The sequence below is a fragment of the Anomaloglossus baeobatrachus genome, chromosome 5 (genome assembly GCF_048569485.1).
Source record: "Anomaloglossus baeobatrachus isolate aAnoBae1 chromosome 5, aAnoBae1.hap1, whole genome shotgun sequence".
Classification (NCBI taxonomy): Eukaryota; Metazoa; Chordata; class Amphibia; order Anura; family Aromobatidae; genus Anomaloglossus; species Anomaloglossus baeobatrachus.
In genome coordinates this window covers 67,648,387-67,720,475 of record NC_134357.1, presented here as the reverse complement: position 1 = coordinate 67,720,475, position 72,089 = coordinate 67,648,387, and the positions used below count along the sequence as shown (strand labels likewise).

Sequence of the window (72,089 nt, the reverse complement as noted above, 5' to 3'; positions counted from 1 at the left end):
CTGCCCTGCCTAAGGGCTATACTACAATAGACCCACTTCCTTCCAATGGGCCCTTCAGGTTTACAGGCCCTCATGCACGTCTCTATCCAGGGACAACGTGGAGCCTCCCAATTTTTGGCTGCCCTGCCTAAGGGCTATACTACAATAGACCCACTTCCGTCCAATGGGCACTTCAGGTTTACAGGCCCTCATGCACGTCTCTATCCAGGGACAACGTGGAGCCTCCCAATTTTTGGCTGCCCTGCCTAAGGGCTATACTACAATAGACCCACTTCCTTCCAATAGGCATTTCAGGTTTACAGGCCCTCATGCACGTCTGTATGCAGGGTCATTGGTGAACCTCACAATTTTGGACTGCCCTGGCAAAGGAAAATACTACAAAGACTCAGTTCCTCAAAATGGGCACATTAGACTCAGAGGCCATTATGTACATCTCTTCTCAGGGACATCGGAGTGCCACACAATGTTTTACGTAAAATCTTTCATGTATTGATCTCAAAAAGTAACATACATTAGCTCTATCTCACTATTGGGTATGTGCCCTTAACATTTCCGCCATGAAAATTCATTTTGGTGTCATTTTGGACGGTTTTCTGGTGAGTCCGTAAAAATGGCGTAAAACGCGGACAAAATTGTTCACAGCTGTGACTTTTGAGTGATAAATGCTTCAAGGGGTCTTCCCCATGCTGTTGCCATGTCATTTGAGCACTCTTCTGAGACTTTTGTGCTATTTTTAGGGTTTCTACATGCTGCCGGTGGTCATTTCACAAAAATACTCGGGTCTCCCATAGGATAACATTGGGCTCGGTGCTCGGGCCGAGTACACGAGTATCTTGGGATGCTCGGCCCGAGCTTCGAGCACCCGAGCTTTTTAGTACTCGCTCATCACTAGTGAAGACCTAATACAGGGAGAAAACGTGCCTGCACCCAACTGGTCCTTGTAGAGACTAGAAAAACCCTAGCCGCACAACTAACAACATGACCTCGGACCTTTCCACCTAAATCACTGTAGAGCGATTTCTCATACATCTTGAGGGACTAAAAGGCAGGCTGCAACACATTGCCAACAAGTAGAGAGGAAGGTGTGCAGGAAGACACAAAAACTCAGGGTGAGAGAACTAAAACACATTCATGTAAGGTGAAATGGATAGGAGCTAGGAAGAAAAACAAACCAACTCACAGCAGGAACTCAACTGGTGTTTACCCAAAGGTAAACCCTTAAACTGAAGGGCTGGAAGTCCCAGATACAAATCCACCGAGAAGAGCTGCCATGCAACAACAGGTCACCAGAGCAAACCTTCAAACTGAGCCATAATAACATGTAAATAAGTGACAAGTCACACTGCGTACAGTCACGTAGATGCTAAACAAATCATCTACCCGTGTCTCACCTAATATTATGGTGTGAGGCTTATCGGATGGCATACGCACACAAATGGACATTAGAAGGTAGAAAAAAGAATACTGAAAATAGTAGAATTAATCAGATGACCACTTCCAGCAAGACATCTAGAAGGGGCAGAAGTAGGTAAAACATTTTTATATTCTAACCAGTTCTCAGCCCTTTATAATCAAGCAAAATGCAAAATCATAGAAGAAATGTAGAAATGCGCAAAATATGTCAAAATGTTTTTCTTTTAGAGTTTTCCATTTTGATTTTACATTTGTCCCGAAATATTGTATTAAGACTTTATTATAGCTTACTTGTTGTAATTGATGCTGGTTAAAAGAAAAAAAAACATTAGAAGAGAATGGGAAAAAGAAATAACTTTAATATTTTTGTAATGCACAATATTAACAATGTTAATAACAGAATATAACACATTCGATCTTCATTATACATTATAAGGATAGGGCTCTGAGAAGTTTTGATATAATTTCCTCAAGTTTAGTTTGGGCAGATTCACTTAATTCAGGAATACATGTTATTATTGTTTTCATGGCAGTTTCGGGCAGCTCCATCACAAAGGTAATATCGGGGAAGTAGGTTAGGTAGGTAGCAAGGAAGAGGAATTGGAGGAGGTGTGAGGGAATAGGGTCACTGGTGCAGGTAGTAGGGCAAGAAGAAGAAAGTAGCCTTTTACATTTTTCTTCTCTAACCATTTCAAAGACAGTAAGTAAACTTGATGAAGTGTGTGAGGAAACAAGATCCACAATATTAGTGGTTTGGGAGACAATTTGCAGCAGATGAGAACTAGAAACAAGTTTAAATATCTTGAGCTCCTTACCTGTCTGCTGCCCTTTCTAACTACCATGCTTAACTTCTGCACACTTTGACAAATATGGCAATTGGAAAAAATTTCTCCAAGTGCCACCCAGAACTCATGTACTCCCCTTGGCTAGATATAAATTTATGGGGAAGTTTGTTCTTGGATCTAGGTCTCATTTAACTCCTTCCATAAGATAACAACTGACTAAAGACAGGAGAAGGCAAAGAAATATGTAAAGAAAAACAAACAATCTTGCAGACCTTCTTGGGCCATGCAACTTTGAGGTAAATATATAACGTTACAACATTTGGGAACACGGAAATAAAAATATATTACAAATTAGATCTTACAAAAAAAAAAAGAGATGTATCATGCTTTACATGGGGTTATCAAAAGAGAAAATTAATATATACCATAAATTAAGTCAGTACGGATAGGACCACCACTTGTCCTGATGGCCTCCTCTTAACATGCAGCAAGCAGGGCTGGCATCAGCACATGGCACACACGGGCAAATGCTGGGGCCTGGGCCGCTGGGGGGGCCCACTCACCGGCATCAGCGACAGTGATCAGTTCAGCTGCGTTGTGTAGCATGCCATGCATTGCTGTCCCACAGATGAAGGGAAAGAGGAGCCACAGCGCAGCATCACCAGGAAGCAGGCACAGAGCTGTAAGATGGCTTTGCACCGACCACCCCCCTGCTTCCCCTAGCAGTATGGTTCCCCAGACCTGTTTGAGCCACCCCCCGAGCAGTATGGGCCCCCAGAGCAGTATAACCCACCCTTCCAGAGCAGTATTGGCCCCAAGACCTCTTTGAGCCACCCCCAAAGCAGTATGGGTCCCCTAGACCTGTATGAGCCACCCTCCCAGAGCAGTATGGGTCCCCAAGACCTGTATGAATGACCCACCAGAGCATTATGGGCCCCCAGACCTGTATAAGCCAACCCAGACTGGTATTGGCACCCCAGACCTGTATGGGCTACCATAAACATAGGAATATGGGTCCCCAGACTTGTATGAGCCACCCTCAGAGCAGTATAGGTCTCCAGACCTATATTAGTTACCCCCCAAGGCAGTAGGGGCACCAGACCTGTATGAGCTAGCCCCCAGAGCAGGATGGGCCCCCCAGACCTGTATGAGCTAGCCCCCAGAGCAGTATGGGCCCCCAGACCTGTATGATCCATCTTCCAGAGCAGTATGTGCCCCCAGACCTGTATGAGTCACCCTCCCAGAGCAGTATGAACCTCCATACCTGTATGAGTCACCCTCCCAGAGCAGTATGGACCCCCAGACCTGTATGAGCCACCCCCACACCGATATGGGCTCCCAGACCAATATGAGCTACTCTTCAGTGCAGTATGGGCCCCCAGATTTGAATGAGCCACACCCCAGAGCAGTATGCCTCCCAGTAACGTCTAAGCCTCTCAGCTCCCAGTAATGTGTATGTCTCCCAGTAATGTGTATAACCCAGTAATGTCTTTTCCCCCAGCCTCTCCTGTGATGCATATACTGTAGCCTCCAGCCTCACCTGTGATGTATATACTGTAGTCCTCAGCCCTCCCTGTGAAGTATATACTGTAGCCCACACCTCCACTGTGATGAATATACAGTAGCTCAAGCCTTTACTGTGATGTAGTAGTAGTATATACTGTAGCTCCCAGCCTCCCTTGTGATGTAAATACTGTAGCTCTCAGCCCCTCCTGTGATGTATATATTGCAGACCCCAGACTCTCCTGTGATATATATATATACTGTAGCCCCAGCGCCTCCTGTGATGTATATACTGTAGCCCCCAGCCTTTCTTGTGATGTAAATACAGCAGTGCAAGTGTGCACTGTGCGCGGCTACGTCTGTTAAAGTGACTGTCATCATGGAGTACAGTCTGCAAAGCCACATGCTCTGGAGAAGCTGGATGGAATCAAGCGTGGGAGGTGAGCGAGGCTGCTGCCGGCCTCCCCATTTTAAAAATATCTGCAATGTGTCTGTGTGCATGTATGATGTGTATATCTATGTATGTTAGTTTATATCACTGTGTGAGTGTGTGAGTGTGTGTGTGTATCTATGTATTTGTGAATTTGTCTTCAAATATGTATGTATTCCTGTATGTGTATGTGACGCCCTGAACCCCAGAGGTCACAGGTAATAACACCTACCACATTACACACACACACCCATTCCCTGTGAGGACACACCCATCACCCGAAAGGGAGACCTGATGCCTCCCTCAGGGCCAGTAGGGGACACCAGGTGGGCGGAGTCAGGCAGAAAGGCACGCCCACCAAGGAGACTACTGCCCTGAGGCAGGAAATACAAACAAGAGAATAGTTTAGAGAGGGACAGTGACAGGAGGTGGTAGAGGAGCAGAACTGTCAGGGACCCGGGTTGGAGACTGGGATCCCCGAAACATCAGGCAGGCAGGCGGTGGTGGCCGTCTGCAGGAGTACCGGTACAGCAACCGACAGAACCAGAGGGACCGGACTAGGGTTGGACCCTGCCGGCCCTGAACCGGGGAGTCAACCATGTACCGGAGCACCAGAAACCGGGTACTCAGACCCCGTCCTAGCTTAGAAGCCACTGAGTTTAGGCAAATTGACTGATTGCTGGCTGGACCTCACGGGTTCATCCACACCCAAAGTCCCGAAAGAAGGCAAAAGCCCACCGATACCGGGTGAGTGCCACCGCCAAGGGCCAAACATCCAACGGGCCAGCAATTGCGGGCAACCGAGGGCTCCTCCAGCAGCTCAATGCTGGGGAGCGGGCTACCACTGCCCAGGCAGGGGAGCCAAAGACCATACTAGAGGTGCATGGGAAAGGGACCGCCACTAACTTCACAGGGGGACACAAGCAGCCGGCTGCGGGACCCGACCATACCCGAACTTTGGTTTACCAGTGATTCTGAGGGTGAATTAATCGTGAGTACACCAGTGCCACCCGGGCACGACACTGCACCGCAGCCCGGCACCCTGCACCTCGATGACAACCATTTCACCTGCACCCTGCCCTCCACGCCGGGCCCTGGGACACAGCGCCCCTACCCACGGAAGGTCTAACATGTAGGCTGCGGCCGCAACACCGATCCCGGACGAGCCCCCCCATCACTCCAGCCGCAGCGGTGGTGCATCCCGTCACCACGACCTGTGGGTGACGTCACGACCCGTAGGACGACAACGCGACCTCCCCCGGCTGTGCGCCTCGCCCCACCACGCCCCTGCCTCTCCCTTAACAGAGTGAAGTGGCCCCCAGTCCGGAAGCGCTCGTGCCACCGACAACCCGAGCCCGGACCTCGAGCGGCTCAGCCCGAGCAAGCGGAGAAACGGCCGGGCCCCTCGCAGGGCGGTACATGTACATATCTGTGTATGTGCATGCCTGTGCATGCATGGGGTTTAGTGAGACTTTTTTGCCCGGGGCCCATGAAAACTTGGAGCTGGACCTGGCAGCAAGCAATGGTGTCCTAAATGATTGACCAGTTTTAGATATACCTGTATATTTTTGCACATTTTCTGTGACTCATATTCTTCTCTTCCTAAGCGTACAAACCTCAAGTATAACCCCTCACCCTCTTTTTCTGACAGGTTTTAAAAAAATAAGTGGGGTTATGACTTTATAAATAAGGGGTTTCCCCAAATTCCATTGATACCTGATTGTTTACACCAGGAAAAAAAAATATGTTTTCATTAAATGTCTAAATACATATATTACACTTACTAGGTGAGCTTGGTGTTGAGAAAGGTAAGAGAATGGGAAAAAGTGTACCTTAATATTTGTAAAATGTAACTCAGAGCATAAAAAAACATAATACAATATATAAGTGTCTTAATAAAAGAATAGATAGAGGATAATGCTTCATTACAACTTACTAGTAGTACTAGGAGTAGTATGAGTAGTAGGACGGGCTAGTTAAAACACAGAAAAAAAGGAAAAATTGAATTAGTTTTAATCTTGGTAAGCAGAATATTAACCATACTAATAACAGTACATAATAAATTAAACCTTCATGATACACAGAGGAATATACTGTGAGAAGTGCGATATCAAAGAGTAAAAAATAATGATGCATTGCTATATTTGCTATTTGGATAGATACAAGTTAATACATTAAAGAAATTGCTGCACAATGTGCTCAGGTAGCTGCTTCTAAATCTCCTGAAGTTCACTTTGGGCAGATTCACTTAAATCAGGGGGAAATTTTATTCCAGTTGAATAAATTTGATGCAAATTAAATTAGCCGGTAGGTGTAAAGAAAAAAAAATTACAGTATTCTTCCAACCCTCCAAATAACGCTCCTCTTACCACAAAGTCTCCGGATGATTAATTTATCATCTTATTTTTCTACTATACTTCCCTGTTTTCTGGGACTTTCATTCACTAGGTTTTAAGTCATCACATGAGATACCATTTGCTATGAACATAAACACTCTCATACACGGGTAACAGAAAAGGTGAAGACCTAATACAGGGAGAAAACGTGCCTGAACCCAACTGGTCCCTGTAGAGACTAGAAAAACCCTAGCCGCACAATTAACAACATGACCTCGGACCTTTCCGCCTAAATCACCGTAGAGCGATTTCTCATACATCTTGAGGGACTAAAAGGCAGGCTGCAACACATTGCCAACAAGTAGAGAGGAAGGTGTGCAGGAAGACACAAAAACTCAGGGTGAGAGAACTAAAACACATTCATGTAAGGTGAAATGGATAGGAGCTAGGAAGGAAAACAAACCAACTCACAGCAGGAACTCAACTGGTGTTTACCCAAAGGTAAACCCTTAAACTGAAGGGCTGGAAGTCCCAGATACAAATCCACCGAGAAGAGCTGCCATGCAACAACAGGTCACAGAGCAAACCTTCAAACTGAGCCATAATACCATGTACATAAGTGACAAGTCACACTGTGTACAGTCACGTAGATGCTAAACAAATCATCTACCCGTGTCTCACCTAATACTATGGTGTGAGGTTTATCGGATGGCATATGCACACAAATGGACATTAGAAGGTAGAAAAAAGAATACTGAAAATAGTAGAATTAATCAGATGACCACTTCCAGCAAGACATCTAGAAGTGGCAGAAGTAGGTAAAATATTTTTATATTCTAACCAGTTCTCAGCCCTTTATAATCAAGCAAAATGCAAAATCATAGAAGAAATGTAGAAATGCGCAAAATATGTCAAAATGTTTTTCTTTTAGAGTTTTCCATTTTGATTTTACATTTGCCCCGAAATATTGTATTAAGACTTGATTATAACTTACTCGTTGTAATTGATGCTGGTTAAAAGAAAAAAAAACATTAGAAGAGAATGGGAAAAAGAAATAACTTTAATATTTTTGTAATGAACAATATTAACAATGTTAATAACAGAATATAACACATGCGATCTTCATTATACATTATAAGGATAGGGCTCTGAGAAGTTTTGACAAAATTTCCTCAAGTTTAGTTTGGGCAGATTCACTTAATTCAGCAATACATGTTATTATTGTTTTCATGGCAGTTTCGGGCAGCTCCATCACAAAGGTAATATCGGGGAAGTAGGTTAGGTAGGTAGCAAGGAAGAGGAATAGGAGGAGGTGTGAGGGAATAGGGTCAGAAGAAGAAAGTAGCCTTTTACATTTTTCTTCTCTAACCATTGCAAAGACAGTAAGTAAACTTGATGAAGTGCGTGAGGAAACAAGATCCACAATATTAGTGGTTTGGGAGACAATTTGCAGCGGATGAGAACTAGAAACAAGTTTAAATATCTTGAACTCCTGACCTGTCTGCTGCCCTTTCTAACTACCATGTTTAACTTCTGCACACTTTGACAAATATGGCAATTGGAAAAATTTGCTCTAAGTGCCACCCAGAACTCATGTACTCCCCTTGGCTAGATATAAATTTATGGGGAAGTTTGTTCTTGGATCTAGGTCTCATTTAACTCCTTCCATAAAATAACAACTGACTAAAGACAGGAGAAGGCAAAGAAATATGTAAAGAAAAACAAACAATCTTGCAGACCTTCTTGGGCCATGCAACTTTGAGGTAAATATATAACGTTACAACATTTGGGAACATGGAAATAAAAATATATTACAAATTAGATCTTACAAAAAAAAGAAGAGATGTATCATGCTTTACATGGGGTTATCAAAAGAGAAAATTAATATATACCATAAATTAAGTCAGTACGGATAGGACCACCACTTGTCCTGATGGCCTCCTCTCAACATGCAGCAAGCAGGGCTGGCATCAGCACATGGCACACACGGGCAAATGCTGGGGCCTGGGCCGCTGGGGGGGCCCACTCACCGGCATCAGCGACAATGATCAGTTCCCGGCTGCCAGTCTTGCACCTGCTCCCACAGCGTTCAGCTGTGTTGTGTAGCATGCCATGCACTGCTGTCCCACAGATGAAGGGAAAGAGGAGCCACAGCGCAGCATCACCAGGAAGCAGGCACAAAGCTGTAAGATGGCTTTGCACCGAGCACCCCCCTGCTTCCCCTAGCAGTATGGTTCCCCAGACCTGTTTGAGCCACCCCTCGAGCAGTATGGGCCCCCAGAGTAGTATAAACCACCCTTCCAGAGCAGTATGGGCCCCAAGACCTCTTTGAGCCACCCCCAAAGCAGTATGGGTCCCCTAGACCTGTATGAGCCACCCTCCCAGAGCAGTATGGGTCCCCAAGACCTGTATGAATTACCCACCAGAGCATTATGGGCCCCCAGACCCAGACCTGTATAAGCCAACCCAGACTGGTATAGGCACCCCAGACCTGTATGGGCTACCCCCACATAGCAATATGGGTCCCCAGACTTGTATGAGCCACCCTCAGAGCAGTATAGGTCTCCAGACCTATATTACTTACCCCCCAAGGCAGTAGGGGCACCAGACCTGTATGAGCTAGCCCCCAGAGCAGGATGGGCCCCCCAGACCTGTATGAGCTAGCCCCCAGAGCAGTATGGGCCCCCAGACCTGTGTGATCCATCTTCCAGAGCAGTATGTGCCCCCAGACCTGTATGAGTCACCTTCCCAGAGCAGTATGAACCCCCATACCTGTATGAGTCACCCTCCCAGAGCAGTATGGACCCCCAGACCTGTATGAGCCACCCCCACACCGATATGGGCTCCCAGACCAATATGAGCTACTCTTCAGTGCAGTATGGGCCCCCAGATTTGAATGAGCCACACCCCAGAGCAGTATGCCTCCCAGTAACGTCTAAGCCTCTCAGCTCCCAGTAATGTGTATGTCTCCCAGTAATGTGTATAACCCAGTAATGTCTATTCCCCCAGCCTCTCCTGTGATGCATATACTGTAGCCTCCAGCCTCACCTGTGATGTATATACTGTAGTTCTCAGCCATCCCTGTGAAGTATATACTGTAGCCCACACCTCCACTGTGATGAATATACAGTAGCTCAAGCCTTTACTGTGATGTAGTAGTAGTATATACTGTAGCTCCCAGCCTCCCTTGTGATGTAAATACTGTAGCTCTCAGCCCCTCCTGTGATGTATATATTGCAGACCCCAGCCTCTCCTGTGATATATATATACTGTAGCCCCCAGCGCCTCCTGTGATGTATATACTGTAGCCCCCAGCCTTTCTTGTGATGTAAATACAGCAGTGCAAGTGTGCACTGTGCGCGGCTACGTCTGTTAAAGTGACTGTCATCATGGAGTACAGTCTGCAAAGCCACATGCTCTGGAGAAGCTGGATGGAGTCAAGCGTGGGAGGTGAGCGAGGCTGCTGCCGGCCTCCCCATTTTAAAAATATCTGCAATGTGTCTGTGTGCATGTATGATGTGTATATCTATGTATGTTAGTTTATATCCCTTTGTGAGTGTGTGTGTGTGTGTGTATCTATGTATTTGTGAATTTGTCTTCAAATATGTATGTATTCCTGTATGTGTATGTGACGCCCTGAACCCCAGAGGTCACAGGTAATAACACCTACCACATTACACACACACACCCATTCCCTGTGAGGACACACCCATCACCCGAAAGGGAGACCTGATGCCTCCCTCAGGGCCAGTAGGGGACACCAGGTGGGCGGAGTCAGGCAGAAAGGCACGCCCACCGAGGAGACTACTGCCCTGAGGCAGCAAATACAAACAAGAGAATAGTTTAGAGAGGGACAGTGGCAGAAGTTGTAGAGGAGCACAACTGTCAGGGACCCGGGTTAGAGCCTGAAATCTCCGAAACATCAGGCAGGCAGGCGGTGGTGGCCATCTGCAGGAGTACCGGTACAGCAACCGACAGAACCAGAGGAACCGGACTAGGGTTGGAGCCCGCCGGCCCTGAACCGGGGAGTCAACCGTGTACCGGAGCACCAGAAACCGGGTACTCAGACCCCGTCCTAGCTTAGAAGCCACTGAGTTTAAGCAAATTGACTGATTGCTGGCTGGACCTCACAGGTTCATCCACACCCAAAGTCCCGAAAGAAGGCAAAAGCCCACCGATACCGGGTGAGTGCCACCGCCAAGGGCCAAACATCCAACGGGCCAGCACCTGCGGGCAACCGAGGGCTCCTCCGGCAGCTCAACGCCGATGAGCGGGCTACCACTGCCCAGGCAGGGGAGCCAAAGACCATACTAAAGGTGCATGGGAAAGGGGCCGCCACCAATTTCACAGGGGGACACAAGCAGCCGGCTGCGGGACCCGACCATACCCGAACTTTGGTTTACCAGTGACTCTGAGTGTGAATTAATCGTGAGTACACCAGTGCCACCCGGGCACGACACTGCACCGCAGCGCGGCACCTTGCACCTCGATGACAACCACGTCACCAGCACCCTGCCCTCCACGCCAGGCCCTGGGACACAGCGCCCCTACCCACGGAAGGTCTAACATCTAGGCTGCGGCCGCAACACCGATCCCGGACGAGCCCCCCCATCTCTACAGCCGCAGCTGTGGTGCATCCCGTCACCACGACCTGTGGGTGACGTCACGACCCGTAGGACGACAACGCGACCTCCCCCAGCTGTGCGCCTCACCCCACACCACCACGCCACCGCCTCTCCCTTAACAGAGTGAAGTGGCCCCCAGTCCGGAAGCGCTTATGCCACCGACAACCCGAGCCCGGACCTCGAGCGGCTCGGCCCGAGCAAGCGGAGAAACGGCCGGGCCCCTCGCAGGGCGGTACATGTACATATCTGTGTATGTGCATGCCTGTGCATGCATGGGGCTTAGTGAGACTTTTTTTGCCCGGGGCCCACGAAAACTTGGAGCCGGACCTGGCAGCAAGCAATGGTGTCCTAAATGTTTGACCAGTTTTAGATATACCTGTATATTTTTGCACATTTTCTGTGACTCATATTCTTCTCTTCCTAAGCGTACAAACCTCAAGTATAACCCCTCACCCGCTTTTTCTGACAGGTTTTAAAAAAATAAGTGGGGTTATGACTTTATAAATAAGGGGTTTCCCCAAATTCCATTGATACCTGATTGTTTACACCAGGAAAAAAAATGTTTTCATTAAATGTCTAAATACATATATTACACTTACTAGGTGAGCTTGGTGTTGGGAAAGGTAAGAGAATGGGAAAAAGTGTACCTTAATATTTGTAAAATGTAACTCAGAGCATAATGAAACATAATACAATATATAAGTGTCTTAATAAAAGAATAGATAGATTATAATGCTTCATTACAACTTACTAGTAGTACTAGGAGTAGTATGAGTAGTAGGACGGGCTAGTTAAAACACAGAAAAAAAGGAAAAATTGAATTAATTTTAATCTTGGTAAGCAGAATATTAACCATACTAATAACAGTGCATAATAAATTAAACCTTCATGATACACTGGAGAATATACTGTGAGAAGTGCGATATCAAAGAGTAAAAAATAATGATGCATTGTTATATTTGCTATTTGGATAGATACAAGTTAATACATTAAAGAAATTTCTGCACAATGTGCTCAGGTAGCTGCTTCTAAATCTCATGAAGTTCACTTTGGGCAGATTCACTTAAATCAGGGGGAAATTTTATTCCAGCTTAATAAATTTGATGCAAATTAAATCAGCCGGTAGGTGTAAAGAAAAAAAAATTACAGTATTCTTCCAACCCTCCAAATAACGCTCCTCTTACCACAAAGTCTCCGGTTGATTAATTTATCATCTTATTTTTCTACTCTACTTCCCTGTTTTCTGGGACTTTCATTCACTAGGTTCTAAGTCATCACATGAGATACCATTTGCTATGAACATAAACACTCTCATACACGGGTAACAGAAAAGGTGAAGACCTAATACAGGGAGAAAACGTGCCTGCACCCAACTGGTCCCTGTAGAGACTAGAAAAACCCTAGCCGCACAACTAACAACATGACCTCGGACCTTTCCACCTAAATCACCGTAGAGCGATTTCTCATATATCTTGAGGGACTAAAAGGCAGGCTGCAACACATTGCCAACAAGTAGAGAGGAAGGTGTGCAGGAAGACACAAAAACTCAGGGTGAGAGAATTAAAACACATTCATGTAAGGTGAAATGGATAGGAGCTAGGAAGGAAAACAAACCAACTCACAGCAGGAACTCAACTGGTGTTTACCCAATGGTAAACCCTTAAACTGAAGGGCTGGAAGTCCCAGATACAAATCCACCGAGAAGAGCTGCCATGCAACAACAGGTCACCAGAGCAAACCTTCAAACTGAGCAATAATAACATGTACATAAGTGACAAGTCACACTGTGTACAGTCACGTAGATACTAAACAAATCATCTACCCGTATCTCACCTAATATTATGGTGCGAGGTTTATCGGATGACATACGCACACAAATGGACGTTAGAAGGTAGAAAAAAGAATACTGAAAATAGTAGAATTAATCAGATGACCACTTCCAGCAAGACATCTAGAAGTAGCAGAAGTAGGTAAAACATTTTTATATTCTAACCAGTTCTCAGCCCTTTATAATCAAGCAAAATGCAAAATCATAGAAGAAATGTAGAAATGCGCAAAATATGTCAAAATGTTTTTCTTTTAGAGTTTTCCATTTTGATTTTACATTTGCCCCGAAATATTGTATTAAGACTTGATTATAACTTACTCGTTGTAATTGATGCTGGTTAAAAGAAAAAAAAAACATTAGAAGAGAATGGGAAAAAGAAATAACTTTAATATTTTTGTAAAGCACAATATTAACAATGTTAATAACAGAATATAACACATGCGATCTTCAATATACATTATAAGGATAGGGCTCTGAGAAGTTTTGACAAAATTTCCTCAAGTTTAGTTTGGGCAGATTCACTTAATTCAGGAATACATGTTATTATTGTTTTCATGGCAGTTTCGGGCAGCTCCGTCACAAAGGTAATATCGGGGAAGTAGGTTAGGTAGGTAGCAAGGAAAAGGAATTGGAGGAGGTGTGAGGGAATAGGGTCACTGGTGCAGGTAGTAGGGCAAGAAGAAGAAAGTAGCCTTTTACATTTTTCTTCTCTAACCATTTCAAAGACAGTAAATAAACTTGATGAAGTGCGTGAGGAAACAAGATCCACAATATTAGTGGTTTGGGAGACAATTTGCAGCAGATGAGAACTAGAAACAAGTTGAAATATCGAACTCCTGACCTGTCTGCTGCCCTTTCTAACTACCATGCTTAACTTCTGCACACTTTGACAAATATGGCAATTGGAAAAATTTGCTCTAAGTGCCACCCAGAACTCATGTACTCCCCTTGGCTAGATATAAATTTATAGGGATGTTTGTACATAGATTTAGGTCTCATTTAAGGGTGCCTTCACACTTTAGCGATGCAGCAGCGATCCGACCAGCGATCTGACCTGGTCAGGATCGCTGCTGCATCGCTACATGGTCGCTGGTGAGCTGTCAAACAGGCAGAATTCACCAGCGACCAGTGACCAGCCCCCAGCCAGCAGCGACGTGCAAGCGACGCTGCGCTTGCACGGAGCCGGCGTCTGGAAGCTGCGGACACTGGTAACTAAGGTAAACATCGGGTATGGTTACCCGATATTTACATTAGTTACCAGCGCACACTGCTTAGCTTAGCGCTGGCTCCTTGCTCTCCTAGCTACAGTACACATCGCGTTAATTAACCCGATGTGTAATGCAGCTACATGTGCAGAGAGCAGGGAGCCGCGCACACTGCTTAGCGCTGGCTCCTTGCTCTCCTAGCTACAGTACACATCGGGTTAATTAACATGATGTGTACAGCAGCTACATGTGCAGAGAGCCGGAGCCGGCAGCACAGGCAGAGTGAGAGCTGCGGAGGCTGGTAACTAAGGTAAATATTGGGTAACCACCTTGGTTACCTGATGTTTATCTTGGCTACAGCTTACCGCAGCTGCCAAATGCGGGCTCCTGCTCCCTGCTCGCTTCATTTCGTCGCTCTCTCGCTGTCCCACACAGCGATCTGTGTGTCACAGTGGGAGAGCGCCTTTGAAGAAAACGAACCAGGGCTGTGTGTAACAAGCAGCGATCTCGCAGCAGGGGCCAGATCGCTGCTCAGTGTCACACACAGCGAGATCGCTAATGAGGTCACTGCTGCGTCACAAAAAGCGTGACTCAGCAGCGATCTCGGCAGCGAGTTCGCTGTGTGTGAAGCACCCCTAACTCCTTCAATAAGATAACAACTGACTTAAGACAGGAGAAGGCAATAATATGCAAAGAAAGACAAACACTCTTGCAGACCTTCTTGGGCCATAAAACTGGGGGAAATATATAACATTACAACCTTTGGGAACATGAAAATTAATATATATTATAAATTAAATCTTGCAAAAAAAAAAAGAAGAAACGATGTATCATGCTTTAGGCCTGAAACACACATCCGTGAAACACGTGCGTGTTTGGTCCGTTTCCGTGTATACTGGAGACACGGCCAAACGTGCACCAATGTTACTATATCTCTGCGGTTACAATTGCGTTTTTGGTTATGTCCGTGAGTCCGTCTCCGTGATGCGTTTTTTGGTCCGTGTCTCACGCCAGCATGTCCGTTTTCTGCACGCAACACGCAGCACGGACCCAATGAAAGTCAATGGGTCTGGGCGCACGTCCAAGTTACACGGACGCATCTCTATTTGCTCCCTGTACGTTTTGTGCTTTTTTCATGTGATGTCGGTCTTTTTTCTTTTTCTGTTTCGTTCTCTCCCTCAACCCGTCGGTCGGTCTCTATGTCTGTCAGTCGGTCTCTCTGTCTTATCTGTCCCTCTAGCTGTCTGTCGGTCAGTTTCCCCCCCTCTCTCATACTTACCGTTCCCCGATCTCCGGTGCGGCGCTGCACGGCTGTTATAAAAACTCCGGCGGCTTTTACTATTTTGAAAAAGCCGGCCGCCCATTAATCAATCTCGTATTCCCTACTTTACCCGCCCACCGGCGCCTGTGATTGGTTGCAGTCACACATGCCCACCACACTGAGTGACAGCTGTCTAACTGTACCCAATCACAGCAGCCGGTGGGCGTGTCTATACTGTGCAGTGAAATAAATAAATAAATAATTAAAAAAAACGGCGTGCGGTCCCCCCCCATTTTAATACCAGCCAGATAAAGCCATACGGCTGAAGGCTGGTATTCTCAGGATGGGGAGCTCCACGTTATGGGGAGCCCCCCACCCTAACAATATCAGTCAGCAGCCGCCCAGAATTGCCGCATACATTATATGCGACAGTTCTGGGGCTGTACCCGGCTCTTCCCGATTTACCCTGGTGCGTTGGCAAATCGGGGTAATAAGGAGTTATTGGCAGCCCATAGCTGCCAATAAGTCCTAGATTAATCATGTCAGGCGTCTCCCCGAGATTCCTTCCATGATTAATCTGTAAGTAACAGTAAATAAACACACACACCCGAAAAAATCCTTTATTAGAAATAAAAAACACAAACAAATTCCCTCATTACCAATTTATTAATCCCGACAAACCCTCCATGTCCGGCGTAATCCACGGACTCCAGCGTCGCTTCCAGCTCTGCTGCATGGAGGTGACAGGAGCACCAGAAGACACCGGCGCTCCGGTCACCTCCACGCAGCTAATGAGATGAGTAGCGCGATCAGCTGCTGTCACTCAGGTTACCTGCGGCCATCGCTGGATCCAGTAGTGGCCGCGATTTAGCTGACTGACAGCAGCTGATCGCGCTACTCATCTCATTAGCTGCGTGGAGGTGACCGGAGCGGCGGTGTCTTCTGCTGCTCCTGTCACCTACATGCAGCAGAGCTGGAAGCGACGCTGGAGTCCGTGGATTACGCCGGACATGGAGGGTTTGTCGGGGTTAATAAATTGGTAATGAGGGAATTTGTTTGTGTTTTTTATTTCTAATAAAGGATTTTTTCGGGTGTGTGTGTTTATTTACTGTTACTTACAGATTAATCATGGAAGGAATCTCAGGGAGACGCCTGACATGATTAATCTAGGACTTATTGGCAGCTATGGGCTGCCAATAACTCCTTATTACCCCGATTTGCCAACGCACCAGGGTAAATTGGGAAGAGCCGGGTACAGCCCCAGAACTGTCGCATATAATGTATGCGGCAATTCTGGGCGGCTGCTGACTGATATTGTTAGGGTGGGGGGCTCCCCATAACGTGGAGCTCCCCATCCTGAGAATACCAGCCTTCAGCCGTATGGCTTTATCTGGCTGGTATTAAAATGGGGGGGACCGCACACCGGTTTTTTTAATTATTTATTTATTTATTTCACTGCACAGTATATACACGCCCACCGGCTGCTGTGATTGGGTACAGTTAGACAGCTGTCACTCAGCGTGGTGGGCGTGTGTGACTGCAACCAATCACAGGCGCCGGTGGGCGGGGAAAGCAGGGAATACGAGATTGTTTAATGAGCGGCCGGCTTTTTCAAATTAGAAAAAGCCGCCGGAACAGTGTGAATGCCGTGCAGCGCCGGTGATCGGGGAACGGTGAGTATGAGAGAGGGGGGGACACTTCAGTCACTCGGGGGATTAGCGGTCAACGGTGAATACTTCACAGGTGACCGCTAATCAGTACACGGCACAAAGACAGAGCCGCGGCATGACAATGAAGTCGGGTGAAGTTCACCCGAGTTCATTCTCATCCCGCTACTCTGTCTTCCGACATGTAGTAACGACATTTTGCATCACACACGTACATTTCACACGGACAACGCACACACGTCAGTTATTTCACTCACGCACACACGGACATTCCACACGCACATACGGCTAGCATACGGGATACATACGCAGGCCACACATACCATAAGAACGGGCCTAAAAAAACGGAAAACAGACCCGAAAAACGGCCCGTTTTACACGGACGTGGTTTTCACGGATGTGTGGCGGAGCCCTTACATAGGGTTAAGAAAAGGAGAAAATTAATATATACCATAAATTAAGTCCGTAGTGAAGGACCACCATATGTCCTGATGGCCTCCTCATGATGTGCATTAAGCAATGGTGTCCTGAATATTTGATGACTTTTAGATATACCTGTATATTTTTGCTCATTTTCTGTGACTCATATTCTTCTCTTCCTAAGACTGCAAACTACAAGTATAACCCCTCACCCTCTTTTTCTGACAGATTTTAGAAAACAAGTGGGGTCATGACTTTATAAATATGGGCTTTCCCCAAATTCCATTGACACCTGATTATTTACACCACGAAAATAAACATATTTTCATTAACCCTCTTCAGTCCCCAGGCATTTTGCGTTTTTCCAGGGGGGGGGTTCCTCTCTTTTTTCCAAGAGCCGTAAGATTTTTAAATTTTCCATCAATCTTGCCATATAAGGGCTTGTTTTTTCGGGACAAGTTGTAGTTTTAAATGAAACCATAAGTTTTACTATACACTGTACTGGAAAGTGGCACATTAATTCCAAGTGTAGAAAAACTGCAAATAAAGTGTGATCGTACATTAGTTTTTAAGATATTTTATTCCCCGTGTTCACTATATGGTAAGACTGATGTGACAGTGTGATTCCTGAGGGCGGTGCAAGTTCAAGACTTCAAAAATGAATAGGTCTACTTGTATCTAAGGGGTTAAAAAAATTCACAAGCTTGTCCAAAAAAAGTGGTGCACGTTTTGCGGCATTTTCTAAAACCCGTAGCGTTCTCATTTTTCTGGATCTTTGGCTCAGTGATGACTTATTTTTTGTGTCTCGAGCTGGCGTTTTTACCTGTACTATTTTTGTGCAGATGCTACATTTTGATCGCCTTTTATTTCATTTTACGCAAAATTTGCGCCGACCAAAAAACTTAATTTTGGCTTATGGAATTTTTTTGCTGCTACGCCATTTACAAATCAGATTATTTGATTTTATATTTTAAATTATCGGGCATTTATGAACGCGGTGATATGAAATATGTGTATTTTTTTATTTTTTTTAACCCTTTAATTTTCAATGGTGTGAAAAGGGGGATGATTTGAACTTTTAGGGTTTTTGTTTTTTGTTTTTTTTTTTTAATTTTTTAAAACTTTTTTTAACTTTTTTTTATTTTACTAGTCTCCCTAGGGGGCTATATGGATCAAGAATCTGATCGCTATGCCATATCTCCAGATCACAGCTGCAGAGCTAAAGGGTGCTTTACACGCTGTGACATCGCTGTTAGCGATGTGACACACCAGATCGCAGATGCGACCGGCGCTATAAAAACGCTCTATGTGCGATCTCGGCAGATCGCATCTGCGATCTGGGATGTCAGATCGCTAACGAGATTGCTAGCGATGTCACAGCATGTAAAGCCCCCTTAAGAGCTGCAGATATTCTGCTTTACTTTCAATGCCGGCAGTATTCTGGCATTGAGAGGAAGTGACTCATGTTAGCTATAAGTGTCATTACATGACCCTGTGCTACGTAAGTCACGTGATCATGTCACGTCACTTCCGATGGGGGCGGGGTCAGCATAATGCCGGCGCGCATATAAATCGCGCTGCCAGATTTTGGCAGCGAGATGTAAGGGGTTAATAGTCGCAGGTGGAAGCGATTCCACTCGCGACTAGCAGACACACGTCAGCTGTTGAAATCAGCTGATATGTGCGTGGATCACTGCGGCCTGCCCACGGCAGGGGTGAGGGATTAACCGCACACAATCCATGACCTACGCAGTACATCATGGGTCGCTAAGGGGTTAAATGTGTAATTACATATATTACACTTACTAGGTGAGCCTGGTATTGGGAGAGCTAAGAGAATAAGAAAAATAAATACTTTGTACCTTAGAATTTGTAAAATGTAACTCAGAGCATAATGAAACATAATACAATATATAAGAGCCTTAATACAAGAACAGTTAGAGGATAATGCTTCATTACAACTTACTAGTAGTACTAGGAGTAGTAGTAGTAGGAGTAGTAGAGGGTGCTAGTTAAAACATAGAAAAAAGGAAAAATTGAATTAATTTTAGTAAGCACAATATCAACCATAGTAATAACAGTGCATAATAAAGTAATCCTTCATGATACACTGAGGAATATACTGTGAGAAGTGCGATATCACAGAGTAAAAAATAATGATATTTGTTGCTCCAATATGGTTCAGCTTTTAATTTATCTAGGAGGCCACATGGCACGATGAAATATAAAATATAGAGTAGGACCCCCTGTTGAGATTCGCCATGACATGGCAGGGGTGGCTCAAACAGTTGATCAATTGGTTGCTAAAGATCTCATTTTGTATTATAGTAGAGTTGGAATAAATCCGTGAATTTACACTTTTATTTGATGCATGCCATTTGCATATGTGCTGGCTCCCCTCTCTTTTTGGTTGAGCTTATATTCTTTCTTGATTTGTAATTGAAAATCCATTAGCAGATAAATTAATGAGATTTCAATAATCCCTCCCGCGAGCTGATGAGAATATTCATGTGGAAATTGACTTGTGTGGATTTTTTAATTTGAATTTTTGAATTTGAAGTAAGTTAGGAGCGATATTACTCTGAACTGCCCCAATAATATGTAGCTTTCCCTGTCATTAATAATTGGGAACTATGTCCTTCTGTGACTGTGGCCTGCATAGTTTATTGTATTTTTTTTGGGGTGCAAGAGAGCGGGAGTCCAATTAAGACTTTTGCTATTTCCCCCATGATTTTTATGTACGTGCCTTGCTTGAGTCAAGGATGGTGAGTAGAGCACAATTTGTGATTTTTATATAACAAACTGCTCCCAGTGACCTGGACTTTGTGAAAGTAGACAACCCCTTTAACATGTCATTAATAAACTATCGATTTGATGAATTATTACACATATTACCTGAAAAGCATATGATAAACACCATTTCAAACTCTCCATAGTCGTATGGGTTAACAAATATCAAGGTAATGAAGTTGAATGATGTGTAAAACCTTTGAGTTGTTTGCTCGCAAATCATGCCAAGTTCAATGTGATTCTCGACATCTCCGTCATATATTATCAAATACTCGTAGTCGTAACTGCAAATACCACCATTACTTCGCATACTATAAAAAAAGAGAAATTCTATTAAATTAAATAACTAATTAATTATACAATATGAAACATTAAGTTATTCTGGGGAGAGGGTTAAAAGAAAACCAAAAGGGGGGGGTTTGTAAAAACAAATGTTAGTGCACGTGTAAATATTACTTACTGTATACTACTGAAGTATATGAAGATACAATTATATGGGACCTCAATTATCCAGATGCAATAACTGTAATAGGAATAACCATTTATAAATCCTGTTTCATCATTCAGACTGCCCCCGCATGACGGTGCTGGAAGAAAGCGCGACAAATGATGTGAACAAAAATGACATAATTTTAACCCCTTCTTTTCATTGGATCTACTGGCATGCTCGTTGTCAAGTCCTGTCTTTGGTGCATGCTCAGTAGTTGAGTCTGCAACTTCATTGGCAGATAATTGTCGAGTTACACAGCCACTATATCTGCATCCAACATCAGAAAGCCCAACAAAGCTTCACCTGCCATGGCGGCACTGCCATGAAGGTCAACCTATGACTGGTGTTTATAGGAGACTGTCGTTATTGTTATATATTGCAATAATTGCATGTCAATGTGCCATAAGGCTATGTGCACACGTTGCTAATTGGATGAAGAGATTTCTGCACCATTTCTGCATCTCTTGTCCGGAAAAATGCAACTACAAAAACGTGCAAGTTTACATACACTAATGCGGGCGTCACACGGTACGATATATCAGGCGATATGTCGTCGGGGTCACGTCGGTAGTGACGCACATCCGGCATCGTCTGATATATCATAGCATGTGACAGCTACGTGCGACGGTGAACGAGCAGAAATACTCATCTTCTCGTTCATCGTTGACACGTCGCTCACTTTCAAAAAAATCGACCGTCTGGTTGTTCATCGTTCCCGAGGCAGCACACATCTCTCCGTGTGACATCACGGGAACGATGAACACAGCTTGCCTGCGTCCCGACGGCAATGCGGAAGGAAGAAGGTGGGCGGGAGGTTTACGTCCCGCTCATCTCCGCCCCTCCACTTTTATTGGCCGGCCGCTGTGTGACGTCGCAGTGACGCCGAACGTCCCTCCCCCTTCAGGAAGTGGATTTTTGCCGCCCACAGAGACATCGTCCGGAAGGTAAGTACGTGTAACGGGGGGTTAACGACTTTGTGCGCCACGTGCAACTAATTGCCCGTGATGCACAAACGACGGTGGCGGGCACGATCGCTCGTGCAATCGCACGATAGATTGGCTCGTGTGATGCCCGCATAAGAGTGCTATGCCTTTAAACAATATGGGACAGCCCATATAATGATGTCATGCATTTAGAAGCCTCTGATAGGGTTATTGGCAACATCTGACTCTAGCGGCACAACTGGAAACCTTGTTTGTTTGTTTTTTAACTATTACTCATTATTTTTGCAGAAGCCACCTATAGTCTGCCAGCAAATATTAGCTTATATCAAGAGTTTGTTCAAAGTTTATTCAAAGTTGTTTATGCAGGCAAGCGTTCATTACTATCTATGTACAGTGGAACCTCGGTTTACAAGTAACTTGGTGTGCGAGTATTTTGCCATATGAGCAAAGCTTGCTGTAAATTTGTAACTAAGTTTACGAGCAATCTTTGCGGTACAAGCAAATACTCACCGCACACACTTCCGGTTCCGTACTTTCACCGCACTCTGAGCCGCTCTTGCAGTCCACACAAAGACAGACAAACACACACAAACACACATAAACACACACGCACACACATATATTATGCTCATCTTACCTTCCGTTCCCTTGGCAGCCTCTTGGTTCTTGTAGTCCACAGGTACAGTAAGTGTATCCGGTAACCATTGTGACGATGGAGAAACTTCCGCTGTTTCCGCGATGGTTACCAGATACACATACCTGCGGACTACAAGAACCAGGAGGCCGCCGAGGGAACGGAGGGTAAGGTGAACATAATGTGTGTGTGTGTGTGTGTGTGTGTGTATTTATGCGTGTTTGTGCTTGTGTGGAATGGCACAATAGGGGACATTGCACAAGTTGTGGAACGAATTGTCTGAGCTTCCATTATTTCCTATGGGAAATGTTGCTTTCCTAGATGAGTAACTTGGTTTATGAGCACACTCACATAATGGATTGTTCTCGTAAACCAAGGTTCCACTGTAGTTATTTATTTACACATTTTCTCCAGTTCACATCGGGCCCTCTGAGGTCATAATAATAAATTTTGTTTGTTGATGTTGTACCCATGATATGCCAACAGGTATTCCTTATATCTGAAATGTGACCTACTTCTACAAGATTATCAACATAAAGGCAAGCACTTTTTCTTCACAACCACAATTGTGATAAGTAGACATAATCAAGTGTATATACAGTACAGACGAAACGTTTGGACACACCTTCTCATTCAAAGAGTTTTCTTTATTTTCATAACTCCGAAAATTGTAGATTCACATTGAAGACTTCATAACTATGAATTAACACATGTGGAATGAAATACTTAACAAAAAAGCTTGAAACAACTGAAAGGATGTCTTATATTCTAGGTTCTTCAAAGTAGCCACCTTTTGCTTTGATTACTGCTTTGCACACTCTTGGCATTCTCTTGATGAGCTTCAGGAGGTAGTCACCGGAAATGGTCTTCCAACAGTCTTGAAGGAGTTCCAAGAGATGCCTAGCACATGTTGGCCCTTTTGCCTTCACTCTGCGGTCCAGCTCACCCCAAACCATTCCGATTGGGTTCAGGTCTGGTGACTGTGAAGGCTAGGTCATCTGGTGTAGCACCCCATCACTCTCTTTCTTAATCAAATAGCCCTTTCACAGCCTGGAGGTGTGTTTGGGGTCATGGTCCTGTTGAAAATAAATAATGGTCCAACTAAACGCAAACCGGATGGAATAGCATGCCGCTGCAAGATGCTGTGGTAGCCATGCTGGTTCAATATGCCTTCAATTTTGAATAAATCCCCAACAGTGTCATCAGCAAAGCACCCCCACACCATCCCATCTCCTCCTTCATGCTTCACGGAGGGAACCAGGCATGAAGAGTCCAATCCGTTCACCTTTTCTGCGTTGCACAAAGACACAGTGGTTTGATCCAAAGATCTCAATTTTGGACTCATCAGACCAAAGCACAGATTTCCATTGGTCTAATGTCCATTCCTTGTGTTCTTTAGCCCAAACAAGTCTCTTCTGCTTGTTGCCTGTCCTTAGCAGTGGTTTCCTAGCAGCTATTTTACCATGAAGACCTGCTGCACAAACTCTCCTCTTAACAGTTGTTCTAGAGATGTGTCTGCTGCTAAAACTCTGTGTGGCATTGACCTGGTCTCTAATCTGAGCTGCTGTTAACCTGCGATTTCTGAGGCTGGTGACTCGGATAAACTTATCCTCCGCAGTAGAGGTGACTCTTGGTCTTCCTTTCCTGGGGCGGTTCTCATGTGAGCAGTTTCTTTGTAGCGTTTGATGGTTTTTGCCACTGCACTTGGGGACACTTTCAAAGTTTTCCCAATTTTTCGGACTAACTGACCTTCATTTCTTAAAGTAATGATGGCCTCTCGTTTTTCATAATACAAATACAAATACATAATACAAATTTTAACAGTCTATTCAGTAGGACTATCATCTGTGTATCCAACAGACTTCTGCACAAAACAACTGATGGTCCCAACCCCATTTAAAAAGCAAGAAATCCCACTTATTAAACTTATTAAACCTGACAGGGCACACCTGTGAAGTGAAAACCATTTCCGGTGACTACCTCTTGAAGCTAATCAATAGATTACCATGAGTGTGCAAAGCAGTAATCAAAGCAAAAGGTGGCTACTTTGAAGAACCTAGAATATAAGACATATTTTCAGTTGTTTTACACTTTTTTGTTATTTCATTCCACATTAATTCATAGTTTTGATGCCTTCAATGTGAATCTAAAATTTTCAGAGTCATGAAAATAAAGAAAACTCTTTGAATAAGAAGTTGTGTCCAAACGTTTGGTCTGTATTATATATATATATATATATATATATATATATATATATATATATATATATAAAATATATAAAGCTGAGTGTATGTGTGTGTGTATGTATGTCCGCCACAGGAATCCGCACCGTCGCATTTACAATCACAAAATTTTGCACAGACACCCCATGTGACCCAGGGAGCGTCGTAGACTATGTTTTGACAGAAAAGTTTAATCCCGTGCTTTACAGTTAGTCTCTAAAATCCTGCCGCCATTAAACTGAATGGAGGTGGGAGATATAGGTTATTAATAGCAACTGTCGGTGGTTGCTATAGGAAGAAAATAAACTGTTAGTTGAAGCTTATGTGTGAGGTAATATGATGTCGGTCGAGAGATGGATAGAGAGATAGAAAAAGACAGACAGACAGAGACACAGACAGAGACAGATGGGGAAACAGACAGACAGACAGGGAAAGAGACAGCCCTGGAAAGAGACAGCCCTGGAAAGGGACAGATGCGCAAAGAGACAGATGGGCAAAGTGACATACGGGCAAAGAGACAGACGGGCAAAGAGACAGACGGGGAAAGAGACAGACAGGGAAAGAGACAGACAGGGAAAGAGACAGACAGGGAAAGAGACAGACGGGGAAAGAGACAGAAGGGGAAAGAGACAGCCCTGAAAAGAGACAGCCCTGGAAAGAGTCAGCCGGGAAAAGAGACAGCCCTGGAAAGAGAGAGCCCTGGAAAGAAACAGACAGGGGAACACACAGACGGAGAAAGAGACAGCCCTGGAAAGAGACAGCCCTGGAAAGAGACAGACGGGCAAAGAGACAGACGGGCAAAGAGACAGATGGGGAAAGAGACAGACGAGGAAAGAGACAGGCGAGGAAAGAGACAGTCCTGGAAAGAGTCAGCTGGGCAAATAGACAGACGGGGAAAGAGACAGACAGTGAAAAATACAACCCTGGAAAGAGACAGCCCTGGAAAGGAACAGACGGGCAAATAGACAGCCAGGGAAACAGACAGCTGGGGAAAGAGACAGTCCTGGAAAGAGACAGTCCTGGAAAGAGTCAGCTGGACAAAGAGACAGCCCTGAAAAGAGAAGGCCCTGGAAAGAGACAGACAGGGAAAGACACAGACGGAGAAAGAGACAGCCCTGGAAAGAGACAGACTGGCAAAGAGACAGACGGGCAAAGAGACAGATGAGGAAAGAGACAGACGAGGAAAGAGACAGTCCTGGAAAGAGTGGGGTTCGTTTCTCTTACCTAAAGTGCAAGTGCAGGATGAAAGGATCCACAGTGTGCCTAAGGTGTCAGCAACCCAGATACAGTCCCTTTAGCGAGTCTAAGCCTAAGGCTCCCCACCTTGAAAAAGCTAAACCCACCCGCGAAACGCGCGTCGGATGGAGATCTTGGGCGTTTGTTAGGGAATCCACTCGCTAAAGGGACTGTATCTGGGTTGCTGGCACCTTAGGCACACTATGGATCCTTTCATCCTCAACTTGCACTTTAGGTAAGAGAAGCGAACCCCATTCTGTGCCTTGTAATAAGCTATTCCACTTACCATGTAACTCTAAATTGTTATTTTACCACTGCTGGTCTGACGTTTATGTAATATATGGATTGCAAACTGTCATGATAATGGGACTATTGTAATTTTATCCCTATTGGTCTGGTAGTATACCTCTTTTAAATTTTTTTCTTGTTGTGTCAGTCCTAATAAAGTATTGATTTTGCACTTTACTCTTTTCCTCCTGTGTTTGATTAGTACTATGAGTAGTGCTGACACCCTTCCCGTCCTACCTTGGCTGGTTCGGTGTTTACATTAATGGCTCATATTTTGAGATATGTGTTGATAATATATATATATTTGTTGTGACTTTGTCTTCAAATATGTATGTATTCCTGCATGTGTACGTATCTGTGTATCTGCGTGTCTGTGTGTGCATGAGACTGAGACTTTTTTTGCCCGGGCCCACGAAGACCTGAAGCCGGACCTGGCAGCAAGCAAGGGTGTCCTGAATGTTTGACCAGTTTTAAATATACAGTTAGGTCCAGAAATATTTGGACAGTGACACAAGTTTTGTTATTTTAGCTGTTTACAAAAACATGTTCAGAAATACAATTATATATATAATATGGGCTGAAAGTGCACACTCCCAGCTGCAATATGAGAGTTTTCACATCCAAATCGGAGAAAGGGTTTAGGAATCATAGCTCGGTAATGCATAGCCTCCTCTTTTTCAAGGGACCAAAAGTAATTGGACAAGGGACTCTAAGGGCTGCAATTAACTCTGAAGGCGTCTCCTTCGTTAACCTGTAAGCAATGAAGTAGTTAAAAGGTCTGGGGTTGATTACAGGTGTGTGGTTTTGCATTTGGAAGCTGTTGCTGTGACCAGACAACATGCGGTCTAAGGAACTCTCAATTGAGGTGAAGCAGAACATCCTGAGGCTGAAAAAAAAGAAAAAATCCATCAGAGAGATAGCAGACATGCTTGGAGTAGCAAAATCAACAGTCGGGTACATTCTGAGAAAAAAGGAATTGACTGGTGAGCTTGGGAACTCAAAAAGGCCTGGGCATCCACGGATGACAACAGTGGTAGATGATCGCCGCATACTTTCTTTGGTGAAGAAGAACCCGTTCACAACATCAACTGAAGTCCAGAACACTCTCAGTGAAGTAGGTGTATCTGTCTCTAAGTCAACAGTAAAGAGAAGACTCCATGAAAGTAAATACAAAGGGTTCACATCTAGATGCAAAACATTCATCAATTCCAAAAATAGACAGGCCAGAGTTAAATTAGCTGAAAAACACCTCATGAAGCCAGCTCAGTTCTGGAAAAGTATTCTATGGACAGATGAGACCAAGATCAACCTGTACCAGAATGATGGGAAGAAAAAAGTTTGGAGAAGAAAGGGAACGGCACATGATCCAAGGCACACCACATCCTCTGTAAAACATGGTGAAGGCAACGTGATGGCATGGGCATGCATGGCTTTCAATGGCACTGGGTCACTTGTGTTTATTGATGACATAACAGCAGATAAGAGTAGCCGGATGAATTCTGAAGTGTACCGGGATATACTTTCAGCCCAGATTCAGCCAAATGCCGCAAAGTTGATCGGACGGCGCTTCATAGTACAGATGGACAATGACCCCAAGCATACAGCCAAAGCTACCCAGGAGTTCATGAGTGCAAAAAAGTGGAACATTCTGCAATGGCCAAGTCAATCACCAGATCTTAACCCAATTGAGCATGCATTTCACTTGCTCAAATCCAGACTTAAGACGGAAAGACCCACAAACAAGCAAGACCTAAAGGCTGCGGCTGTAAAGGCCTGGCAAAGCATTAAGAAGGAGGAAACCCAGCGTTTGGTGATGTCCATGGGTTCCAGACTTAAGGCAGTGATTGCCTCCAAAGGAATCGCAACAAAATATTGAAAATAAAAATTTTTTTTTTGGGTTTGGTTTATTTGTCCAATTACTTTTGACCTCCTAAAATGTGGAGTGTTTGTAAAGAAATGTGTACAATTCCTACAATTTCTATAAGATATTTTTGTTCAAACCTTCAAATTAAACGTTACAATCTGCACTTGAATTCTGTTGTAGAGGTTTCATTTCAAATCCAATGTGGTGGCATGCAGAGCCCAACTCGCGAAAATTGTGTCACTGTCCAAATATTTCTGGACCTAACTTTACCTGTATATTTTTGCTCATTTTCTGTGACTCATTCTTCTCTACAAACTACAAGCACCTCACCCTCTTTTTCTGACAGGTTTTAAAAATTAAGAGGGATCATGGCATTTTAAATAAGGTCTTTCCCCAAATTCGAATGATACCTGATTATTTACACCAGGAAAATAAACATGTTTTCATTAAATTTGTAATTACATATATTACACTTACTAGGTGAGCCTGGTGTTGGGAAAGGTAAGATTACAAAAAAAAATACTTTGTACCTTAGAATTTGCACAATGTAACTCAGAGCATAATGTAACATAATTAGAGTTGAGCGCGGTTCGTGGTTCGTGGTTCTCCAGTTCGCGGCTCGAGTGATTTTTGGGCTGTTCGAGATCGAACTAGAACTCGAGCTTTTTGCTAAAAGCTCGATAGTTCTAGATACGTTCGAGAACGGTTCTAGCAGCAAAAAGCAGGGCTTTTTACAGCTACAGTGAGCAGGAGCCATCGCTGGCAGCCTGCCACAAGCTGGTAACCAAGATAAACATCGGGTATCCAAGCAAAGCGCTTTGGTTAGTAACCCGATGTTTATCTTAGTTACGTGCAGGAAGCCCACACTTTCCCGCTCAGCTCGCTCCACCCCCTCCTGCCCGCGGCATGTACACATACATACACATACACAAACACACACACACACACATCCACCCGCCCGCCCGCCCGCTCGCTCGCTCGCTCGGCTTACCTGCGGTGATGAAGTCCCGCCATCCCGACCTCAGCGCTGTCACTGTCCTCCATGGCCGCCGCTTGTCACATCACCTCTCGCTTCCGACCCGAGACTGACACTGGCGGTGACGTCACGGACCTCTCGCGATACTTGATGTGAAGGCGCCGGTCATTGACCTCAGTGACAGGGGCTGTCAGTGTGCTGGAGATCAGCGCAGGTAATGTACCTCGCTGACAGCAGCACTTGTCATGCCCTGCAGTGACCTGGGCTGACCCATTGATGTTAGCTCAGGTCACTGCACTGCTCTCCCAGCCAATGGGGAACATCCTGCTCTTCATTGACTGGGACAGTGTGCATCGTCATGGCAACCCCTTGGATTTCACCAGACCTGGATTTGTTTTTCAATCTAATAAATTGGTTAAAGAGGGAATGTTTTGGGGAGTGTTTTTTCAAATAAAAATGTGTTTGTCGTGTATTTTTTTTTTATTACTGACTGGGTTGGTGATGTCGGGTATCTGATAGACGCCTGACCTCACCAACCCCAGGGCTTGATGCCAGGTGACATTACACATCTGGTATTAACCCCAAATATTACCCCGTTTGCCACCGCACCAGGGCGCGGGATGAGCTGGGGCGAAGCACCAGGATTGGCGCATCTAATGGATGCGCCACTTCTGGGGCGGCTGCGGCCTGCTATTTTTAGGCTGGGGAGATTCCAATAACCATGGACCTCCCTAGTCTGAGAATATCAGGCCCCAGCTGTCTGCTTTACCTTGGCTGGTGATCCAATTTTGGGGGACCCCTACGTGTTTTTTTTTTTTAATTATTTATTTAATTTAAAATAACAGCGTGGGGTGCCCTCAGTTTTGGATTACCAGCCAAGGTGAGGTTGCCAGCTGTGGTCTGCAGGCTGCAGCCGTCTGCTTTACCCTAGCTGGCTACAAAACTAGGGGGAACCCTATGTCATTTTTTTTTTCATTTTTTTGGCTAAATACAAAGCTAAGCACCCCTTAGTGCCACATGAAATGTACCAAAGGGTGTTCCACTTTTTCTCCATTTTTTTCTCCACTTTCTCTCCACTTTTTCTCCACTTTTTCTCCATTTTTTTCTCCACTTATTCTCCACTTTTTCTCCTCTTATTCTCCACTTTTTCTCCACTTTTTATCCACTTTTTCTGCTCTTATTCTCCACTTTTTCTCCACTTTTTCTCCACTTTTTCTCCATTTTTTTCTCCACTTTTTCTCCACTTTTTTCTCCACTTTTTCTCCTCTTATGCTCCACTTTTTCTCCTCTTAATCTCCACTTTTTCTCCACTTTTTCTCCACTTTTTCTCCACTTTTTTCTCCACTTTTTCTCCTCTTATGCTCCACTTTTTCTCCACTTTTTCTCCACTTTTTCTCCACTTTCTCCACTTTTTCTCCACTTTTTCTCCACTTTTTCTCCTCTTATTCTCCACTTTTTCTCCACTTTTTCTCCACTTTTTCTCCATTTTTTTCTCCACTTTTTCTCCACTTTTTTCTCCACTTTTTCTCCACTTTTTCTCCACTTTTTCTCCTCTTAATCTCCACTTTTTCTCCACTTTTTCTCCACTTTTTCTCCACTTTTTTCTCCACTTTTTCTCCTCTTATGCTCCACTTTTTCTCCACTTTTTCTCCACTTTTTCTCCACTTTTTCTCCACTTTTTCTCCACTTTTTCTCCTCTTAATCTCCACTTTTTCTCCTCTTATGCTCCACTTTTTCTCCACTTTTTCTCCACTTTTTCTCCACGTTTTCTCCACTTTTTTCTCCACTTTTTCTCCTCTTATGCTCCACTTTTTCTCCACTTTTTCTCCACTTTTTCTCCACTTTTTCTCCACGTTTTCTCCACGTTTTCTCCACTTTTTTCTCCACTTTTTCTCCTCTTATGCTCCACTTTTTCTCCACTTTTTCTCCTCTTAATCTCCACTTTTTCTCCACTTTTTCTCCACTTTTTCTCCACTTTTTTCTCCACTTTTTCTCCACTTTTTCTCCTCTTATGCTCCACTTTTTCTCCACTTTTTCTCCACTTTTTCTCCACTTTTTCTCCTCTTATGCTCCACTTTTTCTCCACTTTTTCTCCACTTTTTCTCCTCTTATGCTCCACTTTTTCTCCACTTTTTCTCCACTTTTTCTCCTCTTATGCTCCACTTTTTCTCCACTTTTTCTCCACTTTTTTCTCCACTTTTTCTCCTCTTATGCTCCACTTTTTCTCCACTTTTTCTCCACTTTTTCTCCTCTTATGCTCCACTTTTTCTCCACTTTTTCTCCACTTTTTCTCCATTTTTTTCTCCACTTATTCTCCACCTTTTCTCCTCTTATTCTCCACTTTTTCTCCACTTTTTCTCCACTTTTTCTCCTCTTATTCTCCACTTTTTCTCCACTTTTTCTCCACTTTTTCTCCATTTTTTTCTCCACTTTCTCCACTTTTTCTCCACTTTTTTCTCCACTTTTTCTCCACTTTTTCTCCACTTTTTCTCCTCTTAATCTCCACTTTTTCTCCACTTTTTCTCCACTTTTTCTCCACTTTTTCTCCACTTTTTTCTCCACTTTTTCTCCACTTTTTCTCCTCTTATGCTCCACTTTTTCTCCACTTTTTTCTCCACTTTTTCTCCACTTTTTCTCCTCTTATGCTCCACTTTTTCTCCACTTTTTCTCCACTTTTTCTCCTCTTATGCTCCACTTTTTCTCCACTTTTTCTCCACTTTTTTCTCCACTTTTTCTCCTCTTATGCTCCACTTTTTCTCCACTTTTTCTCCACTTTTTCTCCACTTTTTCTCCTCTTATGCTCCACTTTTTCTCCACTTTTTCTCCACTTTTTCTCCATTTTTTTCTCCACTTATTCTCCACTTTTTCTCCTCTTATTCTCCACTTTTTCTCCACTTTTTCTCCTCTTATTCTCCACTTTTTCTCCACTTTTTCTCCACTTTTTCTCCATTTTTTTCTCCACTTTCTCCACTTTTTCTCCTCTTATGCTCCACTTTTTCTCCTCTTAATCTCCACTTTTTCTCCACTTTTTCTCCACTTTTTCTCCACTTTTTTCTCCACTTTTTCTCCTCTTATGCTCCACTTTTTCTCCACTTTTTCTCCACTTTTTCTCCACTTTTTCTCCTCTTAATCTCCACTTTTTCTCCTCTTATGCTCCACTTTTTCTCCACTTTTTCTCCACTTTTTCTCCACTTTTTCTCCTCTTATGCTCCACTTTTTCTCCACTTTTTCTCCTCTTAATCTCCACTTTTTCTCCTCTTATGCTCCACTTTTTCTCCACTTTTTCTCCACTTTTTCTCCTCTTATGCTCCACTTTTTCTCCACTTTTTCTCCACTTTTTCTCCTCTTATGCTCCACTTTTTCTCCACTTTTTCTCCACTTTTTTCTCCACTTTTTCTCCTCTTATGCTCCACTTTTTCTCCACTTTTTCTCCACTTTTTCTCCACTTATGCTCCACTTTTTCTCCACTTTTTCTCCACTTTTTTCTCCACTTTTTCTCCTCTTAATCTCCACTTTTTCTCCACTTTTTCTCCACTTTTTCTCCACTTTTTCTCCACTTTTTCTCCACTTTTTTCTCCACTTTTTCTCCACTTTTTCTCCTCTTATGTTCCACTTATTCTCCACTTTTTCTCCACTTTTTCTCTACTTTTTCTATGGTCGGTCTACCCATTAGCTCTGCCATGCATAGTGTAGCTCTACACCTACTGCACATGTTACTTTATGATTGACATCTCTTTCGTACCAGAGCTGTCTAAGTCTACTCTGACCCCATATTTGTCATTACTATATTGTCCTTGTACTGTATTATGACATTTGTATCATGTGTTTCATTTCTTGCTGTGTTGCAATTTTTTTGCTGCATCCCAATTGTACCTCTACATTGTTCGAGTTTATGTTATTGTTCTCTCACTCTTATGTGATACTGATTATTGTCATTTTTCATGATTACATGCAGATAAGTCCAATCTGACGAAGGCTCAGGCCGAAACGTCATTTGTAACTTGTTTTGGACAAAAACATATATGCTTATGAAAAAAAAATTTTCTTAATACGGACCAATAAAGAGTGATTTTGCATTACTATCCGTTGTGACTTACTGACTTAGTCTGGGAGATATAGAGTGCCGAGGTTACTCACTAATTTTATCTATTATTACCTCTGAGCACCTATATACCAGTGAGCAGAGCTTCCTCTACAGTAGTTCTCCTGATTAGGCATGCCCTTACCTCATGAGCAGGGCATTGCAGCTTTGGTAGCAACCATTACGACATGGACTCTGCTGCTGTGGACCCGGGGAGAGTGAGTGCAGATTCATTGCACCCACACTCCTCACATGAAGGGTCCGCACTCCTAGAAAATGGGGGATACGTTCCCTGAGTGTCTCCCCCCCATATTCTAGACGGTCCAGAGTCGTCGTGGGACCCCTTTATTTTTTTTCTTACAATAAATTGGTGAAAGAGGAAATGTTTTGGGGACTGTTTTTTCAAATAAATTTCTTTTGTCGATTTTTTGTTTTTGTTAGTACTGACAGTTTATGATGTTGGGTATCTAGAAGACGCCATGACATCACAAACTGCTGGGCTTGATCTCAGGTGACTTTACAGCTAGTATCAACCCGATTTATTACCCCGTTTGCCACTGCACCAGGGCACGGGATGAGCTGGGGTGAAGCGCCAGGATTGGCGCATCTAGTGGATGCGCCACGTCTGGGGTGCCTGCGGCCTGCTATTTTTAGGCTGTGAAGGCCCAATAACTATGGACCTTCCCACCCTGAGAATACCAGACCACAGCTGTCCGCTTTACCTTGGCTGGTGATCCAATTTGGGGGGTCCCCTACTTTTATTGTGTAATTATTAATATTTATAAAATAATTATAAAAAAGAGCCTGAGGGGACCTCCACATTGGATCCCCAACCACGGTAAAGCTGCCAGCTGTGGTTTTCAGGCTACAGCCGTCTGCTTTACCCTAGCTGGCTATCAAAAATGGGGGGACCCAACGTAATTTTTTTTTTTTAACTATTTTTTAAATAGAAAAAATTAATGGGCTTCCCTGTATTTTGATTGCCAACCAAGGTAACGGCAGGCAGATGGGGGTGGCAACCCATAGCTGTCTGCTTTATCTGCGCTGAGAATCAAAAATACCGCGGAGCGCTACGTCATTTTTTTAAAGATTTATTTTTACAGCACTGTGATGTCCAGCAATCAAAATACAGGGAAGCCCATTTTATTTTTAGTTATTTAAATAAATAATTAAAAAAAATATATGTTAGCTCCCACTGCATTTTTTGTATTGCTAGCTAAGGGTAATCCAAGCAGCTACTGGCTGCTAACCCCCACTGCTTGGTGTTACCTTCACTGGCAATGGAAAATCCAGGGAAGCATTTTTTTTTTTTTTTGCCAAAAAGCTACAAAAAAAGGACGTGAGCTTCGCCATATTTTTGTATGCTAGCCAGGTATAGCAGGCAGGTGCTGGAAGAGTTGGATACAGCGCCAGAAGATGGCGCTTCTATGAAAATGCCATTTTCTGAGGTGGCTGCAGACTGCAATTCGCAGCAGTGGGGCCCAGAAAGCTCAGGCCAACCGGTGGTGCGGATTCCAATCCCAGCTGCCTAGTTGTACCTGGCTGGACACAAAAATGGGGCAAAGCCTACGTCATTTGTTTTCTAATTATTTCATGAAATTCATGAAATAATAAAAAAAGGGCTTCCCTTTATTTTTGGTTCCCAGCCGGGTACAAATAGGCAACTGGGGGTTGGGGGCAGCCGTACCTGCCTGCTGTACCTGGCTAGCATACAAAAATATGGCGAAGCCACATAATTTTTTCAGGGGGCAAAAAACTTCTGCATACAGTCCTGGATGGAGTATGCTGAGCCTTGTAGTTCTGCAGCTGCTGTCTGTCTGTATGGAGAAGAGCAGACAGCAGCTGCAGAACTACAAGGCTCAGCATACTCCATCCAGGACTGCATGCAGAAGTTTTTTGCCCACCAAAAAAATGACGTGGGCTTCGCCATATTTTTGTATGCTAGCCAGGTACAGCTGGCAGCCACGGGCTGCCTCCAACCCCCAGTTGCCTATTTGTACCCGGCTGGGAACCAAAAATATAGGGAAGCCCGTTTTTTTTAATTATTTCACTTATTTCATGAAATAATTAAAAAACAAATGACGTGGGCTTCGCCCTATTTTTGTGTCCAGCCGGGTACAACTAGGCAGCTGGGGATTGGAATCCGCAGCACAGGTTAGCCCGAGGTTTGTGGGCGCCTCTGCTGCGGATTTCAGTCCGCAGCCGTCCCAGAAAATGGCGCTCTCATAGAAGCGCCATCATCTGGCGCTGTATCCAACTCTTCCAACAGCCCTGGAGCCGGGTGGCTTGTTGGGTAATCATGAGTTAATACTGGCTTTGTTTTACCAGCCAGTATTAAGCCAGAGATTCTTAATGTCAGGCACGTTTGACCCGGCCATTAAGAATCTCCAATAAAGGGTTAAAAAAAGACACCACACAGAGAAAAAATACTTTAATAGAAATAAATACACAGACACATTAGAGACTCCATCTTTATTACCCCCTGTCACCCCTCCACGATCCTGCTCTTCTGTCTTCTTTCTTTCTAGTGTAGTAGTAGTGACGATTGTAGTGAGGGGCATCACTTGGGGCTGGGGAACCTCCATCCTAACTACAATGCTCACTACAATCGGGAAGCAGCGTGCAGCCTTCACTCCGTGAGTGATCACTGCTGGCTGCTAGCGGTAACAGAGGTAACGCTGACAGACGCGTTACCATAGCAACGGTGCTCCCGGAGCCGCGGTTAGCGGTGACGTCACCGCTAACTGCGTTGCTATGGCAACGGTGATCTCCGTTAATGACCGGCTGTGTCAGCCGGTCCCTAACGGAACGGGGAGTCGACCGTGTGCTAGAGCATGTCGCCGGTACACGGCGATACACATATGTGCACCGTGTACCGGAGAGATGCACTCGCAGGTCCTACATGACGTGTCATAGTCATGTGACCAGTCTGTAGCCAATGAGATAATAGCCACGTGACTGGTCACATGGCTATTTTGACGTCACGATAGGTCCTGCTTCTCTGCTGGCAGTGCAGGTCACCGGGAGGATTCAGCGATCATCGGATGGAATAGCGGCAGGAGACAGAGTGCAGAAGGGATCGCGAGGACCGGTAAGTGTTATGGCAATGTTTATTAACTGTTTGTGTACATTTATAATGCATTTTTATGTGTTTGTGATTGCCTCCCATTATAGCCTATACGTTCGAGTTCGGTTCGTCGAACGTTCGACGAACCGAACTCGAACGGGACCCCCGTTCGGCGAACCGGCCTCGAGCCGAACCGGGACCGGTTCGCTCATCTCTAAACATAATACATTATATGAGAGCATTAATACAAGAACAGTTAGTAGATAATGCTTCATTACAACTTACTAGTAGTACTAGGAGTACTAGGAGTAGTAGTAGCAGTAGTAGGAGTAGTACTAGCAGTTGTAGTAGTAGAAAGTGCTAGTTACAACAAAAAAAAAGAAAAATATAATTAATTATTTTCATTTTGGTAAGCACAATATTAACCATAGTAATAACAGTGCATAATAAATTAAACTTTCATGATACAAGGAGGAATATACTGTGAGAAGTGCGATATCAAACAGTAAAAAATAATAATACACTGATATGTTTGCTATTTGGATAGATCACTCATGATACAAGTTAATACATTAAAGAAATTCCTGCACAATGTGCTCAGGTAGCTGCTTCTAAATTTCCTGAACTTTACATTGAGCAGATTCACTTAAATCAGGGGGAAATTTAATTCAAGTTGAATAAATTTGATGCAAATTAAATCAGCTGGTAGGTGTAAAGAATATTAGTGCAGTATTCTTCCAACCCTCCAAATACCGCTCCTCTTACCATAAAGTCTCCGGTTGATTCATTTATCATCGTATTTTTATTCTATACTCTACTTCCCTTATTTCTGGGACTTTCATTCACAAGGTTCCAAGTCAGCACACGAGATACCATGTGTTGTGAACATAAACACTCTCATACACGGGTAACAGAAAAAGTGAAGACCTAATACAGGGAGAAAAGGTGCATGCACCCAACTGGTCCCTGTAGAGACTAGAAAGACCCTAGCCGCACAACTAACAACTTGACCTCGGACCTTACTGCCTAAACCTCTGTAGAGCGATTTCTCATACATCTTGAAGGACCAAAAGGAAGGCTGCAACACATTGCCAACAAGTAGAGAGGAAGGTGTGCAGGAAGACACAAAAACTCAGGGTGAGAGAACTAAAACACAGTCATGTAAGGTGAAATGAATAGGAGCTAGGAAGGAAAACAAACCAACTCACAGCAGGAACTCAACTGGTGTTTACCCAAAGGTAAACCCTTAAACTGAAGGGCTGGAAGTCCCAGATACAAATCCACCGAGAAGAGCTGCCATGCAACAACAGGTCACCAGAACAAATCTTCAAACTGAGCCATAATAACATGTACATAAGTGACAAGTCACACTGCGTACAGTCACGTAGATGCTAAACAAATCATGTCCCCATGTCTCACCTAATATTATGGTGTGAGGCTTATCGGATGGCATATGTACACAAATGGACGTTGGAAGGTAGAAAAAGGCATACTGAAAATAGTAGAATTAATCAGATGACCACTTCCAGCAAGACATCTAGAAGTGGCAGAAGTAGGTAAAACATTTTTATATTCTAACCAGTTCTCAGCCCTTCATAATCAAGCAAAATGCAAAATCATAGAAGAAATGTAGAAATGCGCAAAATATGTCAAAATGTTTTTCTTTTAGAGTTTTCCATTTTGATTTTACATTTGCCCCGAAATATTGTATTAAGACTTGATTATAACTTACTCGTTGTAATTGATGCTGGTTAAAAGAAAAAAAAAACATTAGAAGAGAATGGGAAAAAGAAATAACTTTAATATTTTTGTAATGCACAATATTAACAATGTTAATAACAGAATATAACACATGCGATCTTCAATATACATTATAAGGATGGGGCTCTGAAAAGTTTTGATAAAATTTCCTCAAGTTTAGTTTGGGCAGATTCACTTAATTCAGGAATACATGTTATTATTGTTTTCATGGCAGTTTCGGGCAGCTCCATCACAAAGGTAATATCGGGGAAGTAGGTTAGGTAGGTAGCAAGGAAGAGGAATAGGAGGAGGTAAGAGGGAATAGGGTCACTGGTGCAGGTAGTAGGGCAAGAAGAAGAAAGTAGCCTTTTAAATTTTTCTTCTCTAACCATTTCAAAGACAGTAAGTAAACTTGATGAAGTGCGTGAGGAAACAAGATCCCCAATATTAGTGGTTTGGGAGACAATTTGCAGCAGATGAGAACTAGAAACAAGTTTAAATATCTTGAACTCCTGACCTGTCTGCTGCCCTTTCTAACTACCATGCTTAACTTCTGCACACTTTGACAAATATGGCAATTGGAAAAATTTGCTCAAAGTGCCACCCAGAACTCATGTACTCCCCTTGGCTAGATATAAATTTATGGGGAAGTTTGTTCTTGGATCTAGGTCTCATTTAACTCCTTCCATAAGATAACAACTGACTAAAGACAGGAGAAGGCAAAGAAATATGTAAAGAAAAACAAACAATCTTGCAGACCTTCTTGGGCCATGCAACTTTGAGGTAAATATATAACGTTACAACATTTGGGAACACGGAAATAAAAATATATTACAAATTAGATCTTACAAAAAAAAGAAGAGATGTATCATGCTTTACATGGGGTTATCAAAAGAGAAAATTAATATATACCATAAATTAAGTCAGTTCGGATAGGACCACCACTTGTCCTGATGGCCTCCTCTTAACATGCAGCAAGCAGGGCTGGCATCAGCACATGGCACATACGGGCAAAAGCTGGGGCCTGGGCCGCTGGGGGGGCCCACTCGCCGGCATCAGCGACAATTATCAGTTCCCGGCTGCCAGTCTTGCACCTGCTCCCACAGCGTTCAGCTGCATTGTGTAGCATGCCGTGCACTGCTGTCCCACAGATGAAGGGAAAGAGGAGCCACAGCGCAGCATCACCAGGAAGCAGGCACAGAGCTGTAAGATGGCTTTGCACCGACCACCCCCCTGCTTCCCCTAGCAGTATGGTTCCCCAGACCTGTTTGAGCCACCCCCCGAGCAGTATGGGCCCCAAGAGCAGTATAAACCACCCTTCCAGAGAAGTATGGGCCGCAAGACCTCTGTGAGCCACCCCCAAAGCAGTATGGGTCCCCAAGACCTGTATGAACGACCCACCACAGCATTATGGGCCCCCAGACCTGTATAAGCCAACCCAGACTGGTATAGGCACCCCAGACCTGTATGGGCTACCCCCACATAGCAATATGGGTCCCCAGATTTGTATGAGCCACCCTCAGAGCAGTATAGGTCTCCAGACCTATATTAGTTCCCCCCCAAGGCAGTAGGGGCACCAGACCTGTATGAGCTAGCCCCCAGAGCAGGATGGGCCCCCCAGACCTGTATGAGCTAGCCCCCAGAGCAGTATGGGCCCCCAGACCTGTATGATCCATCTTCCAGAGCAGTATGTGCCCCCAGACCTGTATGAGTCACCCTCCCAGAGCAGTATGAACCTCCATACCTGTAGGAGTCACCCTCCCAGAGCAGTATGGACCCCCAGACCTGTATGAGCCACCCCCACACCGATATGGGCTCCCAGACCAATATGAACTACTCTTCAGTGCAGTATGGGCCCCCAGATTTGAATGAGCCACACCCCAGAGCAGTATGCCTCCCAGTAACGTCTAAGCCTCTCAGCTCCCAGTAATGTGTATGTCTCCCAGTAATGTGTATAACCCAGTAATGTCTATTCCCCCAGCCTCTCCTGTGATGCATATAATGTAGCCTCCAGCCTCACCTGTGATGTATATACTGTAGTCCTCAGCCCTCCCTGTGAAGTATATACTGTAGCCCACACCTCCACTGTGATGAATATACAGTAGCTCAAGCCTTTACTGTGATGTAGTAGTAGTATATACTGTAGCTCCCAGCCTCCCTTGTGATGTAAATACTGTAGCTCTCAGCCCCTCCTGTGATGTATATATTGCAGACCCCAGCCTCTCCTGTGATATATATATACTGTAGCCCCCAGCGCCTCCTGTGATGTATATACTGTAGCCCCCAGCGTTTCTTATGATGTAAATACAGCAGTGCAAGTGTGCACTGTGCGCGGCTACGTCTGTTAAAGTGACTGTCATCATGGAGTACAGTCTGCAAAGCCACATGCTCTGGAGAAGCTGGATGGAGTCAAGCGTGGGAGGTGAGCGAGGCTGCTGCCGACCTCCCCATTTTAAAAATATCTGCAATGTGTCTGTGTGCATGTATGATGTGTATATCTATGTATGTTAGTTTATATCACTTTGTGAGTGTGTGTGTGTGTGTGTATCTATGTATTTGTGAATTTGTCTTCAAATATGTATGTATTCCTGTATGTGTATGTGACGCCCTGAACCCCAGAGGTCACAGGTAATAACACCTACCACATTACACACACACACCTATTCCCTGTGAGGACACACCCATCACCCGAAAGGGAGACCTGATGCCTCCCTTAGGGCCAGTAGGGGACACCAGGTGGGCGGAGTCAGGCAGAAAGGCACGCCCACCGCGGAGACTACTGCCCTGAGGCAGGAAATACAAACAAGAGAATAGTTTAGAGAGGGACAGTGACAGGAGGTGTAGAGGAGCAGAACTGTCAGGGACCCGGGTTGGAGCCTGGGATCCATGAAACATCAGGCAGGCGGTGGTGGCCGTCTGCAGGAGTACCGGTGCAGGAACCGACAGAACCAGAGGGACCGGACTAGGGTTGGAGCCCGCTGGCCCTGAACCGGGGAGTCAACCGTGTACCGGAGCACCAGAAACCGGGTACTCAGACCCCGTCCTAGCTTAGAAGCCACTGAGTTTAGGCAAATTGACTGATTGCTGGCTGGACCTCACGGGTTCATCCACACCCAAAGTCCCGAAAGAAGGCAAAAGCCCACCGATACCGGGTGAGTGCCACCGCCAAGGGCCAAACATCCAACGGGCCAGCAATTGCGGGCAACCGAGGGCTCCTCCAGCAGCTCAATGCTGGGGAGCGGGCTACCACTGCCCAGGCAGGGGAGCCAAAGACCATACTAGAGGTGCATGGGAAAGGGGCCGCCACCAACTTCACACGGGGACACAAGCAGCCGGCTGCAGGACCCGACCATACCCGAACTTTGGTTTACCAGTGATTCTGAGGGTGAATTAATCGTGAGTACACCAGTGCCACCCGGGCACGACACTGCACCGCAGCCCGGCACCCTGCACCTCGATGACAACCATGTCACCAGCACCCTGCCCTCCACGCCGGGCCCTGGGACACAACGCCCCTACCCACGGAAGGTCTAACATCTAGGCTGCGGCCGCAACACCGATCCCGGACGAGCCCCCCCATCACTCCAGCCGCAGCGGTGGTGCATCCCGTCACCACGACCTGTGGGTGACGTCACGACCCGTAGGACGACAACGTGACCTCCCCCGGCTGTGCGCCGCGCCCCACACCACCACGCCACCGCCTCTCCCTTAACAGAGTGAAGTGGCCCCCAGTCCGGAAGCGCTCGTGCCACCGACAACCCGAGCCCGGACCTCGAGCGGCTCGGCCCGAGCAAGCGGAGAAACGGCCGGGCCCCTCGCAGGGCGGTACATGTACATATCTGTGTATGTGCATGCCTGTGCATGCATGGGGCTTAGTGAGACTTTTTTGCCCGGGGCCCACGAAAACTTGGAGCTGGACCTGGCAGCAAGCAATGGTGTCCTAAATGTTTGACCAGTTTTAGATATACCTGTATATTTTTGCACATTTTCTGTGACTCATATTTTTCTCTTCCTAAGCGTACAAACCTCAAGTATAACCCCTCACCCTCTTTTTCTGACAGGTTTTAAAAAAATAAGTGGGGTTATGACTTTATAAATAAGGGGTTTCCCCAAATTCCATTGATACCTGATTGTTTACACCAGGAAAAAAAATGTTTTCATTAAATGTCTAAATACATATATTACACTTACTAGGTGAGCTTGGTGTTGGGAAAGGTAAGAGAATGGGAAAAAGTGTACCTTAATATTTGTAAAATGTAACTCAGAGCATAAAAAAACATAATACAATATATAAGTGTCTTAATAAAAGAATAGATAGAGGATAATGCTTCATTACAACTTACTAGTAGTACTAGGAGTAGTATGAGTAGTAGGACGGGCTAGTTAAAACACAGAAAAAAAGGAAAAATTGAATTAGTTTTAATCTTGGTAAGCAGAATATTAACCATACTAATAACAGTGCATAATAAATTAAACCTTCATGATACACTGGGGAATATACTGTGAGAAGTGCGATATCAAAGAGTAAAAAATAATGATACATTGCTATATTTGCTATTTGGATAGATACAAGTTAATACATTAAAGAAATTGCTGCACAATGTGCTCAGGTAGCTGCTTCTAAATCTCCTGAAGTTCACTTTGGGCAGATTCACTTAAATCAGGGGGAAATTTTATTCCAGTTGAATAAATTTGATGCAAATTAAATCAGCCGGTAGGTGTAAAGAAAAAAAAATTACAGTATTCTTCCAAGCCTCCAAATACCGCTCCTCTTACCACAAAGTCTCCGGTTGATTAATTTATCATCTTATTTTTCTTCTATACTTCCCTGTTTTCTGGGACTTTCATTCACTAGGTTCTAAGTCATCACATGAGATACCATTTGCTATGAACATAAACACTCTCATACACGGGTAACAGAAAAGGTGAAGACTAGTGATGAGCGAGTATGCTTGTTACTACTCGGTACTCGCACGAGTATCACTGTACTCGGGCTACTCGGCGGGGACCGAGTAATCTCGCGATACTCGTGCTGTACTCGTGGTCTTCATTTCTGCATGTTGGCGCTCTTTTGAGAGCCAGCCCTCATGCAGGGATTGGCTGGCAAACCACTGCAATGCCACAGCCCTGTTAGTTGTGGAATTGCAGTGATTGGCCGGCCTGCACAGCGTGACCGAGCCTTTATACCAGCGGGCGAGCTGTGCTCTGCTCACAGCCATCCAGACAGTCAGTGCAGGGAGAGTGTCGCTGCTTCAGGGAAAGGTTTGCGGCCCTTTATAGCTATTTCCGTAGCAGGGCTGCAAACAGTGTGACCAAAAGTCCTTCTCAGGACTATTGTAGTTGTATACAGGCAGGCAGGGTATAGCCAGGTCGGAGTACAGTAGCAGAGTCCTTCTCAGGACTATTGTTGTTGTATACAGGCAGGGTATAGCCAGGTCGGAATACAGGCTAGTGACCAGAAGAGTCCTTGTCAGGACTATTGTAGGAGTATACAGGCAGGCAGGCAGGGTATATAGCCATTCCTAGTGGTGACTGTATACCAGCCTTCATCATATCTGGGGCTGGTGTACACAGTCTAAAACAGTCCAGATAGTGTCAGACTTCTCATTAATTGTCGCTCCTAAAAACCTGTTAGGTTCTTAGTGCGTCCGTGCTTGCATTTAAAAACCGCACGTGTGTGCCTGTCGGTGGCAGCGTACAGGTGGACTTGTGTGCGTTTCTACCAAACTATTATATAACGCACAAGTGTAGTGTATAATACACGTCAGTCAGCAGTGGCTGATAGTGTCAGAGTTCTCATTAATTTTTGCTCCTAAAACCTGTTAGGTTCTTAATGCGTCCGTGCTTGCATTTAAAAACCGCACGTGTGTGCCTGTCGGTGGCAGCGTACAGGTGCACTTGTGTGCGTTTTTACCAAACTATTATATAACGCACAAGTGTAGTGTATAATACACGTCAGTCAGCAGTGGCTGATAGTGTCAGACTTCTCATTAATTTTTGCTCCTAAAACCTGTTAGGTTCTTAGTGCGTCCGTGCTTGCATTTAAAAACCGCACGTGTGTGCCTGTCGGTGGCAGCGTACAGGTGCACTTGTGTGCGTTTTTACCAAACTATTATATAACGCACAAGTGTAGTGTATAATACACGTCAGTCAGCAGTGGCTGATAGTGTCAGAGTTCTCATTAATTTTTGCTCCTAAAACCTGTTAGGTTCTTAGTGCGTCCGTGCTTGCATTTAAAAACCGCACGTGTGTGCCTGTCGGTGGCAGCGTACAGGTGCACGATTTGCACAAACTTGGATATAACGCCCAAGTCTAGTGAATACACGTCAGCACAGCATTGCAAAATGCGCAAGGGCGTTGGCAAGGAACAAGGAAGTGGACGTGATGGTGGTGCAGGCAGAGGCCGAGGTCGTGGGCAAGCTCTAATTTCGCCACAACAAAGGGCCACATCTAGTCGCTCGCACGTCCTGTCCCAAATTCTTGGGGACCGCAGCAGTACACCGCTCTTGAACCAAGACCAGTGTCAACAGGTTGTTAGTTGGATAGCGGATAATGCTTCCAGTCAGATTGGCACCACCACAAACACTCTGTCTTCCACACGGTCAAGTGTCAGTAGCCTTGATACTGCACCGCACATTTCAGAACCTGATCCTCCCTCCTACCACAAGGCTGAGTACACGTCCTCGGACATTAATGATCCCACACTTGGACACTCGGAAGAGCTGTTCACGTTTCCATTCGCACATTCTGGCATCTCGCCAGCTCATGTTGAAGTGGGTCATGAGGAGATCGTATGTACAGATGGTCAAATATTTGAGCAGCCACGTTCTCATGAAGTTGGCAACGTGTCTCAACAAGGGGTGGACGATGATGAGACACAATTGTCAGGAAGTCAGGAGGAGGAGCAGGGTGCGGAAGAGGAAGACGACGTGGTGGATGATCCAGTAACTGACCCAACCTGGCAGGAGGATATGCAGAGCGAGGACAGCAGTGCACAGGGGGAGGGAGGCGTATCATCCCAACAGGCAGTAAGAAGAAGGGTGGTGGCTCCAGGCAGAAGTCAGGCAACCGTTAACCGGAACAACAACACGACACAAGGTGCCTGTACAAATGTTAGGTCTTCCCGAGTCTGGCAGTTTTTTAAGTTGGCTCCAGATGATTCTAAAAAGGCCATTTGCAACACCTGCCGTGCCAGCATCAGCAGGGGTACCAAAACTAGCAGCCTGACCACCACCAGCATGATCAGGCACATGTCAGCCAAGCACCCGACTTTGTGGGAAGTACAACAGAGTCGAGGAGCAGTGCTTGCTGATGTCACTGCTACGTCTTCGCTGGTTGTGCATGCGAGCCAATCCCCTGTCCATGCTGCCTGCGAACAAGCCTCCTCCGGTCCTGCACCTGCAGTTGCCTACGCAGAAATAACACCATCATCAAGCACGTCCTTGTCCCAGCGCAGCGTTCAGTTATCCATTCAGCAAACCTTTGAACGCAGGCGCAAATACACTGCCAACACCCCACATGCCACAGTTCTAAATGCTAACATTTCGCGACTGCTTGCGCTGGAAATGTTGCCTTTTAGGCTGGTGGAGACAGAAGCATTCCGCGACCTGATGGTGGCAGCTGTCCCACGTTACTCGGTCCCCAGCCGCCACTATTTCTCCCGGTGTGCCGTCCCCGCGTTGCATAACCACGTGTCACAAAACATCACACGTGCCCTGAACAACACTGTTTCACCCAAAGTCCACCTAACCACAGACACGTGGACAAGTGCTTGTGGGCAAGGCCGCTACATCTCGTTGACGGCACACTGGGTTAATATTGTGGAAGCTGGGACCCAGTCTGATCGAGGGACGGAACACGTCCTTCCCACACCAAGGTTTGCAGGCCCTACCTCAGTCAGTGTTTCACCCACACTCTACAGCTCCGGAATGTCATGCTCTTCAGCCTCCTCCTCCTCCTGCGCATCCTCATCCACTGTACCCTCCACACCAGTCCCAAGCTGGAAGCACTGCAGCACTGCCTCGGCGAAGCGGCAACAGGCTGTGCTGAAGCTAATCTGCATAGGTGACAAACCCCACAATGCAGAAGAGGTGTGGACAGCTCTGAAACAGCAGGCAGATCACTGGCTCACACCTCTGAACCTAAAGCCAGGAAAGGTCGTGTGTGACAATGGCCGGAACCTGGTGGCGGCTTTGAGGCGAGGCCAGTGACACATGTTCCATGCGTGGCCCATGTGCTCAACCTCGTGGTTCAGCGGTTTCTAAAGTCATACCCAGAGCTGTCTGATCTGCTGGTAAAAGTTCGCCGCCTGTCTGCTTATTTTCGAAAGTCACCTACTGCTTCAGCCGGCCTTGCCGGCTTTCAGCGCCGTTTGCATCTTCCGGCTCACAGACTGGTGTGTGATGTCCCCACGCGTTGGAATTCAACTCTGCACATGTTGGTCAGGATATGTGAGCAGAAGAGGGCAGTTGTTGAGTACCTGCATCACCTAAGCCGTCGGGAAATGGGTCAAACTCCACACATAACACCTGAGGAGTGGAGATGGATGTCCAACCTATGTACCATCCTCCAAAACTTTGAGGACTCCACCAAGATGGTGAGTGGTGATGACGCCATTATTAGCGTCACCATACCGCTATTCTGCCTTCTAAAACGGTCTCTGCTCAAAACCAAACATGATGCATTGCAGGCGGAGCGCGATGAGTTGCAGCAAGAAACAGTAGTGGGTGTGGGTGATAACACACAGCCCAGCCTTGTCTCATCACAACGTGCAGTGGAGGACTATGACGAGGAGGAGGATGAAGACATGGAGTAAATCTCCGGCCAAATTGAGGATATGACATGCACACCAGTCATATCCTCGGTTCAGCGTGGCTGGCCAGAGGACAGGGTAGATGAGGAGGAGGAGGAGGAGGACAGCATGTTCAGTCATCGTGTTGGTCAGGCTACTGAAGTCCTGGCTGTTAAGAGTCTGGCGCACATGGCTGACTTTATGGTAAGCTGCCTGTCTCGTGACCCTCGCGTTAAGAACATCTTGGCCGACAATCATTACTGGTTGGTAACACTGTTAGACCCACGCTACAAGGAGAACTTTATGTCTCTTATTCCCGAGGCGGAGAGGTCAACCAAAATGCAGCAGTTCCGGAAGGCCATAGTCACGGAAGTAGGCAAAGCATTCCCCTCACAAAACGCTACCGGCATAGGTCAGGAATCAGTGGACAACCAAGGCGTACAGCCGAGAGAGGCACAAGTCCAATCCGCCAGAGGTAGGGGAACAGTCTTTAAGATGTGGGACAGTTTTCTCAGCCCCTCACGTACCACAGCCCCTGAGGTGCGGCCTGAGGTGCGGGGTAGTGCCACAAGAAATCCTAAGTTTGCCCAGATGCTCAAGGAGTACCTTGCAGATCGAACAACTGTACTCCGACATTCCTCTGTGCCTTACAATTATTGGGTATCCAAGGTGGACACGTGGCATGAATTGGCTCTCTACGCCTTGGAAGTCCTGGCCTGCCCTGCCGCTAGCGTTTTGTCAGAGCGTGTTTTTAGTGCCGCAGGTGGAATCATTACAGATAAACGCACCCGCCTGTCAACTGAAAATGCTGATAGGCTGACTCTGATCAAGATGAACAAGGGTTGGATTGGGCCAGACTTCACCACACCACCAGCAAATGAGAGCGGAATTTAAAGTTTGTAACGGGAATTTGCCATGTGCCTCCAGTCACCCATGGGTACACACTTCTGGACTTTGGATAATCGCTGGACTGCTCCTCCTTCTCCTCATGCGCCACCATGATGACCGTTACAAGAGTTAGGCCTTTGTTTCAGGTATACCCCCAGTGGTAAATTTTTTTGCCCATTCTTTGCAGAATGGACATTACAACGACAGGAGACCCGCTCCTTTGCAATGGACACTTAATGTTTTGAGGCCCTCATGCACGTCTCTATCCAGGGACAACGTGGAGCCTCCCAATTTTTGGCTGCCCTGCCTAAGGGCTATACTACAATAGACCCACTTCCTTCCAATGGGCACTTCAGGTTTACAGGCCCCCATGCACGTCTCTATCCAGGGACAACGTGGAGCCTCCCAATTTTTGGCTGCCCTGCCTAAGGGCTATACTACAATAGACCCACTTCCTTCCAATGGGCACTTCAGGTTTACAGGCCCTCATGCACATCTCTATCCAGGGACAACGTGGAGCCTCCCAATTTTTGGCTGCCCTGCCTAAGGGCTATACTACAATAGACCCACTTCCTTCCAATGGGCACTTCAGGTTTACTGGCCCTCATGCACGTCTCTATCCAGGGACAACGTGGAGCCTCCCAATTTTTGGCTGCCCTGCCTAAGGGCTATACTACAATAGACCCACTTCCTTCCAATGGGCACTTCAGGTTTACAGGCCCTCATGCACGTCTCTATCCAGGGACAACGTGGAGCCTCCCAATTTTTGGCTGCCCTGCCAAAGGGATATACTACAATAGACCCACTTCCTTCCAATGGGCACTTCAGGTTTACAGGCCCTCATGCACGTCTCTATCCAGGGACAACGTGGAGCCTCCCAATTTTTGGCTGCCCTGCCTAAGGGCTATACTACAATAGACCCACTTCCTTCCAATGGGCACTTCAGGTTTACAGGCCCTCATGCACGTCTCTATCCAGGGACAACGTGGAGCCTCCCAATTTTTGGCTGCCCTGCCTAAGGGCTATACTACAATAGACCCACTTCCTTCCAATGGGCACTTCAGGTTTACAGGCCCTCATGCACGTCTCTATCCAGGGACAACGTGGAGCCTCCCAATTTTTGGCTGCCCTGCCTAAGGGCTATACTACAATAGACCCACTTCCTTCCAATGGGCCCTTCAGGTTTACAGGCCCTCATGCACGTCTCTATCCAGGGACAACGTGGAGTCTCCCAATTTTTGGCTGCCCTGCCTAAGGGCTATACTACAATAGACCCACTTCCGTCCAATGGGCACTTCAGGTTTACAGGCCCTCATGCACGTCTCTATCCAGGGACAACGTGGAGCCTCCCAATTTTTGGCTGCCCTGCCTAAGGGCTATACTACAATAGACCCACTTCCTTCCAATAGGCATTTCAGGTTTACAGGCCCTCATGCACGTCTGTATGCAGGGTCATTGGTGAACCTCACAATTTTGGACTGCCCTGGCAAAGGAAAATACTACAAAGACTCAGTTCCTCAAAATGGGCACATTAGACTCAGAGGCCTTTATGTACATCTCTTCTCAGGGACATCGGAGTGCCACACAATGTTTTACGTAAAATCTTTCATGTATTGATCTCAAAAAGTAACATACATTAGCTCTATCTCACTATTGGGTATGTGCCCTTAACATTTCCGCCATGAAAATTCATTTTGGTGTCATTTTGGACGGTTTTCTGGTGAGTCCGTAAAAATGGCGTAAAACGCGGACAAAATTGTTCACAGCTGTGACTTTTGAGTGATAAATGCTTCAAGGGGTCTTCCCCATGCTGTTGCCATGTCATTTGAGCACTCTTCTGAGACTTTTGTGCTATTTTTAGGGTTTCTACATGCTGCCGGTGGTCATTTCACAAAAATACTCGGGTCTCCCATAGGATAACATTGGGCTCGGTGCTCGGGCCGAGTACACGAGTATCTTGGGATGCTCGGCCCGAGCTTCGAGCACCCGAGCTTTTTAGTACTCGCTCATCACTAGTGAAGACCTAATACAGGGAGAAAACGTGCCTGCACCCAACTGGTCCTTGTAGAGACTAGAAAAACCCTAGCCGCACAACTAACAACATGACCTCGGACCTTTCCACCTAAATCACTGTAGAGCGATTTCTCATACATCTTGAGGGACTAAAAGGCAGGCTGCAACACATTGCCAACAAGTAGAGAGGAAGGTGTGCAGGAAGACACAAAAACTCAGCGTGAGAGAACTAAAACACATTCATGTAAGGTGAAATGGATAGGAGCTAGGAAGAAAAACAAACCAACTCACAGCAGGAACTCAACTGGTGTTTACCCAAAGGTAAACCCTTAAACTGAAGGGCTGGAAGTCCCAGATACAAATCCACCGAGAAGAGCTGCCATGCAACAACAGGTCACCAGAGCAAACCTTCAAACTGAGCCATAATAACATGTACATAAGTGACAAGTCACACTGTGTACAGTCACGTAGATGCTAAACAAATCATCTACCCGTGTCTCACCTAATATTATGGTGTGAGGCTTATCGGATGGCATACGCACACAAATGGACATTAGAAGGTAGAAAAAAGAATACTGAAAATAGTAGAATTAATCAGATGACCACTTCCAGCAAGACATCTAGAAGGGGCAGAAGTAGGTAAAACATTTTTATATTCTAACCAGTTCTCAGCCCTTTATAATCAAGCAAAATGCAAAATCATAGAAGAAATGTAGAAATGCGCAAAATATGTCAAAATGTTTTTCTTTTAGAGTTTTCCATTTTGATTTTACATTTGCCCCGAAATATTGTATTAAGACTTTATTATAGCTTACTTGTTGTAATTGATGCTGGTTAAAAGAAAAAAAAACATTAGAAGAGAATGGGAAAAAGAAATAACTTTAATATTTTTGTAATGCACAATATTAACAATGTTAATAACAGAATATAACACATTCGATCTTCATTATACATTATAAGGATAGGGCTCTGAGAAGTTTTGATATAATTTCCTCAAGTTTAGTTTGGGCAGATTCACTTAATTCAGGAATACATGTTATTATTGTTTTCATGGCAGTTTCGGGCAGCTCCATCACAAAGGTAATATCGGGGAAGTAGGTTAGGTATCTATGTATTTGTGAATTTGTCTTCAAATATGTATGTATTCCTGTATGTGTATGTGACGCCCTGAACCCCAGAGGTCACAGGTAATAACACCTACCACATTACACACACACACCCATTCCCTGTGAGGACACACCCATCACCCGAAAGGGAGACCTGATGCCTCCCTCAGGGCCAGTAGGGGACACCAGGTGGGCGGAGTCAGGCAGAAAGGCACGCCCACCAAGGAGACTACTGCCCTGAGGCAGGAAATACAAACAAGAGAATAGTTTAGAGAGGGACAGTGACAGGAGGTGGTAGAGGAGCAGAACTGTCAGGGACCCGGCTTGGAGACTGGGATCCCCGAAACATCAGGCAGGCAGGCGGTGGTGGCCGTCTGCAGGAGTACCGGTACAGCAACCGACAGAACCAGAGGGACCGGACTAGGGTTGGAGCCTGCCGGCCCTGAACCGGGGAGTCAACCATGTACCGGAGCACCAGAAACCGGGTACTCAGACCCCGTCCTAGCTTAGAAGCCACTGAGTTTAGGCAAATTGACTGATTGCTGGCTGGACCTCACGGGTTCATCCACACCCAAAGTCCCGAAAGAAGGCAAAAGCCCACCGATACCGGGTGAGTGCCACCACCAAGGGCCAAACATCCAACGGGCCAGCACCTGCGGGCAACCGAGGGCTCCTCCAGCAGCTCAATGCTGGGGAGCGGGCTACCACTGCCCAGGCAGGGGAGCCAAAGACCATACTAGAGGTGCATGGGAAAGGGGCCGCCACTAACTTCACAGGGGGACACAAGCAGCCGGCTGCGGGACCCGACCATACCCGAACTTTGGTTTACCAGTGATTCTGAGGGTGAATTAATCGTGAGTACACCAGTGCCACCCGGGCACGACACTGCACCGCAGCCCGGCACCCTGCACCTCGATGACAACCATTTCACCTGCACCCTGCCCTCCACGCCGGGCCCTGGGACACAGCGCCCCTACCCACGGAAGGTCTAACATCTAGGCTGCGGCCGCAACACCGATCCCGGACGAGCCCCCCCATCACTCCAGCCGCAGCGGTGGTGCATCCCGTCACCACGACCTGTGGGTGACGTCACGACCCGTAGGACGACAACGCGACCTCCCCCGGCTGTGCGCCTCGCCCCACCACGCCACTGCCTCTCCCTTAACAGAGTGAAGTGGCCCCCAGTCCGGAAGCGCTCGTGCCACCGACAACCCGAGCCCGGACCTCGAGCGGCTCAGCCCGAGCAAGCGGAGAAACGGCCGGGCCCCTCGCAGGGCGGTACATGTACATATCTGTGTATGTGCATGCCTGTGCATGCATGGGGTTTAGTGAGACTTTTTTGCCCGGGGCCCATGAAAACTTGGAGCTGTACCTGGCAGCAAGCAATGGTGTCCTAAATGATTGACCAGTTTTAGATATACCTGTATATTTTTGCACATTTTCTGTGACTCATATTCTTCTCTTCCTAAGCGTACAAACCTCAAGTATAACCCCTCACCCTCTTTTTCTGACAGGTTTTAAAAAAATAAGTGGGGTTATGACTTTATAAATAAGGGGTTTCCCCAAATTCCATTGATACCTGATTGTTTACACCAGGAAAAAAAAATATGTTTTCATTAAATGTCTAAATACATATATTACACTTACTAGGTGAGCTTGGTGTTGAGAAAGGTAAGAGAATGGGAAAAAGTGTACCTTAATATTTGTAAAATGTAACTCAGAGCATAAAAAAACATAATACAATATATAAGTGTCTTAATAAAAGAATAGATAGAGGATAATGCTTCATTACAACTTACTAGTAGTACTAGGAGTAGTATGAGTAGTAGGACGTGCTAGTTAAAACACAGAAAAAAAGGAAAAATTGAATTAGTTTTAATCTTGGTAAGCAGAATATTAACCATACTAATAACAGTACATAATAAATTAAACCTTCATGATACACAGAGGAATATAGTGTGAGAAGTGCGATATCAAAGAGTAAAAAATAATGATGCATTGCTATATTTGCTATTTGGATAGATACAAGTTAATACATTAAAGAAATTGCTGCACAATGTGCCCAGGTAGCTGCTTCTAAATCTCCTGAAGTTCACTTTGGGCAGATTCACTTAAATCAGGGGGAAATTTTATTCCAGTTGAATAAATTTGATGCAAATTAAATTAGCCGGTAGGTGTAAAGAAAAAAAAATTACAGTATTCTTCCAACCCTCCAAATAACGCTCCTCTTACCACAAAGTCTCCGGATGATTAATTTATCATCTTATTTTTCTACTATACTTCCCTGTTTTCTGGGACTTTCATTCACTAGGTTTTAAGTCATCACATGAGATACCATTTGCTATGAACATAAACACTTTCATACACGGGTAACAGAAAAGGTGAAGACCTAATACAGGGAGAAAACGTGCCTGCACCCAACTGGTCCCTGTAGAGACTAGAAAAACCCTAGCCGCACAATTAACAACATGACCTCGGACCTTTCCGCCTAAATCACCATAGAGCGATTTCTCATACATCTTGAGGGACTAAAAGGCAGGCTGCAACACATTGCCAACAAGTAGAGAGGAAGGTGTGCAGGAAGACACAAAAACTCAGGGTGAGAGAACTAAAACACATGGTGTTTACCCAAAGGTAAACCCTTAAACTGAAGGGCTGGAAGTCCCAGATACAAATCCACCGAGAAGAGCTGCCATGCAACAACAGGTCACCAGAGCAAACCTTCAAACTGAGCCATAATAACATGTACATAAGTGACAAGTCACACTGTGTACAGTCACGTAGATGCTAAACAAATCATCTACCCGTGTCTCACCTAATATTATGGTGCGAGGTTTATCGGATGGCATACGCACACAAATGGACGTTAGAAGGTAGAAAAAAGAATACTGAAAATAGTAGAATTAATCAGATGACCACTTCCAGCAAGACATCTAGAAGTGGCAGAAGTAGGTAAAACATTTTTATATTCTAACCAGTTCTCAGCCCTTTATAATCAAGCAAAATGCAAAATCATAGAAGAAATGTAGAAATGCGCAAAATATGTCAAAATGTTTTTCTTTTAGAGTTTTCCATTTTGATTTTACATTTGCCCCGAAATATTGTATTAAGACTTGATTATAACTTACTCGTTGTAATTGATGCTGGTTAAAAGAAAAAAAAACATTAGAAGAGAATGGGAAAAAGAAATAACTTTAATATTTTTGTAAAGCACAATATTAACAATGTTAATAACAGAATATAACACATGCGATCTTCATTATACATTATAAGGATAGGGCTCTGAGAAGTTTTGACAAAATTTCCTCAAGTTTAGTTTGGGCAGATTCACTTAATTCAGGAATACATGTTATTATTGTTTTCATGGCAGTTTCGGGCAGCTCCATCACAAAGGTAATATCGGGGAAGTAGGTTAGGTAGGTAGCAAGGAAGAGGAATTGGAGGAGGTGTGAGGGAATAGGGTCACTGGTGCAGGTAGTAGGGCAAGAAGAAGAAAGTAGCCTTTTACATTTTTCTTCTCTAACCATTTCAAAGACAGTAAGTAAACTTGATGAAGTGCGTGAGGAAACAAGATCCCCAATATTAGTGGTTTGGGAGACAATTTGCAGCAGATGAGAACTAAAAACACGTTTAAATATCTTGAACTCCTGACCTGTCTGCTGCCCTTTCTAACTACCATGATTAACTTCTGCACACTTTGACAAATATGGCAATTGGAAAAATTTGCTCTAAGTGCCACCCAGAACTCATGTACTCCCCTTGGCTAGATATAAATTTATAGGGATGTTTGTACATAGATTTAGGTCTCATTTAAGGGTGCCTTCACACTTTAGCGATGCAGCAGCGATCCGACCAGCGATCTGACCTGGTTAGGATCGCTGCTGCATCGCTACATGGTCGCTGGTGAGCTGTCAAACAGGCAGATCTCACCAGCGACCAGTGACCAGCCCCTAGCCAGCAGCGACGTGCAAGCGACGCTGCGCTTGCACGGAGCCGGCGTCTGGAAGCTGCGGACACTGGTAACTAAGGTAAACATCGAGTATGGTTACCCGATGTTTACATTAGTTACCAGCGCACACCGCTTAGCTTAGCGCTGGCTCCTTGCTCTCCTAGCTACAGTACACATCGGGTTAATTAACCCGATGTGTAATGCAGCTACATGTGCAGAGAGCAGGGAGCCGCGCACACTGCTTAGCGCTGGATCCTTGCTCTCCTAGCTACAGTACACATCGGGTTAATTAACACGATGTGTACAGCAGCTACATGTGCAGAGAGCTGGAGCCGGCAGCACAGGCAGAGTGAGAGCTGCGAGAGGCTGGTAACTAAGGTAAATATCGGGTAACCACCTTGGTTACCCGATGTTTATCTTGGTTACAGCTTACCGCAGCTGCCAGATGCCGGCTCCTGCTCCCTGCTCGCTTCATTTGTCGCTCTCTCGCTGTCACACACAGCGATCTGTGTGTCACAGTGGGAGAGCGCCTTTGAAGAAAACGAACCAGGGCTGTGTGTAACGAGCAGCGATCTCGCAGCAGGGGCCAGATCGCTGCTCAGTGTCACACATAGCGAGATCGCTAATGAGGTCACTGCTGCGTCACAAAAAGCGTGACTCAGCAGCGATCTCGGCAGCGAGTTCGCTGTGTGTGAAGCACCCCTAACTCCTTCAATAAGATAACAACTGACTTAAGACAGGAGAAGGCAATAATATGCAAAGAAAGACAAACACTCTTGCAGACCTTCTTGGGCCATAAAACTGGGGGAAATATATAACATTACAAACTGTGGGAACATGAAAATTAATATATATTATAAATTAAATCTTGCAAAAAAAAGAAGAAACGATGTATCATGCTTTACATAGGGTTAACAAAGGAGAAAATTAATATATACCATAAATTAAGTCCGTAGTGAAGGACCACCATATGTCCTGATGGCCTCCTCATGATGTGCATTAAGCAATGGTGTCCTGAATATTTGATGACTTTTAGATTTACCTGTTAGTGATGAGCGAGCATGCTTGTTACTACTCGGTACTCGCACGAGTATCACTGTACTCGGGCTACTCGGCGGGGACCGAGTAATCTCGCGATCCTCGTGCTGTACTCGTGGTCTTCATCCCTGCATGTTGGCGCTCTTTTGAGAGCCAGCCCTCATGCAGGGATTGGCTGGCAGACCACTGCAATGCCACAGCCCTGTTAGTTGTGGAATTGCAGTGATTGGCCGGCCCGCACAGCGTGACCGAGCCTTTATACCGGCGGGCGCGCAGTGCTCTCCACAAAGCCATCCAGACAGTCAGTGCAGGGAGAGTGTTGCTGCTTCAGGGAAAGGTTTGCGGCCCTTTATAGCTATTTCCGTAGCAGGGCTGAAAACAGTGTGACCAAAAGTCCTTCTCAGGACTATTCTAGTTGTATACAGGCAGGCAGGGTATAGCCAGGTTGGAGTACAGTAGCAGAGTCCTTCTCAGGACTATTGTTGCTATATACAGGCAGGGTATAGCCAGGTCGGAATACAGGCTAGTGACCAGAAGAGTCCTTGTCAGGACTATTGTAGCAGTATACAGGCAGGCAGGCAGGCAGGGTATATAGCCATTCCTAGTGGTGACCGTATACCAGCCTTCATGATATCTGGGGCTGGTGTACACAGTCTAAAACAGTCCAGATAGTGTCAGACTTCTCAGTAATTTTTGCTCCTAAAAACCTGTTAGGTTCTTAGTGCGTCCGTGCTTGCATTTAAAAACCGCACGTGTGTGCCTGTCGGTGGCAGCGTACAGGTGCACTTGTGTGCGTTTTTACCAAACTATTATATAACGCACAAGTGTAGTGTATAATACACGTCAGTCAGCAGTGGCTGATAGTGTCAGACTTCTCATTAATTTTTGCTCCTAAAAACCTGTTAGGTTCTTAGTGCGTCCGTGCTTGCATTTAAAAACCGCACGTGTGTGCCTGTCGGTGGCAGCGTACAGGTGCACTTGTGTGCGTTTTTACCAAACTATTATATAACGCACAAGTGTAGTGTATAATACACGTCAGTCAGCAGTGGCTGATAGTGTCAGAATTCTCATTAATTTTTGCTCCTAAAAACCTGTTAGGTTCTTAGTGCGTCCGTGCTTGCATTTAAAAACCGCACGTGTGTGCCTGTCGGTGGCAGCGTACAGGTGCACTTGTGTGCGTTTTTACCAAACTATTATATAACGCACAAGTGTAGTGTATAATACACGTCAGTCAGCAGTGGCTGATAGTGTCAGAGTTCTCATTAATTTTTGCTCCTAAAAACCTGTTAGGTTCTTAGTGCGTCCGTGCTTGCATTTAAAAACCGCACGTGTGTGCCTGTCGGTGGCAGCGTACAGGTGCACGATTTGCACAAACTTGGATATAACGCACAAGTCTAGTGAATACACGTCAGCACAGCATTGCAAAATGCGCAAGGGCGTTGGCAAGGAACAAGGAAGTGGACGTGATGGTGGTGCAGGCAGAGGCCGAGGTCGTGGGCAAGCTCTAATTTCGCCACAACAAAGGGCCACATCTAGTCGCTCGCACGTCCTGTCCCAAATTCTTGGGGACCGCAGCAGTACACCGCTCTTGAACCAAGACCAGTGTCAACAGGTGTTAGTTGGATAGCGGATAATGCTTCCAGTCAGATTGGCACCACCACAAACACTCTGTCTTCCACACGGTCAAGTGTCAGTAGCCGTGATACTGCACCGCACATTTCAGAACCTGATCCTCCTTCCTACCACAAGGCTGAGTACACGTCCTCGGACATTAATGATCCCACACTTGGACACTCGGAAGAGCTGTTCACGTTTCAATTCGCACATTCTGGCCTCTCGCCAGCTCATGTTGAAGTGGGTCATGAGGAGATCGTATGTACAGATGCCCAAATATTTGAGCAGCCACGTTCTCACGAAGTTGGCAACGTGTCTCAACAAGGGGTGGACGATGATGAGACACAATTGTCAGGAAGTCAGGAGGAGGAGCAGGGTGCGGAAGAGGAAGACGACGTGGTGGATGATCCAGTAACTGATCCAACCTGGCAGGAGGATATGCAGAGCGAGGACAGCAGTGCACAGGGGGAGGGAGGCGTAGCATCCCAACAGGCAGTAAGAAGCAGGGTGGTGGCTCCAGGCAGATGTAAGGCAACCGTTCCCCGGAACAACAACACGACACAAGGTGCCTGTACAAATGTTAGGTCTTCCCGAGTCTGGCAGTTTTTTAAGTTGGCTCCAGATGATCCTAAAAAGGCCATTTGCAACACCTGCCGTGCCAGCATCAGCAGGGGTACCAAAACTAGCAGCCTGACCACCACCAGCATGATCAGGCACATGTCAGCCAAGCACCCGACTTTGTGGGAAGTACAACAGAGTCGAGGAGTAGTGCTTGCTGATGTCACTGCTACGTCTTCGCTGGTTGTGCATGCCAGCCAATCCCCTGTCCATGCTGCCTGCGAACAAGCCTCCTCCGGTCCTGCACCTGCAGTTGCCTACGCAGAAATAACACCATCAAGCACGTCCTTGTCCCAGCGCAGCGTTCAGTTATCCATTCAGCAAACCTTTGAACGCAGGCGCAAATACACTGCCAACGCCCCACATGCCACAGTTCTAAATGCTAACATTTCGCGACTGCTTGCGCTGGAAATGTTGCCTTTTAGGCTGGTGGAGACAGAAGCATTCCGCGACCTGATGGCGGCAGCTGTCCCACGTTACTCGGTCCCCAGCCGCCACTATTTCTCCCGGTGTGCCGTCCCCGCATTGCATAACCACGTCTCACAAAACATCACACGTGCCCTGAACAACGCTGTTTCACCCAAAGTCCACCTAACCACAGACACGTGGACAAGTTCTTGTGGGCAAGGCCGCTACATCTCGTTGACGGCACACTGGGTTAATATTGTGGAAGCTGGGACCCAGTCTGAGCGAGGGACGGAACACGTCCTTCCCACACCAAGGTTTGCATGCCCTACCTCAGTCAGGGTTTCACCCACACTCTACAGCTCCGGAATGTCATGCTCTTCAGCCTCCTCCTCCTCCTGCGCATCCTCATCCACTGTACCCTCCACACCAGTCCCAAGCTGGAAGCACTGCAGCACTGCCTCGGCGAAGCGGCAACAGGCTGTGCTGAAGCTAATCTGCATAGGTGACAAACCCCACAATGCAGAAGAGGTGTGGACAGCTCTGAAACAGCAGGCAGATCACTGGCTCACACCTCTGAACCTAAAGCCAGGAAAGGTCGTGTTTGACAATGGCCGGAACCTGGTGGCGGCTTTGAGGCGAGGCCAGCTGACACATGTTCCATGCGTGGCCCATGTGCTCAACCTCGTAGTTCAGCGGTTTCTAAAGTCATACCCAGAGCTGTCTGATCTGCTGGTAAAAGTTCACCGCCTGTCTGCACATTTTCGAAAGTCACCTACTGGTTCAGCCGGCCTTGCCGGCTTTCAGCGCCGTTTGCATCTTCCGGCTCACAGACTGGTGTGTGATGTCCCCACGCGTTGGAATTCAACTCTGCACATGTTGGTCAGGATATGTGAGCAGAAAAGGGCAGTTGTTGAGTACCTGCATCACCTAAGCCGTCGGGAAATGGGTCAAACTCCACACATAACACCTGAGTGGAGATGGATGTCCGACCTATGTACCATCCTCCAAAACTTTGAGGACTCCACAAAGATGGTGAGTGGTGATGACGCCATTATTAGCGTCACCATACCGCTACTCTGCCTTCTAAAACGGTCTCTGCTCAAAAACAAACATGATGCATTGCAGGCGGAGCGCGATGAGTTGCAGCAAGAAACAGTAGTGGGTGTGGGTGATAACACACAGCCCAGCCTCGTCTCATCACAACGTGCAGTGGAGGACTATGACGAGGAGGAGGATGAAGACATGGAGGAACTCTCCGGCCAAATTGAGGATATGACATGCACACCAGTCATATCCTCGGTTCAGCGTGGCTGGCCAGAGGACAGGGTAGATGAGGAGGAGGAGGAGGACAGCATGTTCAGTCATCGTGTTGGTCAGGCTACTGAAGTCCTGGCTGTTAAGAGTCTGGCGCACATGGCTGACTTTATGGTAAGCTGCCTGTCTCGTGACCCTCGCGTTAAGAACATCTTGGCCGACAATCATTACTGGTTGGTAACTAGAGTTGAGCGCGGTTCGCGGTTCGAGGTTCTCCAGTTCTAAGCTCGAGTGATTTTTGGGGCTGTTCGAGATCGAACTAGAACTCGAGCTTTTTGCAAAAGCTCGATAGTTCTAGATACGTTCGAGAACGGTTCTAGCAGCAAAAAGCAGGGCTTTTTACAGCTACAGTGTGCAGGAGCCATCGCTGGCAGCCTGCCACAAGCTGGTAACCAAGATAAACATCGGGTATCCAAGCAAAGCGCTTTGGTTAGTAACCCGATGTTTATCTTAGTTACGTGCAGGAAGCCCACACTTCCCGCTCAGCTCACTCCGCCCCCTCCTGCCCGCGACATGTACACATATACACACACACACACACTCTCACTCACGCACGCACACACCCCCCCTCCCAGCTACAGTGTGCAGGAGCCATCGCTGGCAGCCTGCCACAAGCTGGTAACCAAGATAAACATCGGGTATCCAAGCAAAGCGCTTTGGTTAGTAACCCGATGTTTATCTTAGTTACGTGCAGGAAGCCCACACTTCCCGCTCAGCTCACTCCGCCCCCTCCTGCCCGCGGCATGTATACATACATATACACACACACACACTCTCACCCACGCACACCCCCCCCCCGCTCGGCTTACCTGCGGTGATGAAGTCCCGCCATCCCGACCTCAGCGCTGTCACTGTCCTCCATGGCCGCCGCTTGTCACATCACCTATCGCTTCCGACCCGAGACTGACACTGGCGGTGACGTCACGGACCTCTCGCGATACTTGATGTGAAGGCGCCGGTCATTGACCTCAGTGACAGGGGCTGTCAGTGTGCTGGAGATCAGCGCAGGTAATGTACCTCGCTGACAGCAGCACTTGTCACCCCCCTGCAGTGACCTGGGCTGACCCATTGATGTTAGCTCAGGTCACTGCACTGCTCTCCCAGCCAATGGGGAACATCCTGCTCTTCATTGACTGGGACAGTGTGGATCGTCATGGCAACCCCTTGGATTACAGCAGACCTGGATTTGTTTTTCAATCTAATAAATTGGTTAAAGAGGGAATGTTTTGGGGAGTGTTTTTTCAAATAAAAATGTGTTTGTCGTCTATTTTTTTTTATTACTGACTGGGTTGGTGATGTCGGGTATCTGATAGACGCCTGACCTCACCAACCCCAGGGCTTGATGCCAGGTGACATTACACATCTGGTATTAACCCCATATATTACCCCGTTTGCCACCGCACCAGGGCGCGGGATGAGCTGGGGCGAAGCACCAGGATTGGCGCATCTAATGGATGCGCCACTTCTGGGGCGGCTGCGGCCTGCTATTTTTAGGCAGGGGAGATTCCAATAACCATGGACCTCCCTAGTCTGAGAATATCAGGCCCCAGCTATCTGCTTTACCTTGGCTGGTGATCCAATTTTGGGGGACAACTACGTGGTTTTTTTTTTAATTATTTATTTAATTTAAAATAACAGCGTGGGGTGCCCTCAGTTTTGGATTACCAGCCAAGGTGAGGTTGCCAGCTATGGTCTGCAGGCTGCAGCCGTCTGCTTTACCCTAGCTGGCTACAAAACTAGGGGGAACCCTACGTCATTTTTTTTTCATTTTTTTGGCTAAATACAAAGCTAAGCACCCCTTAGTGCCACATGAAAGGTACCAAAGGGTGCTCCACTTTTTCTCCATTTTTTTCTCCACTTTTTCTCCACTTTTTTCTCCACTTTTTCTCCTCTTATGCTCCACTTTTTCTCCACTTTTTCTCCTCTTATGCTCCACTTTTTCTACACTTTTTCTCCACTTTTTCTCCACTTTTTCTCCACTTTTTCTCCTCTTATGCTCCACTTTTTCTCCACTTTTTCTCCTCTTAATCTCCACTTTTTCTCCTCTTATGCTCCACTTTTTCTCCACTTTTTCTCCACTTTTTCTCCTCTTATGCTCCACTTTTTCTCCACTTTTTCTCCACTTTTTCTCCTCTTATGCTCCACTTTTTCTCCACTTTTTCTCCTCTTATGCTCCACTTTTTCTCCACTTTTTCTCCACTTTTTCTCCACTTTTTCTCCACTTTTTTCTCCACTTTTTCTCCTCTTATGCTCCACTTTTTTTCCACTTTTTCTCCACTTTTTCTCCACTTTTTTCTCCACTTTTTCTCCACTTTTTCTCCTCTTATGCTCCACTTTTTCTCCACTTTTTCTCCTCTTAATCTCCACTTTTTCTCCACTTTTTCTCCACTTTTTCTCCTCATATGCTCCACTTTTTCTCCATTTTTTCTCCACTTTTTCTCCACTTTTTCTCCTCTTATGCTCCACTTTTTCTCCACTTTTTCTCCTCTTAATCTCCACTTTTTCTCCTCTTATGCTCCACTTTTTCTCCACTTTTTCTCCTCTTATGCTCCACTTTTTCTCCACTTTTTCTCCTCTTATGCTCCACTTTTTCTCCACTTTTTCTCCTCTTATGCTCCACTTTTTCTCCACTTTTTCTCCACTTTTTCTCCACTTTTTTCTCCACTTTTTCTCCACTTATGCTCCACTTTTTCTCCACTTTTTCTCCTCTTATGCTCCACTTTTTCTCCACTTTTTTCTCCACTGTTTTCTCCACTTTTTCTCCTCTTATGCTCCACTTTTTCTCCACTATTTCTCCACTTTTTCTCCACTTTTTCTCCACTTTTTTCTCCACTTTTTCTCCTCTTATGCTCCACTTTTTCTCCACTTTTTCTCCACTTTTTCTCCACTTTTTCTCCTCTTATGCTCCACTTTTTCTCCACTTTTTCTCCACTTTTTCTCCACTTTTTTCTCCACTTTTTCTCCACTTTTTCTCCACTTTTTCTCCTCTTATGCTCCACTTTTTCTCCACTTTTTCTCCACTTTTTCTCCGTTCTTTTTCTATGGTCGGTCTACCCATTAGCTCTGCCAAGCATACTGTAGCTCTACACCTACTGCACATGTTACTTTATGATTGACATCTCTTTCGTACCAGAGCTGTCTAAGTCTACTCTGACCCCATATTTGTCATTACTATATTGTCCTTGTACTGTATTATGACATTTGTATCATGTGTTTCATTTCTTGCTGTGTTGCAATTTTTTTGCTGCATCCCAATTGTACCTCTACATTGTTCGAGTTTATGTTATTGTTCTCCCACTCTTATGTGATACTGATTATTGTCATTTTTCATGATTACATGCAGATAAGTCCAATCTGACGAAGGCTCAGGCCGAAACGTCATTTGTAACTTGTTTTGGACAAAAACATATATGCTTATGAAAAATTTTTTTTTCTTAATATGGACCAATAAAGAGTGATTTTGCATTACTATCCATTGTGACTTACTGACTTAGTCTGGGAGATTTAGAGTGCCGAGGTTACTCACTAATTTTATCTATTATTACCTCTGAGCACCTATATACCAGTGAGCAGAGTTTCCTCTACAGTAGTTCTCCTGATTAGGCATGCCCTTACCTCATGAGCAGGGCATTGCAGCTTTGGTAGCAACCATTACGACATGGACTCTGCTGCTGTGGACCCGGGGAGAGTGAGTGCAGATCCATTGCACCCACACTCCTCACATGAAGGGTCCGCACTCCTAGAAAATGGGGGATACGTTCCCTGAGTGTCTCCCCCCCATATTCTAGACGGTCCAGAGTCGTCGTGGGACCCCTTTATTTTTTTTCTTACAATAAATTGGTGAAAGAGGAAATGTTTTGGGGACTGTTTTTTCAAATAAATTTCTTTTGTCGATTTTTTGTTTTTGTTAGTCCTGACAGTTTATGATGTTGGGTATCTAATAGACGCCATGACATCACAAACTGCTGGGCTTGATCTCAGGTGACTTTACAGCTAGTATCAACCCGATTTATTACCCCGTTTGCCACTGCACCAGGGCACGGGATGAGCTGGGGTGAAGCGCCAGGATTGGCGCATCTAGTGGATGCGCCACGTCTGGGGTGCCTGCGGCCTGCTATTTTTAGGCTGTGAAGGCCCAATAACTATGGACCTTCCCACCCTGAGAATACCAGACCACAGCTGTCCGCTTTACCTTGGCTGGTGATCCAATTTGGGGGGGACCCTACTTTTATTGTGTAATTATTAATATTTATAAAATAATTATAAAAAAGAGCCTGATGGGACCTCCACATTGGATCCCCAACCACGGTAAAGCTGCCAGCTGTGGTTTTCAGGCTACAGCCGTCTGCTTTACCCTAGCTGGCTATCAAAAATGGGGGGACCCAACGTCATTTTTTTTTTAACTATTTTTTAAATAGAAAAAATTAATGGGCTTCCCTGTATTTTGATTGCCAACCAAGGTAACGGCAGGCAGATGGGGGTGGCAACCCATAGCTGTCTGCTTTATCTGCGCTGAGAATCAAAAATACCTCGGAGCGCTACGTCATTTTTTTAAAGATTTATTTTTACAGCACTGTGATGTCCAGCAATCAAAATACAGGGAAGCCCATTTTATTTTTAGTTATTTAAATAAATAATTAAAAAAAATATATATGGGCTCCCGCTGCATTTTTTGTATTGCTAGCTAAGGGTAATCCAAGCAGCTACTGGCTGCTAACCCCCACTGCTTGGTGTTACCTTCACTGGCAATGGAAAATCCAGGGAAGCATTTTTTATTTTTTTTGCCAAAAAACTACAAAAAAAGGACGTGAGCTTCGCCATATTTTTGTATGCTAGCCAGGTATAGCAGGCAGGTGCTGGAAGAGTTGGATACAGCGCCAGAAGATGGCGCTTCTATGAAAATGCCATTTTCTGAGGTGGCTGCAGACTGCAATTCGCAGCAGTGGGGCCCAGAAAGCTCAGGCCAACCTGTGGTGCGGATTCCAATCCCCAGCTGCCTAGTTGTACCTGGCTGGACACAAAAATGGGGCAAAGCCTACGTCATTTGTTTTCTAATTATTTCATGAAATTCATGAAATAATAAAAAAAGGGCTTCCCTTTATTTTTGGTTCCCAGCCGGGTACAAATAGGCAACTGGGGGTTGGGGGCAGCCGTACCTGCCTGCTGTACCTGGCTAGCATACAAAAATATGGCGAAGCCCACATAATTTTTTCAGGGGGCAAAAAACTTCTGCATACAGTCCTGGATGGAGTATGCTGAGCCTTGTAGTTCTGCAGCTGCTATCTGTCTGTATGGAGAAGAGCAGACAGCAGCTGCAGAACTACAAGGCTCAGCATACTCCATCCAGGACTGTATGCAGAATTTTTTTGCCCACCAAAAAAATGACGTGGGCTTCGCCATATTTTTGTATGCTAGCCAGGTACAGCTGGCAGCCACGGGCTGCCTCCAACCCCCAGTTGCCTATTTGTACCCGGCTGGGAACCAAAAATATAGGGAAGCCCGTTTTTTTTAATTATTTCACTTATTTCATGAAATAATTAAAAAACAAATGACGTGGGCTTCGCCCCATTTTTGTGTCCAGCCGGGTACAACTAGGCAGCTGGGGATTGGAATCCGCAGCACAGGTTAGCCCGAGGTTTGTGGGCGCCTCTGCTGCGGATTTCAGTCCGCAGCCGTCCCAGAAAATGGCGCTCTCATAGAAGCGCCATCATCTGGCGCTGTATCCAACTCTTCCAACAGCCCTGGAGCCGGGTGGCTTGTTGGGTAATCATGAGTTAATACTGGCTTTGTTTTACCAGCCAGTATTAAGCCAGAGATTCTTAATGTCAGGCACGTTTGACCCGGCCATTAAGAATCTCCAATAAAGGGTTAAAAAAAAGACACCACACAGAGAAAAAATACTTTAATAGAAATAAATACACAGACACATTAGAGACTCCATCTTTATTACCCCCTGTCAGCCCTCCACGATCCTGCTCTTCTGTCTTCTTTCTTTCTAGTGTAGTAGTAGTGACGATTGTAGTGAGGATGAGATTCACCAGCTCATCACTTGGGGCTGGGGAACCTCCATCCTCACTACAATCATCACTAGTGTAGTAGTAGTGACGATTGTAGTGAGGAAGGATGAGATTCACCAGCTCATCACTTGGGGCTGGGGAACCTCCATCCTCACTACAATCATCACTACAATCGGGAAGCAGCGTGCAGCCTTCACTCCGTGAGTGATCACTGCTGGCTGCTAGCGGTAACGCTGACAGACGCGTTACCATAGCAACGGTGCTCTCGGAGCCGCGGTTAGCGGTGACGTCACCGCTAACTGCGTTGCTATGGCAACGGTGATCTCCGTTAATGACCGGCTGTGTCAGCCGGTCCCTAACGGAATGGGGAGTCGACCGTGTGCTAGAGCATGTCGCCGGTACACGGCGATACACATATGTGCACCGTGTACCGGAGAGATGCACTCGCAGGTCCTACATGACGTGTCATAGTCATGTGACCAGTCTGTAGCCAATGATATAATAGCCACGTGACTGGTCACATGGCTATTTTGACGTCACGATAGGTCCTGCATCTCTGCTGGCAGTGCAGGTCACCGGGAGGATTCAGCGATCATCGGATGGAATAGCGGCAGGAGACAGAGTGCAGAAGGGATCGCGAGGACCGGTAAGTGTTATGGCAATGTTTATTAACTGTTTGTGTACATTTATCATGCATTTTTATGTGTTTGTGATTGCCTCCCATTCTAGCCTATACGTTCGAGTTCGGTTCGTCGATCGTTCGACGAACCGAACTCGAACGGGACCCCCGTTCGGCGAACCGGCCTCGAGCCGAACCGGGACCAGTTCGCTCATCTCTATTGGTAACACTGTTAGACCCACGCTACAAGGAGAACTTTATGTCTCTTATTCCCGAGGCGGAGAGGTCAACCAAAATGCAGCAGTTCCGGAAGGCCATAGTCACGGAAGTAGGCAAAGCATTCCCCTCACAAAACGCTAGCGGCATAGGTCAGGAATCAGTGGACAACCAAGGCGTACAGCCGAGAGAGGCACAAGTCCAATCTGCCAGAGGTAGGGGAACAGTCTTTAAGATGTGGGACAGTTTTCTCAGCCCCTCACGTACCACAGCCCCTGAGGTGCGGGGTAGTGCCACAAGAAATCCTAAGTTTGCCCAGATGCTCAAGGAGTACCTTGCAGATCGAACAACTGTACTCCGACATTCCTCTGTGCCTTACAATTATTGGGTATCCAAGGTGGACACGTGGCATGAATTGGCTCTCTACGCCTTGGAAGTCCTGGCCTGCCCTGCCGCTAGCGTTTTGTCAGAGCGTGTTTTTAGTGCCGCAGGTGGAATCATTACAGATAAACGCACCCGCCTGTCAACTGAAAATGCTGACAGGCTGACTCTGATCAAGATGAACAAGGGTTGGATTGGGCCAGACTTCACCACACCACCAGCAAATGAGAGCGTAATTTAAAGTTTGTAACGGGAATTTGCCATGTACCTCCACTCACCCATGGGTACACACTTCTGGACTTTGGATAATCGCTGGACTGCTCTTCCTTCTCCTCATGCGCCACCATGATGACCGTTACAATAGTTAGGCCTTTGTTTCAGGTATACCCCCAGTGGTAAATTTTTTCGCCCATTCTTTGCAGAATGGACATTACAACGACAGGAGACCCGCTCCTTTGCAATGGGAACAATGTTTTGAGGCCCTCATGCACGTCTCTATCCAGGGACAACGTGGAGCCTCCCAATTTTTGGCTGCCCTGCCAAAGGGCTATACTACAATAGACCCACTTCCTTACAATGGGCACTTCAGGTTTACAGGCCCTCATGCACATCTCTATCCAGGGCCAATGTGGAGCCTCCCAATTTTTGGCTGCCCTGCCAAAGGGCTATACTACAATAGACCCACTTCCTTACAATGGGCACTTCAGGTTTACAGGCCCTCATGCACATCTCTATCCAGGGACAATGTGGAGCCTCCCAATTTTTGGCTGCCCTGCCAAAGGGCTATACTACAATAGACCCACTTCCATACAATGGGCACTTCAGGTTTACAGGCCATCATGCACGTCTCTATCCAGGGACAACGTGGAGCCTCCCAATTTTTGGCTGCCCTGCCTAAGGGCTATACTACAATAGACCCACTTCCTTACAATGGGCACTTCAGGTTTACAGGTCCTCATGCACATCTCTATCCAGGGACAATGTGGAGCCTCCCAATTTTTGGCTGCCCTGCCAAAGGGCTATACTACAATAGACCCACTTCCTTACAATGGGCACTTCAGGTTTACAGGCCCTCATGCACGTCTGTATGCAGGGGCATTGGTGAACCTCACAATTTTGGACTGCCCTGGCAAAGGAAAATACTACAAAGACTCACTTCCTCAAAATGGGCACATTAGACTCAGAGGCCTTTATTTTATTTTATTATTATTATTATTTTTTTTTTTTTCACTCTCCCCTTCCCTCTCTGTGTGAAACCTGTGAAACATGTGTATTTCACTCGACTTGATTATTTTCCTACTTCCTGTTCTAAACCTTTATAGTAACATGTCATTCTTGCTTAGTGTTATTTAGACTAAGGACATATACGTCCGAAACGCGTCCTCCCTTTTTACACCTGCTATGATGCGTTTTTAATGCAACCATGGAACATGGAATTTTAATGAAATTTTGAATAAAATCTGATGTTTTAAATTTCTGGAACTGGATGCTGGATTATCTCCTCCTCCCTGCAATTCGTGGTAGTAAGGTCTAACTACCAAAAGTCCGTGCACCGTTCTTGGCTGATACTCTAATCTCCTGAAAGGGTGAGCTGTTTTTTTTTTCTTCTCTTTGCTCATTGTTTATATGACCTATATTCCTTGCTCCCTGAAATATAATTATCAATTAGAAAATTCTTATATTGAATGAAGTGACTGCATAAATCAATATCTACCATGGAGATTACAGAAGATTTTGTTTCTGATGAATTTTTTAATGTAAACAATCAAAGTCGTTTGACTAAAGCTGCCAATATTTTTTCAAATGCTCATGTAAGTCAAACAGATAGTGGAAACGATTTAAAAACACTCATGTGGGAATTAGAAAAACAAATGGCTTCCAGATTAAGGGTGTGGTGGGACCACAAAACTTTGACAACTTATTTGTACAATAAAATGATTCCAAGGGGCTTAAGAATTAAGACGCGACCCACAATGGAATATGACCCCGAATTTATTAAAAGTTGGGATGATATATTAAATGAGTGCTCCCTAAAATTAATCACCCTCATTACTGAAAAAGAATCTGAAAAAATGAACAAACTGGAAGAGTCTATTAAAAAAATAGAGATGGACTTGAGTAAATATAAGGACACTAATGCGTTCAAAACCTCCAAAGAAAAAATCAACATTGCATTAAATAAAATGGAGGATACGATTACATATCTTAAAGAGAAGAAATTCAAGAGGGATACCATAGACTATGACACAAATCGCATCTACAATTGGCATGAATTCCGAAGGAGGAGAAATTTTCCCAATCCATCTATTTTGAAAAGACGTGACAATAAAGTCAGTTTCTCTTCCACGGACATAGAATCCACTGATGCCAATACGGATATATCTGATGCAGAGTCTATGCCCACAACCAGCACCAATAGAACCCAATCAGGAGAATTTTTAAACAGCCAGAAAAATCGGTCAAAAAACGGTACCGGAAAAAAAGCACGAGAAGATCCGGCAGAAAACACCATCCTTGTAAGGGAGTACAGGAGATCGACCAGGAACAAAAATTACTAGCCACGTGTGATGAGTTCACAGTCATCAACCTGTCTGCGACCATACTGACCCCAGCACAAATTCAAGTACTACAAAAGGGGTTGAATTTTGTACCCTCAGTCAAAATGGACACATTCAATACTATTCTGGATGTTAATAATTTTGTCAGAAGAATAGCACTGAGACGACATTTTTTTCAGGAGGACAGAGCGGATTATGACCGCACTAATGAACCTGTGCCCCATTCCTTGAATCCGGAAGAATTTATTCCTGTGACTTTTCAGGAGCAGGTTTCATTGAAATTTTTGAGAGACTTGTCTGAAACTGCGTCTAAAATCCCCCATTTGACTGACAAGAATTTTCCCACTAGAATTCCGAACCCCAAGTTTTATCCTGAACAATCCAGGTTACAAATAATGGATGATTTCCAGTATTTAGTGGAGGAAGATTTAATGAAAATAAGGGATAACAACATAAGAAAAAAACATACTAATATCACGCCCCTTGAAAAAGAAGCACTGCGGACATTAGCCGAAAATGACCTCATTGTAATTAAAAACTCTGATAAAGGGGGGTCGGTTACTATTCTAGACACAAGTCTCTATGAAAAAGAATTGGAAAAACATGCTACAAAACAGTAGTGTTTATAAAAAGATCAATCAGGACCCTACCAGTAATATTAGAGTAGAATTAGAGGGATTGTTACAGCATGGTTTAGAGGAAGGAATAATTAATCAAAAACAAAGTGATTTTTTTAATCCATCTTTTCCAAGAATTCCTCTACTCCATGCTTTACCAAAAATCCACAAACAACAGTTCCCCCCACCATTCAGACCAATTATATCGGACATCGGGTCCATTACAGAAAACCTGTCAGATTGGCTTGATAGCAGACTTAATCCTTTAGCGAAGGTCTCACCCAGTTACCTGCATGACACTAAACATGTATTAAATATAATGCAGGGTGTAAAGTGGCAAAACTCATTTTGTTGGCTCACGTGTGATGTACAAAATTTGTATACTTCTATACAGCATGATCTGGCCATTTTAGCACTTAAAATTTACCTTCAAAAGTATAGCAGTTATTCTATGGAATTGCAAACCTATATTTTGGATGTGACATTTTTTCTGCTGAAAAACAACTATTTTTCTTTTCTTGATGATTTTTTCCTGCAGACGCAAGGCTGCTCTATGGGCTCTAAATTTTCTCCTTCTCTCGCCAATATCTTTATGTCTTGGTGGGAGGAGGAGTATATTTTTTCTGAAAAAAATCCCTTTATTTCTAATATTTTTATTTTTTTGAGATATATAGATGACGTGATAGTGATCTGGGATGGAACAACTGGTAGCATAAAAAATTTCGTGGAGTATCTAAACAACAATCCCTGCAACATAAAATTCACTTTTCAATTCAATAAAATAACTATTCCGTTTTTGGATGTAAGTCTCAGTGCAGACTTAGAGAATGAAACAGTGGCATGTGATATTCATAGAAAACCCACAGCAGGGAATGCTCTCCTCTATGCTACCAGTTGCCATCCCCGACACGTCACCAATAATATCCCAACGGGAGAATTCATAAGGGCTAGATGCACGTGCACATCATCCAATGCATATGAAAATCAATGCAAAATCATAGAGGGACGTTTTAAGAGAAGAGGTTATTCATCTAAAATTATCAGTGCAGCCAGGGAAAAATCAGATGAAAAAACTAGGGAACAGTATTTGCAAACGAAAAAAACATCTCCCTTTAATTCAAAGGACTGTTCACCTATAGTTTTTTCTACTGATTATAGCAGCGATTTCCATAGCATTGTTAGTGTCATAAAGAAATACTTACCAATTCTGTATGTGGATGACACTCTAAGAACCATCCTTAAAAACGGTGTAAAATTAGTTTCCAAACGTAATAAAACTATAGCAAACATGGTTGCCCCTAGCGACCACCAAAATAAAAATGTTAAAAATAAAAATACTCGGGAAAGTTGGTTGCCCACTGTTGGCTCCTATAAGTGTGGACAGAAAAATTGTGGACTTTGCAAGTTCATAACAGGCGCTACTAAAGTAGTTTCAAGTGTGTCTGAACAAGAATTTAAAATCCGCACAATGAGAAATTGCGGCACAAGTGGTGTGATATATGTTGTGACTTGTACACAGTGCCATATTCAGTATGTGGGCTCTACATCACGTGCACTAAGAAGACGCATATGTGAGCATGTTTATGAGGTCAGTCACACTACCACTCGCACTTTGTCTGCGGTATCCAGACATTTTCAGAGCCAGCATGCGGGCAACCTGGATTCTTTAAAAGTTGTTGCAGCTGAAAAGATTGTTTTACCAAAGAGAGGTGGCGATATGAGGGAATCTTTATTGCGTAGAGAGGCTAAATGGATGTATTTACTAAAAACAAGAATGCCGCATGGCATGAATGTGAAAAATGAGATTGCCAATGTCCTCTAACTTTAAATTTTTTTTTTTTTCATTTTTTTTTTCACTCTCCCCTTGCCTCTCTGTGTGAAACCTGTGAAACATGTGTATTTCACTCGACTTGATTATTTTCCTACTTCCTGTTCTAAACCTTTATAGTAACATGTCATTCTTGCTTAGTGTTATCTAGACTAAGGACATATACGTCCGAAACGCGTCCTCCCTTTTTACACCTGCTATGATGCGTTTTTAATGCAACCATGGAACATGGAATTTTAATGAAATTTTGAATAAAATCTGATGTTTTAAATTTCTGGAACTGGATGCTGGATTATTTCCTCCTCCCTG

General features: G+C 45.3%; 1 protein-coding gene across 1 annotated transcript; it reads right to left on the bottom strand.

Moving 5' to 3' along the window:
- Positions 1 to 19,428: 19,428 nt before the first annotated feature.
- Positions 19,429 to 37,122, bottom strand: LOC142312628 (scavenger receptor cysteine-rich domain-containing protein DMBT1-like). The gene is made up of 5 exons (XM_075351624.1): positions 37,089 to 37,122; positions 36,351 to 36,425; positions 20,724 to 20,850; positions 20,369 to 20,574; positions 19,429 to 19,481 (listed from the first exon to the last, which is right to left on the bottom strand). The coding sequence occupies exons 1-5, from the start codon at positions 37,120 to 37,122 to the stop codon at positions 19,429 to 19,431; spliced, it is 495 nt and encodes a 164-aa protein (XP_075207739.1).
- Between the last annotated feature and the right edge of the window lie 34,967 nt (positions 37,123 to 72,089).

Coding starts and splice junctions, on each gene's coding strand:
- LOC142312628 (XM_075351624.1), bottom strand. CDS start 37,122: ATGTATGAGAAATCGCTCTACAGAGGTTTAGGCA. Junction 36,426..37,088: donor GCTCTACAGAGGTTTAGGCA/GTAAGGTCCGAG, acceptor TGTTGTAACTAG/CACTTTCTACTACTACAACT. Junction 19,482..20,368: donor GTTTATCATATGCTTTTCAG/GTAATATGTGTA, acceptor TGTTTTAACTAG/CACCCTCTACTACTCCTACT.